Source organism: Pinus tabuliformis, chromosome 7 (genome assembly GCF_031772625.1).
Source record: "Pinus tabuliformis cultivar Carrire ecotype Pingquan chromosome 7, CPIR1, whole genome shotgun sequence".
Taxonomy (NCBI): Eukaryota; Viridiplantae; Streptophyta; class Pinopsida; order Pinales; family Pinaceae; genus Pinus; species Pinus tabuliformis.
This window is the reverse complement of record NC_142293.1, coordinates 1,374,260,604-1,374,332,692: the sequence shown is the minus strand read 5'-3', so window position 1 is coordinate 1,374,332,692 and position 72,089 is coordinate 1,374,260,604.

The following is a 72,089-nucleotide window of genomic DNA, read 5'->3' as shown; positions in this document are numbered from 1 at the left end:
ACGTTTTGCCAAAATTTGGCTTGTACTGAGAGAAACATAGGGTTCTTTGAGCATGATTTTCTCAGATTCGCTGTGTGGCTGTTTTCCAAATCTCAGCTGTAAAGCCAAATTCGCCTTGCTCTTGTTGAAAGATGGATGGAAATATATCTTCTTGTTGATCAATTGGTTGGAAACAATCTAATTTTGTAATAGAAATCATGTTGTAATTATCTCTGTCGTAACTTCTCTCTGATCTCTCTCTATTTAAATGAAAACAGAGATCAGAGAGGGGGAGGGAAAAATGATGGAGAATTGAGGATTCAGAATTAGAGATTCAAGAATGATGATGGGATAGGATAGAATAGGAGGAAAAGGAGATTTTTGCATTTCCATTGTAATTCTCAAAGCTTTAGCTGTTGTAATAATTTCACAGTTTGATTATGAATAAATAAAAGGGTTGTTGTTCACTCTTCTCATCTGAAGTAGCCTAGCAGCATCCGCTGGCGGCTAAGGGCCCAGCCACTGGTGGATTATGCTGTTGCTGTGTATCATATCTTTACAATTGCTGTCGTGTGATGGTTTGATTTATTTCCTATTCTTTTGAATTGCATTATTTTACAGTTTCATGTTTTTATAGTGTGCTGTTAGAATATTTTATGGAATTGTTTTATTGCACAAGTTGAGATTGAATCACGTGGCCGTTCTTTTCCATCATAATAGAGATTATTATCATTTTCAACTTATATTTTTATGCTGTTCATTTCAAATGTAAAGCTTCGCTGTTCATTTTGGATTGTTGGTTATTCGATTCCATTAATTAGAGTTTGTTGTTTAGATTTATTAAATATGATTCGTTGTTTAATTCCTTTAATTACAGTTTGCTGTCCATTTACTTTGTTGTTCATTTCTGTTGATTAATTGCAATAGCTTGCTTTTAAAGAGTTTTCCTAATTTACTTTCAATGGTAGCTTTAGTTCAATTTCTATTTCCTTTTAATTGCTTTAAAGCAGGACTGTCAACTGTAGAGAACATTGGTTATTGCTTCCTCGTTCCCAGATTGATTGTCTTATTCTAGTTTGATTTCAATTGCATCAATCTCTAGAGGAATGAGTTATTGCTACTGTATCCTCAATTGATGTTTGCTGAGTGAATAGTTGGATTTCAGAGCATTTGAGTTTATGTTATTGTTAGATTTCTTTTTCAAGCATTCATTTACTTTTGGATTTTAAGCACTATACTGCAAAACATTACTCTTGAGTAAATAGCTGCCTCAGACTGAGTACACTCTTGAAATAAAAAGTCGTCCCTGGGTTGATAATTAATGTGAAGGTAATTAGGAGTTAAAAAGACACCTTTTTATCGCTCGACAACATACAAGAGGCTGCTTGACTGTTGGAGAAAAATGCGCATTTCTGGCTTGGAGTTAGGTTGGCTACCTAGGAGATTTGCGCAATTTATGGGCTAAGCAGCTGATTGCTGCCCAGGTTTGCATAAATCCTGGGCTGAACAACCTGCTGTTGGGAAAATTTGTACAAATCCTACTGGGAGGGTTGGCTGGTAGGATTGCGCAATCCTAAAGCCCAGCAAGCTGTCAGAGAGGGTTGCGTAATTTCTGGAGGGAAGGATGGTTTCCCTCAAGAAATGTGCAATTTTCAAGGGGAAGCTACTCAGCCTACAGCTGGACCAAGTCCAGGTGAGAATCCTATGGAGGGAAAATATCAAATTGTGATCGATAGGCTTCCTTTGAGCAAGAAAGACACTGAAGCTTGAGGACTTGATGAAGCAAGCCAAACTGCTGTGAAGGTTGGTAGGGAGGCTCCAAAATAGGTTAAGGCAAAATTTTGGAGGGTGGTTGTAGCCGCTACAACAAGAGGATTGTGTAATTTCTAGAGGGAAGGTTGGTTGCCCTCCAAAAATGTGCAATTTTCAAGGAGAAGCTGCTTAGACTACAACTGGACCAAGTCCGAGTGAACAACCTATGAGGGGAATGGATCAAGTTATGACTGACAGGTTACCTTTGTGCAAGAAAGACACTGAAGCTTGTGAACTTGACGAAGCAAGGCAAGCTGCTGTGAAGGTTGGAAGGGAGGCTCCAAAACGAGGCTAAGGAAATTTTTTTGAGGGTGGTTATAGCCGCTACAACACTTGTCAACACACTGGTAGAAATCCAGCTCTCTGAATGGACCTTGTTTGTGAAAAGCAAGTCTAACACCTCGAGAAGTATCATTCAGTTCTCAGCTCATCTTGGTTTCACACTAACTTGAATGTAGGATGTAGCATCTTCCAAACCCTTGGTCAATTGACACACATTTCAATCCAAGGCAACACAATTGTTTCGATTGGGGTTGAGGGGTATATAGGTGCACAAGCAGTATAGTCGTCAGAGTCTTAGTTTCATCTTAGGTGTTGCTCCACTGCCAGCAGGCCTGGACAATACCCCGGTGGAGTCACATAGGATCACAAGCATGCCTCTGTTGCTAGTGAGCCTGGTCAGTACCCAAGTGGAGTTACTTGCATCACCTCCTTGTGTAGGAAGCCTTTCTCTTCTTTCGCCTTATTCATTTTTCATTTTGAATTTGTTGACTTTTTCGTTTTTTCATTTTCATTGTGCATAACACGTATTCATTTCAGAGGCGGAAGAGGGATCCTGACTTATTGAGAGCAGAAGAGGTTGTTCCAACAGAGAAGTAGTTTATTGTATCTATGACATGCTTGTTAAGGTTTTCCCCCTCACCTTACTCTACTTGACTGAGATGACAAGGGTTAACCCAAAAACAACTGACTAGAGAAGGTGACACTAGTTAGTGCACAAGCATTGTGTTTTCACCAAGGTTCACTTCGAATAGTACATATTTTCCTTCGACGTATCATGGAATAAAAGTAACAAGCTCATCATACAGAGGCAAGATGACAGATAACCAAGTAGTAATAGTTGTACAAGCCCTCTTGTACTTTACCCAGCTTGCTTCAAGAGTCATACGTGATTTCATGCAAAACTAACCTACGAACGAAACAAGCAAACTAACAAACAACAAATAAAAGAAAGAGTGGAAGAAAAGTGAAAGCGAAGAAAGTAAACAAACAAGCAAGCAAGAAATCAAGCAAACAAAGCATGTAAGTAAAAAAGCATGCAAGCAAACAACTGAAAGCAAACACTACTCCTACTCCTACATTAACAGTGCATGGGCTTGATCACATGAAGTGATACTTCCAATGTAGCCACCAACGCATTGGTAGACCCACGTTGGTGAAGTCTTGGTCCACGAGCAACCCAGATGTACAAACCAACAAGAAAGAAAGATATAACAATGAAGACAACCACACTTCCTGTTTCAAAGTGTCCATGGGACATAGGTGAGTGCAAGTGCATGATGGGAAGTCCGTGGACTTATCATGGTGTTGTGTGGCACTAGTATAACTTTGAAGCATAAGCACACTCTTGACTATGACATGCAAGAAAATGAAAGAAACAAAGATAACTTGCACCGTGCACGAGTGCTTGCAATGTAAGACTCCTCCAATGCATGAGCAATGGGATCGTGCAGTTCGAGTGGAGGAAGTGTGATCTGTGAGTGAGATGGATATTCAATGCATACATATGAGTGATGAGGAGCCTTGGGTGATTGAACAATTTCATGACAGGAAGTGAGACTAACCCTAAGAGAGTGAGGACCTGACATAACCATCAGCTCAGGCTGAAGTGCCTCGACAGTCTTGGATGTCTCAAATTCATCATTAGGTAGATCATCATAAACCGGTGGCTTCGAAAGATCAACTGTGATAGATTCATGATCATGATAAAAAATGGGAGTAAATGGATCACGACTGCCACGATCAGGAAAATCAATGAATTCTTCGGCATCCTCATGATCAGATAAATCAAACAGAGGGGTAGATGAAAAGTGAACAAATTCATCCTCTGTGTCTTTGGAAAAGACAGATGAAGGATCAAGTGGATCTTCAATGAGTAATTTATCCTCTTCGTTGTTGAATGATGGACTAACATCCGGTGAGTCCTGCAAGTGATCAATAATGGGTGCATCAGTGGATGAAGACACACATGCAAAATCATGGATGGCAGGTTAACCATAGAAGTTAGGATAGAACGGAGGGGGCTCGGATGGAAGGGAGTCATCCTTCACCAAGTGTTGATGTTCAAGCTCCCAGTCATACTCTTCATGAATGACAACACATGTTGGTTGTGTGACACCAACTCCGTCAATGTGTTGCTCCTCGTTCACAACAAGTGAAGAATATAGAATGGACGAACAAAAGACAACATCATTCGAAGGAACACCTGAGTGCGAAGACAGAGGTTGTAAACAAGAATGCATATGAGAACTCAAAGAAATCACAACCAAATCTATGCGAAAATTGAGTGAAGTGATGTTGGGAGAATGTGAAGGACGAACAGGTGCGTGAGCATGATCCTCAACATCATTGAGAAATGGTGGAGTTGTAGAATGAGAGAGAGGCGGACAGTCAATAGAGACAGTGCCCGCATTAACATGAGATTACATAACTCCATCAATGAAGAATGTTGAGCGAGGCTTGATCTCAAGATTCCCTTTGGATGGGTAGATTTCTTAAGGCAGTACTCAAACCGGTCCCAAGATAAGCAAATTTCATCTGGATCCTTGGAGCTTGAAACTGCAAGTCATGGAAGTGCTACCAAAAATCAATAACAGATTCATGTGGAGCCCTCCGTTGTTTTAACAGTTTCCGATCAAGATGGTCTGGATCAAAATGATAGAACGTGTCTTCAATAAGATCATAGAAGTGCTCAAAAGAGTGCACGATATCAGCTGGTAGGCTAAGAACCCAACGAAATGGAGATTCATGAAGTGTGTATGCAAGTAGCAAACTGGCCTGTTCGTTAGAAAACTCATCTTCCTCATCAATCATGGAAAGGAAGTTATGTAAGTGCACAGGCCAGGTCACTTCGCCTTCACCATCATACGTGAAAGTGTACAAAATATTGAAAAGCTTCCCCGAGATGGAGACATCTTCATGATTCAAAAAACACCACGGGGAAAGAAGAGTGCAAGACTCCATGAAATATGTGCAAAGGTTCAAAACTAGATGAGAGGACACAACTTGTCATCAGGCCCTCCTTCTAGTGCCAAAAATGTTGATGATGCTGGACCTGCAAACATTTCAAGGGGATCTCCCCAATAAGAAGTCCCAATTAGACCTCATATCGTTTGAGATAGGAGTCCCAACAGTAGGTCATGTTGTAACATTCTTGTTTTTGATATGTTAGCTACTAGATGAAAAAAACAAAATGCCATACAAAAAATGATAAGTTAGGATATGGACCAAAAACAACTTGGAAAATAAAATGTTAGGAATTATTATTATTACAGGTCCATATCAAATAAAATGATAGGATAGTTGCTCTAAAAAAGGAAGGCAAAATGAAAATGTTAAATAAGCAATAAAAGAAAGATATTTTCTTTAGAAAATAAAATTAAGTTTGCTAGCTCAAAATGCACCTTTGAAAATGTTCTTTTAATTAATCATACTTAAGTTCTTTAATTATGATTTAATTGTTGTAATAAAATCTTGATGACCTTGTAAAATAAGTCATATCATATACTTTTGTCGTATTGGCGGAAGCGACAAAACGACACATCGGGTGCTGATAACCAACGGGAACTTTTCAACAAAGATCATTCACTTTGCCCAGATCAACGGCGGAGGAAGCCTTTTGGCCCCCCTTCAGTCATTTCACATTAACGCGTGGGGGGGGGGGGGGGTCCGAAAAGTAGTTTTCATGGCTGCCATTTTTTGTGACGTTCCACCTCCACAATGTTTTTGACCCCCAAGACTCGAAACCACAAACCATTATGCCCCCCCCCCCCCCCCCCCCCCCCCCAGAATTTGCTATTGATTTTCTTCCATCTGACTGTTGACTTCTTCCCACGCCATATGCATCCATTATCCTCCATCCATTCACAAACCTCCACGTCACCAATCTGTTTTCACTCACCCATTCACCACCCACCACGTTACAATGTTGTTTCCCATATGCTCCAAAGCCATTGATGTGCCTAATTAACCGTTTAAACATCCATTAAACATTAATTCACATCCTTCTGCAAATTGATTTCCTACGGCTAAATTTAAACAGTCAATTGAGCCCAATTTCACCTATAAATGCTCCATGGCTCCAATCTTTGCCACTTTTCGCTTCCATCCATAAACCAAAAGTACCATTTGTCACTCTATGTGTATTTTCGCCACTATCATCCATTTTTTATTAAAACAGTTTCTGAATTTCCCCTGCAACAAGATGGCTCCTAAAGAAAAAATACAGAAGACTGCTGAAGAAGGGAACCCCTCCACAGTCTCACTTGATTTGGATCATATGCCCCTTGTCGATTCCCTTTTCAAGATCAACGACTGTGAATGTGAATTCGATTTTTATGAATTACATTCATGGTTAAAACTGAAATATGCTGATAAAGAGGATCCCATTCGCTTCTAGGAGACACTTCTGCCATTATATTCTTTTCCTAAGACCCATCACTTCCCTGATTTAATCTCTTGGTGTTAGGCTAGGTATGATCCTGTGCAAAGAATAGTGATGACTCAGGATGGAAAAATCCTGATCACCATTACTACTCAGAGCATAAACCAAATGTTAATGATACCTCCATCTGACTCCCTTAGCCATTTCTCACCTGCAGCTCTCATGGACCTTTACAATAAACTTACCTTCCCACAGAGAGCCCTTATCTTTGAAATTTTCCTACCAGAAGACACTGAATTACCTAAGAGAAATCCACCATATTCATCTTCCATGTTCCCTAAAGCTACTAGAAATATTATCTCTCTATTATCATACCTCCTAGGTTATGAAAATGACCAATTTGTTGATGAATCCATCCTTGGATTCTTTTCCATTTTTGCTAAAGAATATCAACCTGCATTCATGTATAATTATAGCCACTTTTTGGTTGATAATATACATGAAAAGTTTATGAATTTGACCACACAAGGAGTTTTTAGGTACATTTTAGTCATAATCCATTTAATTTTGTTTCAACAAGGAGACCTATTGCCCATTTAGATAAACAAACAAGATGAGCAAGGAGTGAATCAATCAGTGATTCAATGGACATAGTTAGTAAGAGTAGGATAATCCAACTTTACATTCTCTCAGTTCATTGATTCTTTTATACATCGAGTTCTTCAACTACTTAATAGCCAGGCAGAGCCCAGAATTGGAGAAGAAATTAAAAAGACATTGCACTTATCATAGTAGACCAAGACTGGTGACTGGTACCTATACCAGAATTACACTAAGATTAGGATATATAGCAGTGAGTTGGCTCCATACAAACTGCCTAAGTATGTTCCAATGAGAATATTCTCACTGGAATAGATTAGGCAGATGATAAATATGGATGAAGTCCATTTTGTCTCAAGCAAGAAGAAATCACAGTTTAAACTCAAAGCCAAGGTAGGGAATTTCATTTGTAACACTAGGTCTGTAGGTATAGAGGCAAATATATTATTAAAGAACATGAACCTCCATCCAAGCTTCACTTGGTATTATGATCCTTTTGGGATCATTTCAGCTCTAAGAGTGCAGTTGAAGGCAACACCTTACAACCATACTCCTAGGCCAGAATTGGAGAAGTTCATGAACCAGGAGCAGTGGTCTGAAGGAACTCTCATAGAAGCAGATGAACATATTATTTCTACTCCACAGGTAAAGACTCTAGATACTCAGAGTACTCAACATAAAAGAGCTAGAGAGGAAACTCAGTCAGCTACAGAACCAGGTAAAGAGTACTATATCTTACAAAATAAGTTGAAAACTGGACTATTAATGTCATCATGAAGCAAGCCACAAAAAATAATTGATCTTGGAGAATCGGAAGATGTTTCATTAGCAGGGACCACTGATCCCAAGCCTCCTTCTACTTCTTCAACTTCTTCTTCAACTAAACCTATGGAGATTATTCAGTCAACTGAGACTAGCTCAGCAAGAGATACTAATATTTTCTCAACATTTTTGGAAATCAAGCAAAAGAATGAAAGTCTTAAATCACAAGTATACAATCAGTTTTGGAAACAAACATCCACTTCTCAGCATAGACTTCTCTCTGCCTTTGACAGTGAAAGAGGAAGGATGAAAATGGAATTTTTGCAAGCACAAATTCCATTCCCCAAATCCACAGCAGAATACAAGAATACCATCTTCTCATTTGATGTGAACCAGATACATCCCATTGATAAAATGGATTTGCATAGGCAATCAGGTGAGATGTTATTTTCTACAATGACTACAACTGCCATGTCTATTTCCAAGCTCAGAACTGCTTTTTCAAATGTACAGTTACAACTTAAGATTGAAAAGTTTTCATCCTTGTCTAAAGATAAAAAATTAAAGTCTTTATAATATATCACTATCAAGATTGGATATGATCCCTAGGGCTGTAAAGCAATTGAAGAAATACTGCAAAAGAAGAATGTAGAGATTACAGCCTTGAAGAAACAGTTGAAGCTGCCTTCAACTAAGGATCGACAGACCAAAGAAATGGTAGAAAATTAACATCACAGGGAGGAGATGTTGAAGCTCATCATTGAGCAAAACATACAGATTAAGAAAATGGAGGAGCAGATAGAACAACTACTCAAGGAAAAAGAGGCAGCACAGCTTGTTGTGACCTCAGTGACAACAATTCTAATGACAGGTGCATATTTAAGCTCATCTCCTACTGACATTGCTTCATCTTCATCAACAGGTGAAGCAACAAGGTTATCATAGGAGCTACAAGCACAGAAACAACAAAATGAGAAGTTAATCTAGAAGTTCCAAACCTTGGAGTCACATAAGGTAAAATGTGATACCTTGTATGTAGAGGAAATCCAAAAGTCACAGAGGTTAGAGCTCAAGGTTAAACAGTTAGAGAGTAAAACTCTAATGGCAGACACTTTGGCCCAAGCCAAAGAAGACATATGATTAGATATTAGCCACTCTATAACAAAAGTATGGCCATCCATACAAATAATTTTTTAGCAGCAAGAACTGATTGCTAAATGCAGGGTAGAGATAGAGAACCAAAAAGCAGCATTGGGCACAAAACCAAAAGAAGCATCAGGGATGATCAGAGTACTAAACTCTAAAACTAGGCAACAATTACAAGAGATGAACATTCCAGATAGGACAACTATTATTTTGGAAATTAAGAAAGTCCTAATGAAGAAGAATCTGTTAACTCAGCTGAAAACAAAATGTGAAGCTTTGAACACTACAGTTATAAGGTTTCATTCTAAATTTAGTATGTTTCATAAGACTAAATTGGAGGATTACTGTGAAAGACTATATACTATTGCAGCAGACAACAATCAATTTGTAGGGATAAAAAGACAGATTACTGGCAAAGAGTTTTTGGAAGCCTTGAGCTCTGACCTCACAATCAAATATGAAGTTGGACACCTTTTTCTCACTAAACCCAATTTTGAGAGATATACTGAAGTTGATGAGATATTTAGAAGGATGGTAAATCTCGAGATACCTAGTGAGAAAAGGTGGGATCAATTGTGTGAAACAATTGATTAACTTTTCATTCCAACAAGAAGACAACAACAACAGATTTTGAAGGAACAATCATCAACAACTTCCTATCTAATAGGGACACATCATGCAACATTTTTTCTTTTCTTATCTTGTTTCAAGCTATTTTTTAATCAGTTTAGGATATTTTTTTTAAACTTTTATAAATAACTCTCTTCTATGAATTATTAAAGGTGGTACCTTTCCATAAAGCAATTTTGTAAAAGCATTGATGTACAAGTTGTTTCTAGATCACTGATAATAAAGCAAAGGATTTTGAATTTGGTGTCATACAGTCTCATTTTCTTCTGTAAGTTTTCATTGTGTTTCATTGATTATGTTTATTCTGCATATGTTTAAGTTTTACAGAGATATCAGGTGAGAATAAATGTGTTACAGTGATTCTTAAAATTCCTTCTGAAGTTATTATCATAAAGAGACTAAGATATTCCACTGTCTATCTAAAATGCTCCCTCTAAGTCATAAAATTGTTAGCATCTTATGTAATTTTAAGCATAGTTTGTTTAAATTTTGAACATTGGACAAAGGTTATCCCACTTATGATAATTTATCTTTCTATCTAAAATCTAAATTAATCATATCTCCTTACTATTCTTTCTACATAGATTATAAATTCAAATCATTGTGTGAAGTTAAATAGCAGCCCTTTGATTATCTATTAGTACTATCTAAAAGAGTTAATACATCATTCTTATAGTTTTTTCTATGTATTGGTCCTCCATAAAAACCAAAACCAAAACCCCCAAAACAAATCTCTTAGATGCTCTGGCATGATCAATTGACCATTATTATCTCAAAGGAACAACAGGTCATAAGGTAATGCCTTGACCATGATGTCGCACAGAGGCAAGTAAGATAACTCTGTCAGTAGCAAGGGTGTGACCACTGTAGTGAGTCAAGGAAGGTGTATGAGAGGTTCAAACACATAAGGGGGGAGATAAGGGTACAGGTGAGTTCTAGGTTGAAAGGGATCAGTCCCAACTCGGCTAGGAACACACAACACAAAAGGACACACACAGTTTCCAATGGAGCAGTCCACTCGGATACGGTAGTCACAACATAAAAGGTAAGATAACATGTACAACACTCATGGATCAGTCTGAACAAGTGCAACGGTTGTTACAGCAAGGTTCATGTGAAAGTTTTGTCTGGTGTCCAACTGAGTAGTCGACATGGACGGGACAACATTAACAGCATATACAACATATTTGCAACAAGATTCATATAATTGCATACAAATCAGTTCATACACAAATATGTAAGTTAAACAACATATATCATTAAGGCAACTAGAGCAGTCCAACTACAATAACAACATATGCATGAAAATGTGTCGGCTCTTATTATATAAAAAGTGTAAGCTACAATCATACAATACATCCATGTAATCTTGCTAGCCCCATCAATGAAACATTACAGCCACATCTGCCTGCTCCTCCAAAGAGATGTACTAGCTCTGTGCAGTGGAGAAGCCAAGGCGTGTTACAATATTGTCCAAGCTTTCTTCAAGGTAGTCTTAATAGAAGCTTGGCTAACCAAAAGCCTATATAATGAGTTATGAGGGACTATTTATAGCAAAGGGTGGGGTGACCCTTGACATTCCCCTTTGTGACAGTTCAACTACCCTCACGACTCTTCACCTACTCTATGACTGTTATGTCCAACTATTGACACTTGACTTACACTTGACATGACTCAACGTTACAATGCACATGTACTCATGTGAGACAACATGGATTGAGAAAGCCAAGCAAGACATCACTAACACTTGGTCCTCTATGGTGAGACCAACTCTTTGACATTCTTGTGATGGTGAAAGTGGTGAGTTGATTCCAAGCTTGGTCATCCATGATGGTGTGCATGCACCTCATGGTGACATCTTATTGAAGCGAACTCTTGCCTCCATTGCAACTGGTGTATTAGTTCAGCCCCTTCATCCAACTCGTCTGCTATCATGTGCATGGTCTTCTTGGGTGCGGCTGAACCAGCAACACAGTAATTTATAGTGTCCGTGTTGATCTTCAAGTGTGTGTTAGTGGTCATGTGTATCAACTTGCTGAAGTACATGCTCAGCTCCAGTTGGACTTGCTTCTTGTCTTTGCCTTGGTGAGTGTGATGAATGGGTTGGATTGCATGTGTGTGCACAATAGCATGTGTGTTATTGAATCCCTTGCATGTGATCAACAACACTGCTCACCATGTCTACTCCTCTTCAGCTGCTGGGATGGATCTTTAACTTATACGAGCGCAGTTTCATCCATGAGTGCATGTTGCACCCACTATTGTTCCTGTTCCTGCTGCAACTCACATGTCCGTCTGTGTAGCTTCATGTTCTTCCTTGAGTTTCTGCTTCAACACATGCAACTCCTTATTTGTTCCATTCCCTGACTTTGCATGATCATCATGCAGCGATGTCACCTCATAGCCTGAGTCTCGAAGGTTTCTTTCATCATCTTGAGCTTGCAACTTTGTTCTTCCCTTGTGTTGTCAACAACCTCCCTCTTGCATTCAATGCATTCACTGTGTTCGATGCATTCAGTATGCTGCCTTCAGCTGTTGTTCATGATTTTACTTGTTGTGATGTTGCTTCTTGATGTCCTTGTCTACGAACAACTTGATGTCTTTGTGAGTAGGTAAGCTCATAGACACTTGATCGACTACATCTCCAAGTGTGCTCTGAACAGTGTCTTCGACTCTGCTCTCTTGGAAACCATTGTACCTGCACTGCTGAGAGGCAAATGAGAACCTACAATACCTGGGGACATGGAAACACTCATGGTAAGCAATTTGTTAGTCGAAAACCAAAATGAATTTTCAGAACTGATTTGCAACATACCTGTGTGACTGATCATGAAGGTTGTGCAATTTCGCTGGGGGGTCGAGACTGCCAAGACTACAAAAGGCACAGTCTAGGCTACTAGGAGATTGACTAACTATTGGAAATATGAAATGCATAGTCCACCATGGCTGTTGACTGCTGGGATTGCACAATGCACAATTCTAGTTGGGAAGGACGACTGGCCTAGGGACAAATTTGTGAAATTTCTTGGTCCAAGTAGCCATTGTCCTCCAGAAATGTGAAAAATAGTCCTGGAGGCCAGTGCTGGGTAGGAATGCACAAATATGAAGAGGAAGATGACCCTTCCTTCCCCAGATTGCATAATGTAGCCTTGGTGCAGGAAAAGTCTAGGCCAAGGTTGGCTTGACTCGCCGACGGGAAACTAAAAGTAACTAAGACAATAAATGCATGGTGACACTAAGTGATAGCAGAAGTCATTTATAGTGCATGCAAAACATGAATGAAATATTCAACAAACAGATCAACATGCATGTGGGTGAGGCAATTCGTCGGTTGGGCGAACATCTGTGCAAACTAGTTTCATGCATGTGACAACAGTGAGATAGCAATGAAAACTGAAACAAAGATATGACAAGCTAGTATACATGTAAATGACAACAAGCATTCAAGGAAATCAAGAAAACAATACTCCCACAAGAGAAAACACAAAAAGCGAGATAAATACAGCACAAGGCATGGGAAGCGGGCTCACCCCAAAATAACTAAGTTGAATGTGTCGACTACTCTTAGATGTGATGTGGGATGCTAGAGATGCAAGGTTGATGTGAGGAATGAGCTCTATAGCGTCTAGTTGATGAGTTTTGATAACATCAAGGTTGTGACATGCATGCCACAAATCTAGGGGAAGCGACACTTGGTAGGAGGTTTCTGAATGGCTCCTTGCATGTAACCTCCAACTACTAAACATAGATCCTTGAGACAAGGGATGCCTTTGCATGCTACCTTAGGAGAAGCAACTTATGTCTGCAAGCCTACTTTGCTCAGTCTGAGAGGGAACTAGTCAACTCAGCTGCACATGCAAGATGTTGTTCAACTGGTTGAAGAAAATGTGCATTTTTGGCTGGGAGCTGGGTTGACTGCCCAGGAGATTTGTGCAATTTCTGGGCAGAGCAGCAGACTCCTAGCTAGATTTGCACAAATTTTGGGCTGAGTAGCCTTGCAGGGGAAATTTGCGCAAATTTTGCTGGGAGTGTTGGTAGGCAGGATTGCACAATCCTAGAGCCCAGAAGGCTGCCAGTGAGGATTGCATAATTTCTGGAGGGAAGGTTGGTTTCCCTCCATAAATGCGCATTTTCAAGGGGAAGTTGCTCAACCTGTAGCTGGACCAAGTCCGGGTGAACAACCTGTGAGGGGAATGGATCAAGTTGTGACCGACAGGTTACCTTTGTGCAAGAAAGACACTGAAGCTTGTGAACTTGACGAAGCAAGGCAAGCTATTGTGAAGGTTGGAAGGGAGGCTCCAAAATGAGGTTAAGGAAAAATTTTGAAGGGTGGTTGTAGCCGCTACAACAAGCTCCTTTATGAGTCTAAGTTCAAGCTCTATGATTGTGATGCATTTGTGAAGTCGTTACACGATGTTTGGTTGATGGTTAGAGCCCTCAGAGGCCAATATTTTGATATATATACACTGTGGTTTTGATACAATCTGGTTTCAGTATGGTTTTTGGTACTGCTCCTATGAGCTATGTTTGGTTGATGTATGTAAATTGCTTTGATATATATATATATATATATATATAGATAGATAGATAGTGTGTGTGTGTGTGTGTATGTGTGTGTGTGCGCCTTCGATTAATGATCCATTGATCAAGTTAATCATTTTTATGGTTTCATTTGCTCCTTTAGCACCATCAATTCGAGCCCAGTCTAACTCAACCATTTTTTTCATATGAGGTTATTGGCACCCTGATATTAACCAAATTGTAGAACATTTAGACATTTTGTAGCACCCGTAACATTTCATTTTGTATAATGTGGCAAAATTGTTCCACTTTCTTGAATGATTAATCTTTTATATAATTTATATGGTTTTTGAGCATTTACGAGCTCATTTGAAAGCCAAATTGGATTCTAAAAGAATCATGATGATTAGGATTCAATTGTGAACCTTTTTTAAGGCATTAAAAACCTTGATGATGTATTTGTTATGTGTTTTGGGGGCTTATGAGTAGGTTGCAATGAGTGTTGTGTAAATGACCAGAATAGGTTTCAAGAAGAGTTTTATGTTATTATATTAATGAACAAGTTGTAATAGGGTATGGATAGGATATGACAGCTTAATGATAGCATTATGGTAGTAGCAACATGATCTATTTGAAGACCAATGAAGAGCATGTGGACCCAACTTGAAATATTGTGAAAAGTGGTCCACACAAAGTTGAAGGAGGTTGGTACATCAATCAGGTTGTATCCTATTGCAAGTGGGTTCTTGCACATCTTCAAAGTTTTGTGCCTCAATCAGGTTGTACACTATTTCAAGTGAATGCTTACATAACTTCAAAGGTTGGTGCCTCAATCAGGTTGTAGCCTATTACAAGTGGGTGCTTACACATCTACAAAGGTTGGTGCCTCAATCAGGGTGTAGCCTGTTGGATACCTATACCAATAGGTTTCATATTTCATGATTGGCAAGAGAAAGTCCAAATATGCTCTGCTTTGGTATCACAAAGATCCCATATTTCCTAAAGAACAGAAGGTGTGTAAAGTGTTTCAATGTTGATGACCTTATTCCAATTTTGATGGATGATCCAACAGTTTAAACTGGGTCATGCCATATTTAAATTTTCTGTTTTAGAATAGAGAAAGGAGTCTGTCCAAACTGTTCAATCTTGGCAGACAAGTAGTTTAGGTAGAGAAGAAAAGGTTCCCAACAGCTTAATCTGGGACCTTGGAAGAGATAAGGGTAGAAGTAGATAGAAAAGAATAAAGAAAAAGCCAAAGAAAAGAAAAGGCAAGTAAGGGTTTGCAAGTCCAAGTGCACCCTCCAATGGAGAAACAAAAAATGCTAGGAAAATAGCTGGGTAAGTAGTTGTGGTCGCAGAAAGGGCATTGTCACCATTGCACATATGTCAAAAGATGTATTGCCAAGGCAAAATCTATCAATGGACAAAGTGGTTAATTCCATCAAATTGCAGCAAGGAGCATGACTAACCTCCCTTTCCCTTTCATTTCATTATTAACATTCCCTTTTCAGCTGAGATTCATGGAAAGAGATCATGGTTTTATGGTGGTTCTTGTTCATTCAGAAGCCACATTTCTTGTCTAAAATCTTTTCATTTTGATCTACTCTCAAAACTAAATCAATTTCAGATAAACTCAGTGAGATCCCCTTCATTTGCTCCCTCATTCATATTAACCTCTAATTCTACTATATAGCTCCCCTATCTTACCCTTCCCCTAATAGTATTAACACTATGGTGTATAAAGCCCCAAATTCTATAAATACTCCTCCCCTTGGCATTATAGCCATATGTTCTTCAAAAGGAACCAAAGTGACCTCTGGTCACCTTGGTGAACCTGTCCCACCCCACTCCACCTTGCAAAAGCCCAACTTACCTTTCAAACCTTCATTTGTATTAAAAAACCTCATAAGAACCCCTTTTTTACCCCTAAATCCTTTGCAAAAATTACCCAAAGTCTAAAAAGCCCGCCTCTGGCACATTTCCAAAAGGTTAGCGCGCAGTTTGTTTTGAATGGAAAACATTGAAAAACCATCAAAAAACCCACAACCCAAAGTTTTCCGCCCGCGCATATACTCCGAGCACGTTGTTGCTCCGCCCACCGTCGGATCAGGTCCCGAGGATCCGACGATCCACAGCAATATCGGAGCGGCCCCCATGGTGGTCCTTTACCGCCCGAGAAAGTGACGTTGCATCACGTCAGGGCCAGTCCACGCGTCAAACAATAAGGGCTCTTGGAGCCAGGCCTGACACTTTCAGCGCCGTACCCAGACCGCCCCGAGAGACCGTAGCGGCTAGCCTTAACCGTAACCGCTACGGTCCTGACCGCCAGCTGCCCTCCTATGTCATATCGCCACGTCATTTCTGCTGATCCTTTGCCGTTGATTGGTCCACCTCGCTGATGACATGGCTGCCACCTCATCGCCCCCATGGACCAATAGCTTACCGCCACGTCACCCGATGACATCAGCTGACGTCACCTCACCTTGACCCACCAATAACGTCATGCTGACATCATCACTAAAAAGCGCCAAAATCATAAAAAAGGTCCATATTAACCCAAAAAAACCGGGTTTTTCTCACTTTTTACTCCTGTCGCTACTTCGGCTCTGCATGGCTGTTTACGTCCAAATTTTCGCCAACCTGCTCAGTTAACCAAGGCGACCTCCAGAGCTCCAACCGTGCACGCCCATGCGACCTCTGTTCGTCAATTAACAGGTATTTACCGTTTGCTGCCCTCCATACGCCTGTTATTGAAATTAAAGTTACTCAGAGGGCTAAGGAGACCTTAAAAATTATATTTTCACCGGCCATTTCCCTCTGCACATCCACATTTGCAACTGTGAAGTCCAAAAACACCAGCCGAGCCTTAATACCTGTAATTTCGCTCAAAAACAACATTCACTGCATATTCCCGGCTAATTTCTTGTTAAACTCAATTCACCCGCTAAAAGAGGACATAGTGAGACCATAGAGAAGCCCTGCTCCTGAAACAAACAGTATTTCAACTGCTGTTGTGTAAATTCCTCCTCTGGTACCTGAGATACAAACTGTTTTTATAGAAAATCACTTCTAATCTGTGTTGCTTTCATTAAACCATCCACCTACAATTGTTGAACTTTGAAGAAGATCATGGAGACTCCCATTGCTCTCAACATCAAGCCCCTCAATGCCCCTCACCAGGAATTGAAGTGGAAAGCTCTGGGAGACATGGATTACCAAATGCTGGACTGGTTTCTTATGGGCTCCAAGTATAATATCCAGATGATGAATGAGTTGAAAGCCCAGCACCTGAGTGGAGCAGACATCTTGGGGATTTGGGACTCAAACTTGCCCATCTATAACCTCCCCCAGGTAAATCCTATGCCAGAGTTGATATACAGCTGCCAGGAATGCTATGACCCAAGCCGAAGAGCTGTCATTAGCCCCTCAGGCTTAGTTTTGTTCCAGATCACCTCAGAGAGTATTAATGAGATGCTGCATTTCCATACTGCCAAGCAATTGACCCCCCTCCATATGCAGAATTTGATAAAGAAAGGGAGCCAGCTGTCAATTGACCAAATCATTAAAATCAATCAGCTGTTTGTAAGACCAGGCTCTGAATCTATCAGAACTCCTCCTATTGGATATCACTACTTGAATGAATTGGGCAGGATGTTAGTGGATTTGATCAGCTATGCCCTAGGATTCAAGGGAATGGAGGATGTGGATGAAACCATAATAGAAATGCTGTCTCTATTCTCTCCTGGTAAGCCCCCAGCTGTGCATTATGATTATGCTACATACATTGCAGATAAAATCCATGACCAGTTTATGAACTTGAAGAGGGAAAGACTATTCAGGTATACTTCATACATATACCACCTATTCTTGTTCTATCAGCCAGCCACCTTCTCTTTTCCTTTGAAGCAACTCAATGCCCAGGGAAGTCCAAGGTCAGTTGTGTTCTGGACCTCTGTTTTTCATCGTTCATCTGTATCCCCTTACACATACTCTGAGTTCATTGACTTATTCATTTATCCAGCCATGACAGTATTGCAGGGTACTCCTCCTCCTAGACTAACTGATGACATGAGAAGAATTCTCCATTTGAATAAATCCTACAGCATTGGTAATTGGTACCTCTACCAAAACCACACAGTCATCAGAATATATGGCTGTGAGTTGACACCTTTTAGGTTGCCAAGGTATGTCCCCATGAGGCTTTTTGCCTTGGAATATTTCAGACAGTTTGGCAACTCAGACTACCTGCATTTTCAGAGCAAGAACAAGAAGTCACAGCTAAAGGTGAGAAGCCAGCTGGGTCCTTTCCTATATAACAGAAAAGAGGAGGGATGGAAAGAGGCAAGCACTATCCTGGAAGGCCTCAGACTGCAAACTAGTTTTGAATGGATACCCTATGACCCCAATCATTTTGTCTCCCTTAGGAGGATAAAATACAAATTGGGTAGTTATGCACACAAGAGACAACCTGAGATTGAACAGTATGCCAATGCATCAAATTGGGAAGAGGGTACCTTAGAAGAAGAAATAACTGCTGAAGAGCTTCTAGAAAGAGAAGCTAGAAACATTCAAAAGGAAGCTGACTTAGAAACTTGTGGACAGGTTCCCCTCTCATACAAAAAGCGGCTTGGAGCAGCTACTACATCATCAACAACACAGCAGCAAGCTGCCGGGAAAACACCACAAACAGCCAGTAAAGATAAAGGGAAACAGGTGGAACAGCCACCTCCATTGACAGAAGAGCAAGTGGAAACATTGGTGCAACAGCAAGAAGAGATGGAGCAGCAACAAGAAGGGCAACAGCAAGAAGAAGTGCCACTTAAGGAACAACAACCCTTGCAGCAAGAAAGGGTGATTGACACTCCTAGTTCCACTGAGCAACAGGCTCAGAATATAGTGCCTCCTAGGGCAGAAACTACTTTTGATGCCTCGGTCCTCCAAACCCCACAAAAGGAGGACTTAACCAGGAAAAGAGATAGAGAGACTCCCCTGACTTCATCCATCAATCAGGGAGAGAAAAGACAAAGATTAAATGACTTTCCAGAGGATGACATAGCAATAAGACAAGCAATGGGCATGGGTCCACCCAGCCGAGAAGTGTCAGCCAGTTCATTCCAGCATGAACATGATAGAACTATGGGAGGAGAGGTCAGTTCCTCCAGCCAGCAACAAGAAGGACAAGTAAGCATCAAACAGCAATTTATCGACATTAAAAAGAGGAGTGATCCTATTAAAATACAGCTGTACAATCATTTGCTGAACCTGGCTCCCACCAATCAGCAAAGACTCATGTCTGCCTTTGATGTAAGTGAAGGCAAAATGATCATGAGTCACTTCATGCCCACAACTCTGCATCCCCAATCTACCTCGGATTACCTAAGGACCAACATGGAGGTTCTGGCTAAAGACATACACCCTATGGATAAAATCGAACTGCATAAACAAACTGGTGAAATGGTGTATGCCTCCTTGGCAGATGAAACATTGGAAAACTACAAATTGAAGAGCAGCCTTGATAATACAGCCTCTCAGCTGGAATTGGAGAGAGCATCATCACAAGCCAAGGACAACAGAATCAAGTCCTTGGAGGATGTAATTATAGAAATAGGACATGATCCTAAAGATGTTAAAGGTATCCAAGAACTGTTGAAGATAAGGGATCAAGACATGGCTGCCTTAAGAAAGAAAATCAAGCTCCCAGCCACCATCCATCCTCAAACAGATGAAGTTGCTCAGCAAAGGCTAGAAAAGGATGCCACAGATCTAATGATATCTCTGTACAAGGAGCTGGTTCGGACTCAGGACCAGCTAGGACAATCAGAAGCTGCAAAGGCAGCATTACAGACAGCATTGAAACAGAGAGAAGAGGGCCAAACTTCCCAGCCCCCTCCGGAAGTAATCAATCTTGAAGAAGCTCCTCCAACAACTACTCTTCCTCCTCAGCAGACAGGAACTACAGCACCATCTACAGCAACAACTACGCCAACAACAGAGCAGACTCCTAGTCTGGATATGCAGAAACTGCAAGCTGAGATCCAAGTTCTTGAATCCCAAATGAAAGAGCTTGATGAAGTCAAAAGGTCTTTGACTAAGGTGAATGAAAGATTTGACAAAAGCAAGCAGAATGAGGCAGCAAAGGAAAGAGAGGTAAAAGCTCTAAAAAAGAGCATAGCTGAACTAGAAAAAGAGCTTGCACTAGAAAAAGTAACAGCAGAATTAAAAGCAGTCCTCTGGGGCAACATTGGTCGATCCATCACCAAGCAGTGGCAATATATTGAGACTATGGATGAGCAAATAGCACTCATCACAAAGGCAAACAAGGAAATACACAGAGCAAGAGCAAGCCTTGGCCACATGCCAGATGCTGCCAGCAGAATGATCAATATTTTAAATAACAAGACAAGCTCTCAGCTGGCCACAATAGGAATTACCAACAGGACTGAGACAATCTCAGTAGTTAAAAGAGTCCTAACACTAAGAAGCCTAATTGGAATGCTGGAGAGGAGAACACAGGATATGCAGACCGAGATCAACAAATTCCTGGACAGATTCCTGGCATTACAGAACAGAGGCCTCCCCAGCATATTAAGCAGTGTAGGAAGACTGCTTACCCTGGAAAATTACATCAAAAGGGTTGATGCCCATGCTGCAGCACAAATTGCAAAACAGCCCAGTACCTCAGCAGAAACAGGGCCAGCATCAGGGCAGAATTTGTATGATAGGGTGGATAACCTGTTTTTTATCATGAATGAAATTGATCACCTGTTTGATACACCACCAAATTTCTTTAAGTATACAGAAGCAGATGAGACTATGGGGGCAATCATAAAACACCAATTGCCCACACAGGAAGTATGGAGGAATTTGACACAGATAATCTTATCAGGCCCGAACCTGTAGCGTTAATTTTCTCCAGTTTATGAACAGTCATGCACAGGCAGAATTTGGTGGATAACTCCACAAGGAAAAGACAGATGCTGAGCCAACTCAGCAGGGCTATTTACTCACCACAGCAGCAATCACAATCACTGGTGGCAGACCCAAAATACAACGCACGAGCCATAAAGTCGGGTTTTCCAGCATTTGATCAAAGTATCCCAACCGACTTAGCAGCTCCCAAAGGCCAAAATATCTTCTGACAGAACATCAAGACGCCTTTATTTTGTATTCAATGCTGTAATAAATTTCTGATAATAATATCTCAAAAGTTGGTGAGAACATTAAGTCTGAGATAACTTAGAACTCAGATATTTTTGTAAAATCATATGTATATATTCGCCCCTCACTGAAGCTTAAGGGGTTGTTGTTATTTTCATTTGGAGATCTCACTTGCTGTAAACTTCTCAGAGAAATAATACAAAGGGTGAATGGAATTTCCAAAGCTTGGCGTACCTTGATGCATTGTGATGAATGGTGAATGTTGCAGGATTCCAGAGTGTTTCATAAAACAATAAGTCTTTCTTAAATCTCTGTGTTACATGTTTTCGAGTCTTTTGTTCTCTTTTATTGTTTAAATGTTTTACACTTAATAGCAAAGTAGAAGAATAGTTCCAGGATTTAATCACTGATTACCCTGGACTCAATCTGAGCTATTATCCATGTTTTCTTCGGTTACGGTGAATGAAGTGTAATTCTTAATTGCTGCACTTTAAAACTATATCTTTTACAGTGATAGACATTCCCAGGAATTCAAGTTTGCTCCTGAGACATCTATCCGTTTCTCATATCTAGTTTGGTGGAAATACTTGAATACTTTAGTGAAAATTCTTAATTGCTTTCACTGGTGTTTTCACCTGTTTGTGTTATAAACCAAAAATTTTGTTGTATGAAGTATCCAAATGGCCCTGCAAGTTTCACCATTTCACCTCAAGGTTTCTAGACACCTACAGCCATAGACTCCATTGCCCAATGATATTTGTCTCTTTGAACATTATATCACAAGACCTGAAAGAAAATCTTCAACCAAAACATAAACAAAACCTGTGCATAATACCTAGCCTAAAACACTATCATAATAGATACAAATCATAAAGAGAGAGCCCTCTCTGATCATAGTTTGGCTAGAAACAGTGATCAAAAGATTGGTTAGTGGTTACCCCGGCCGTATTCCCTTGGGAGTCATAGGGAACAACCTGGGTGTTAACATAGCCTATTGCAAGTAGTTGCTTTGTAATATCTCTTAGGTTACTTTATGATTCTCCTCTAAAAATGCCACTAAAAAATATTTGTTTATTTAATTATTTATTTAAAGATATTAGTTCCTCCTTGTATATGTGTGTGTGTGTGTGTGTGTGTGTGTGTTTTATTAATTTCATATCTAACATGTATCCTCATTCATGGGATCATACACTACACAAGGATTAGATCAAAGTCTTCGGACCACCTTAGTCATACTATCATAAAATTGGGGTAAGAGAAGCTCAAATGTTCAACCTCGAGATTACTAAATTCAACTATGATACTTATGCACTATCTAACAATGCCCCCACCCCACATGCAAATACTCAATTCACATCCTGAGACCACTCCAAACACAATTTGTTTTGGTTGAATGTACCCTTGTTGTGCACATCCTTATCTGAGTCACTATCAACTAGGATTTAATTATTTTCCCCTAGCGGTGATGGGTAGGCCATGTGAACCCCAAAATACTAGTGCCTTGTCAAGCCACGTCGAGTTAGGGATTAGTGACCCTACTCTACATGGATTATTAACATCCTAACACCATGGAGCTTCTCTGACACATATCCTAGTTTTACATCCTCCTTACCTCATGAAGATCACGTGCTTGGACTCTTAGAACTAGTTGGATGGAGAAACCGATGGTGATCCCTCTTTTCCCTAACACAAAGTTCTCTGTGGGTGTATGTTATAGCTCAAAAATCCACCCCATAGGGTCTAGAATATATGTACATCATTTTCCAAGTCAAAGGATCAAATTTTGATTGGTGAAACATCAAAGAAAATGGTTCTTTAAGGGATAAATTCTCTTTCCTAGTGGTGGGGACCAAACCAAAAGGTCTAGCAACATTCCTAACTAGCATTGGGGACTAAACTAGTAGCCTACTAACTTTGTTTTTTCTCTAGAGTTCTAAAACAGTGTGAAACTTCAACTGGATAAGCATGGATTCGGTCCAGTTTAACAAATTTGATTAAAATAATCATTGATTTGGTCTAACTTAATTGTCACTTGTGATATGATCAAGAAAGTTTTTAGGTTCAATGAAGTCCAATCATGAGGAAAATCTACATAAATGGAGCTCTTCACGAGTTCCAAAGGAAAATAAATGAACTAATGTTGAAATGTTGCCAAATTTGTTTTCATGATAAACTTATGTGTGTAGGTGCACACCATTGAGTGTAGAGGTTAGAAAACAGAATAAGGGAAGAGGCTTGGAGAACTTAGTGATGTACTCTTGTTCAATTCAAAAGCTATAATAATAAAAGAGTGCCCCCATATTCATATTTCTTATTTTATGTTATTTTACGTGATTGATATATTTTATTTTACACTAACATTATTTTGCGGGAAGATTGGATTGGTTTCCTTCTTTGTGTGCAATTCACTTAGGAGATCCAGGAGAAAATACCTCAAGTACATCTTCCTAGAGATGGCATCACCCAATAGAGATAGGATTCTAGCATTGAGAGGTATGTGATGAGCCCTGAATTGGGTAACTTATTGGGCTCATTTTACCTAATTGTCCTTGATCAATCCACCATTTTTCATAGATTATGCATGTTTTTTGAGTATGTTTATGTTATTTGAACAAATAACGGTGGTCACTTTACCAAGGAGGCTAATACGTGGTTATTTCAGGTTTTTTGGACAAATTTTGGAGCAAAGCCAAGCAATTATGAGCCAGGTGACAACCAAGCTTGAGGAAGCAAGGGTGAGGATTCATAGGGAGGTTGTCTCTTGCATTAAATGGCCCTTCCTCGAAATCTCCACCCTCAACTCGGAGCTCAACAGGCCACCAAAACGAATCCTAAAGGCATCCGAGCAGCTTTGGGAAGAGTGACTATTTACTGGAAGTTTGAACAGCCGAGTCCCTTGAATTAAGGAGGGTTGCTAGGCCCCTCGTAGTGTATAAATAGGAAGGCCTCAGCCTTCATAGTTTACTTTTGGAACTGTTGGGTTTTGCACTATAGTGCTCTCATTGTCTTAGCTTGTTTTTGTAGCTACTGCTGTATAACTTTCTTGTGACATGATTATTTTTGGATAATGAAAAGCAGCTCTATTTGGCATCAGCTCTGAGTTTTCTTTAGGAGCCTGTAGCTCTTGGGGTTGGGCCCAACCCAAGTGCCAAGGCTTCCTTATGTACTGTTATTTGCTTTTTATGTCTTTGTAAAATAATTTCTGTTAAGTAGATTAAAATCTTGTTGATTATCTAGGTCACTGTTGATGATTAGAAATACTTTTGATGTTCAAATTGAGTTGATAGGTTATTAACAGGGACAAGCTTCAGAAAAATGCCATCAAGCACCTCTGGTTTCACCTCTCCCTCAGTGGGATCAGGAGCTGGGATCAAGGTGACCTTGCTGCCAACAAAAACACAGTCTTTGCTTCGCCATGCAATCATTAGTGTTCAATTTTTATTTGTAGAAGTTGGTTACATGTTCAGAGTCTTGATTGCTTCGCTGCATAGTTGGTATACATGGTTTCATTGCAAATAAATTTCTGTTCATTCTCTTTACTGTTAGCTAGATCGGATTAGGTCAACGTAACTAGGTCTCTGATTTTACAAGTCTTCATTGGTTCAGTTGGAAAAACAACTTGAAGAGCACCTGTACCACTTCTCTATCTACCCACACTCCATCAATCCCATCTAATCCATCCCCTAATATGGATTCTTGCCTCACGTTTGCCACATTTGCTCACATAACCCTAATTTTTGTGCAACATTGCTTCTCTCCTCCTTGAACAAATCCAGCCATCTTCATCTCTCCTCAGCTCCATCCACCAAGTCCTGGACCTCCTCACACCCTTTCCCTACCTCCATACTCACTCCTTCACCTTTCTCTCTCCATCCATCCTCCAAAATCCCATTTCTGAGCATCCTGTAGAAAATTACAGACATCCTGTAGAAATTCCAGAACATCCTGTAGAACCCCTGCAGACTTCCTGTAGAAGCTCACGAATGAGGTTTCTTGATAGCAAAACTCTGTGAAACTCTCTGGAAGGGTGTTAGGGACCCCTTAGGCCCTCTCTGAACCTTCCCGACCTCCTCCAAGCATTTCCTCTCGCCAATCCACCTCTGCACAGTAAAAAACAGTTAAATTGCATGCATGATAATTCTGGCAACTTATTCAAAAATACAAAAAGATGTTCTTTTCAGATGTTACTGTAGAAGTAGCTTAGACACATGCATTTTACCTTCCTAGAAGTCAATGGCATCTCTTTCAGTAGCTTGCATCCTCTTTCTTGCATCAGTAGGGCTAGCTGGTAGAATTAGGGTTTGCTAGGGTTTACGTTTCCTTTCAACTTTCCAGTTTCTTTCTGCAAGTAGATCAACCTTCCTTGAGTTAGCTTTCGTCCATCAGTTAAAAAGCTTCTTCTCAGAGCTCATAGAAGTTGGCTTAAGCTCCTAGCGGACTTGTGCCAGCTGACCAGGTGACAGCTACGGCAAGAGCTAGTACTTGTGCATACAGCACTGTTGCTTCCAAGTTTGTTACGAACTACCAGGTTGATAAAAGTAAAGAAGGGAGTCCCAGGGGTTGCAGCATTATTGCTGCAATACTGGAGCCCACCACTCTTTTTGGCGCCATTTTTGGGGAAGCATCAGAGTATTTGTGATTGCTGCTTTCTTCTTTTTTTTCTACTCCAACCTTCTACTAAGTAGTTTATTTCAGTTCCATTCTGCAATTTCATTTCTGCAAAAGTAAATTAGACATTTCCTGCTTTCATAGATTAGCCTTTCAATTCCACAATTTCAATTCTGCAAGCGTAGTCTAGCATTTCATTCCTGCAATTTGATTTCAGCAAAATAGCTTAGTCCTTTCCTGCTTTCATTTCAATTCCGCATTTTCATTTCTGCAAAATAGATTTTAGTTAGTTGCAATTCCATCTGTTTCAGTTTTGCAGGTACAAGCAGAAAAAAAAAGAAGCAAAAGCAACCAAAAATCTTTTCATGCCTCGTAGGAACAGAGATAATACCAGAAAATTCCTACCCAACACCCCCACCACTTCACTGAGTCACCCTTCTCTCTTCTTTGGTGGCAGTGACCCAGAAGAACCTATAGGTGAACCTCCTGAGATATACGAAGATCCTATAACAGAAGAAGAGCAAGAAAACATTCCTTTTGAGACCATGGCTGAAAACAGAAATGGTAGAGAAGATGATGAGAGAATTGAAGGTACCTTCCCTATCCGAGAGACCAACGGGGACATGAAGATGAAGAACATAAGTCCCTCAGCCTTACCTCATTTCCATGGATTGACCACTGAAGACCCTGATACCTTCCTATTTGAGTTTGTTGTCCTTTGTCGAACTTATGACTATGCAGAAGATGAGAAAAAGTTGAAACTCTTTCCCTCTACCCTCAAGGATGCAGCATTACGTTGGTTCATGGGGTTACCTGGAAACAGTATCACCACTTGGGCTCAGATGCAGCAAGCCTTTAACAACAAATACTGGGACTACTGTAGGTCAAAGGAAACGAAGGGAGTTATCTTTCGGATGACCATGGGAAATGATGAGTCTTTAGAAGACTACAAGGAAAGGTTCCAACTCAGCTATAAACGGGCCAGGTGCACACTTGACCCTGAATCTCTAAAGCTGGTTCTGCTCTGAGGAGTCCTTGAAGACCTTCTAGATACCCTTCACATGCTAGCTGGAGGAGACATCTACCAACTACCTTATGAGGACATAAAGACTATGTTTAGAAACCACTCCAGGGCAGCCCAGAAAAGAGGTAGGGGGAATCCACTTTCAGCTAGTACCACCTTCTCCAAGCATGAGTTTGCTAATCAGATGGAAGACCTCAAAAGTGAGATGAGACAGACCATTTCCATGCAACTTGATACTTTCTGAATCCAACAAAAGAAAGAGGAAGCTGAGAGGGCTTTGGCCATTTTTTGTCCTAGATGTACGAGGAAGCACCCTAAGAACGAGTGTCCATTGCACTCAGTAGAGGTATGTTTCGTTTGTCAGGAAAACCACCCCACAAACCAATGCCCAACCTTGCCCAGATTTAAAGCCATGTACCAAGGGACTGAGGCAATCAGTGAACCTCTCTACTTCCTCAACCAAAGGAGGCTGCATGGGCCCAGACCTTACTAGCATGGGATGCAAGGGACATCCCAAGCTTATTATAGCCCCAACCAATCTGCTCACATACCTTCTTGGGGTCCCCCTGCTCATCCTTCCTAGTCCGCACCTCCTCCGTGGTCTTATCCATCTCAATACCATACTCAACCCACTGCTCATTCGTTTCACTCACATGTCCAGCCACAACCTCAGTGGAATGTGCCTCAACCGGGGTGGAGGCCCCAATACAACTCTCCTCCCACCATTCTGCCTCCACCACCGGCTCAGCCACAACCATTACCTCCTGTTCCTTCAAGACAACCCCAGATGCCTGCTCAACTGAACCCGAACCCCAACAACCGACAGGCCCAACAGGTATACACTGGGGAGACAACATGCCCTACCTATGCTGTGGAGATCCAGGAGATCAACCTGTGATCTAGGAAGACCCTTCCAGATCGCCAACCTCCTCCCCCAGAGAATGAGGAAGAGAAACAGGAAAGTGAACCCAAAGCCATTCCACCCTTTCCTGAGCGACTAACAATAACCACGCAACCGAACCCAGAGGAGACTGAACTTCTAGGAGAACTTAAACAGTTGTGTGTAAAAATACCACTTCTCCAGGCCATAAAAGATGTACCAATATATAAAAAATTGATTAAGGAGAAGTGTTTTAGGCACTCAGGCAGGCGAAAGAGAGATACCCTGACTATCAATGTCATAGGACAACTGTCCGATCTAATGTTGGGGCAAGTAATCTGTCCAAAGTATTTGGACCCTAGGAGTCCTGTAGTTGATGTCCACATCAATGGCACTATAATCCCCCATACCTTGATTGATCTAGGGGCTGCCATTAATGTGATGACCAGGGACACCATGCTTAAACTCAACCTTCAGAGTTCCTTAAGGAAGACCTCGATAGTCCTGCAGTTAGCAGATCGCTCCATCGTGACTCCTGAAGGGCTTGTGGAAGATGTCTTGGTCTACGTTGACTCTTGGGAGTGCACTACAAACTTCTTAGTCCTTCAACCAAAGGCAAAGCTCACTAGATACCCCTTCATTTTGGGAAGGCTGTGGTTAGCCACTACGGATACTTACATCAGTTGTCGAGCTAGAAGCATGACCATCAAGAATGGGCCTATGTCCAAGCAGCTAGTCCTATACCCTCCTGCCCAACCTTTGCTAGAACATGACTTACCGCTTTGGTTGGAAGAGGGAGATGAGGATGAGGTCTACTCTGCACCATTGTGCACAGTAGAAACCACTAGGGGAGGCCCTCAAACTGAGGATGACTTGATTAAGAATTTGATTCAAAATCCACCCCCCAGTGCACTATCCTTAGAGGAGTTAGTGGAAGACACCCAAGCCAGCACTTTAATGGACCTCTGTGTGACTGATCCGACCTCTCCCAGAATTAAGAATGTGGAATTTGGCCCCGAAAGAACCTTGAAGATCAGCTCCTCCCTATCTCCCTCCCAGGAGAAGGAGCTATGTAGCTTACTGAACAATCATCTGGATGCTTTCACTTGGAGCTATAAGGAGATGAAAGGAGTCCACCCTTCAGTCTGTACCCATCACATTTACATTAAAGAAGATTGTAAACTAGTCAGGCAGCCTCAGAGGAGAATGAATCCAGCCCTTAAAGACATTGTCAAAGAAGAATTGCAAAAATTGTTGGATGCAGGATTCATCTACCCTATCTCTGATAGTGAGTGGGTCTCACCTCTAGTGCTTGTGCCCAAGAAGAATGGGAAGTGGAGAATCTGTGTAGATTACCGAGAACTTAACAAAGCCACCAAGAAAGACCATTTCCCTTTTCCTTTCATAGATCAAGTGTTGGATGGACTAGCAGGGAAGAAGTTCTTCTCTTTCCTAGATGGGTTCAGCGGGTATAATCAGATCCAAATCAGCCCAGAGGAACAAGATAAAACCACCTTCACTTTTCCATGGGGTACCTTTGCCTACCGAGTCCTTCCCTTTGGGCTATGCAATGCTCCTGCCACTTTCCAGAGAGTAGTATTGAGCATATTTTCTAAATTGGTCCATGATTCGGTAGAAATCTATATGGATGAATTTACTCCTTATGGATCCAACTTCCAAGAAGCATTGACTAATCTGGGAAAAGTTCTAACCAAGTGCATTGAGATGAACCTGTCCCTCAGTCCTTAAAAATGTGAATTCCTGATGAATGAAGGGACCATGCTAGGTCATACCATTTCTCAACAAGGATTACAAGTGGATCCTAACAAGATTGCTATCATCCAGAAGGCCCCACCTCCTCAAAAGGTGAGAGATGTTTGAAGTTTCCTAGGCTTAGCAGGATATTATAGAAGATTCATTAAAGATTTCAGTAAGCTAGCCTCGCCATTGTTTGGCCTCTTAGGGGAAGATGTTGAGTTTAAATGGACTGACGACTGTCAAGGGGCTCTGGAAGAGTTGAAAGATAAGTTGGTGTCCACCCCAATCTTGAGAGGTCCAAACTGGGCCCTACCTTTCTACATCCACACCAATGCATCGAACAGAGCCATAGGGGTAGCCTTAGGACAAGTTGAGGAGAAACTACCATATGCCATATACTTCATCAGTAAAAACCTGTCCAAGGCATAAATGAACTATACTGTAACCGAGAAAGAGTTCTTGGATGTAGTCCATTCCCTAAACAAGTTCAGACACTACATCACTGGTTATCAAACATTTGTACACACTGATCATGCTACGATTAAATACTTAATGAATAAGCCTGATGTAAATGCTCATATCATTAGATGGTTACTTTTGTTGCAACAATTTGATTTGACTATTGTCGACAAGCCAGGTAAAGAAAATGTTGTTGCTGACTTCTTGTCTAGATTGGATTTGCCTGCAGGTGAAGAAGAGACAGTGGATGACCAGATGCCAGATGAACACTTGTTTGCTATCTCATTACTCTCTCCATGGTTTGCTGATATAGCAAATTACTTGGTCTCAGCACAGTTCACTCCGCATCTATCCTCAAAGGAGAAGAGCAGAATTGTGAGGAAGAGCGTTCCATTCACTTGGATCAGGGGCAACCTGTTTAAACTTGGCCCAGATCAGATCTTGAGGCATTGTGTTAGGGAGGAGGAATTCTTTGACATCCTCCTAACCTATCATGACGGACCTTGTGGAGGCCACTTTGCAGCAAAAAGGACTGCCTTCAAAATTCTACAGGCAGGCTACTATTGGCCTACTCTTCATCAAGATGTCAGAAGATACATCAGCCAGTGTGACCGATGTCAGAGGATGGGAAAACCAACTCCAAGGGATGAAATGCCTCTCCAACCTCAAGTGACCTTCGAGCCATTTGAGAAGTGGGGCATGGATTTTGTGGGTCCTATCAACCCTCCTTCCAAGCAAAGGTCTTACATCATTGTGTGCACCGACTATCTGACAAAGTGGGCAGAAACAAAGGCAATCAAAGCAGCGACAGAAGAAAAGGTGGCTGAGTTTTTAAGGGAAAATATCTTCTACAAGTTTGGCTACCCAAGAGAGTTAGTCATCGATCAAGGAAGCTAGTTCACCTCCAACCTGATTGAAGACTTGCTCGCTCATCACAAGATCACGCATAGGACTTCCACCCCATATCATCCACAAGCAAATGGGTAGGTGGAAGTCACTAATAAAGCATTGGAAGGGATTTTGACTAAGGTGGTGAGCAGCAGTAGAAAGGATTGGGCAGATCACCTGGTTGAGGCCACCTGGGCCTACAACACCAATTAGAAGACTACAACAGGTTTCACACCTTATGAGCTGGTCTACGGGAAGAAAGCTTTGCTGTCCATAGAGTTTGAATACAACACATTGAGGATGGAAGCTCAGCTGGACCTAGATCTCAGCCATGCTCAACGTGAAAGATTATTGCAACTGAATGGATTAGATGAACACAGAATGCAGGCCCTCCTCCACTCAGAAGTAGTTCAATTCTAGAGGAAGATATGGCATGACCGACACCTTAATGAAAAGCAATTCCAGCCGGGATATTGGGCGCTGCTGTATGAATCAAGATATAAGGATTTCAAAGGGAAGCTGAGGACAAGATGGTTAGGACCATATACAGTGGAGAAATGCAATGAAAATCGTTCAGTCCTTATCAGGACCATTGATGAAGAAGCCATCCCCATGCTTGTCAATGGGCATCGATTGAAAATCTACAGGAAACCCCTTTCGAGGCAGGAGTTCATTAAAACTTTGGAAAAATCAGTGCTGGTAGTGGAGCAGGTTTCTGCCTCTATTCCGCCCATACCTTGATCATCAAAAAAAAAAAAAGGAATAAAAAAGATCCCTGGGTGAAAACCTCATGGAGGCGCCCAGGGCAGACAGTGAGGGTGAAAACCTCATGGAGGCGCCCCAGCTATCTCTCAGAAAATAAAGGGAATAAAAAAAGATCCTTGGGTGAAAACCTCTCTGAGGTGCCCAGGGCAGATAGTGGGGGTGAAAACCTCATGGAGGTGCCCCTGCTGTCTCTCAAAAAAAAAAAAAGAAGAAAAAAAGAGAAAGAAAAAGAAAAAGAAAAAAGAAACAGGTCTAATCTTTGGAAAATTATTACAGGTTGCAGGGAATACATTGCAGATAAAGAAGGTCGCGCAAAACAAGGACAGGGATCCTTACCAGGCTACAGGACATCCTTACAGACACTCCCTCCATAGCCACTCACTTTTCCTAGGATTTGAATACATTCGGGTCAGGATTCAACCTCCTACAGGAAGTTTTGGGGCTTTCTACAGGAAATTCTGCATTTCTACAGGAAACATACTGTAGAGCCTTCGGGCAGGCCAAATTCAATTTTGGAAAGGGATTTGAAGCTTGAAGTTTGTTGATTAGGCCTGCAGCCACCTCTCTCTTCCATCCATCACCAGTTTCATCTCTTCCCACCGCCATTGCAACAATCTGGTTATGTGTTCCTGCAGTTATGCAAGAAATACTGTTTTTCTCAGATTGAATTTTTTTTTCCCAAGTGACAAATCAAGCACACAAAGGCTCGCACACTCTACCTGTCAAAGCTCCATCATGACTCTTCAACATTGAATAAAACCTTGCTCGTTTTAGCATGCATCCTAGGAGGAGAAGCAGCTGCAGGATGTCCTACAGGAATCCTGCAGCAGTTGATCCATCTGGAGTGCATACTCTGGAGTCAGTAGCAGCTGAAATTGACACGGGGGACATGAAAAAACTCTGCTTGGATGTGAATACCTCCTCGACAGCTGAAATCAGACCGAGCCTATGCATGTAGCGTCTACAACCAGAGGATCGGGTCCCAAAGCCGTGCATACAGCATCAACCAATGAAAGAAGGAGTTCCAGCACCTGTGCACGAAGCAACAGCGAGCAAAGCCGTCATTCCAAGTCCCGAAGCCTGCAGAACACGTCCACGGCCACACAGGTAAGTGTCTAACCTTATTCGTCAAATTGCATAGACTATATTTCGAAAACTGCATGTCTGTGAATGGTTCGGATTGAACAAATTTGGTGGCTAGTCAACTGACCACCCACAGTCATTCGAATGGCCTCGTGGGATCCCAATGAGCTCGATTACGTTTGAATTCACCAAAGAGACATGCAACCGACACGTGGGAAGTGTCCAGTCGGGGAGAATCGGCAGGATTGGCAGTGGTGGCGGCGATTAATGGTAGAGGAAAGGTAACGGCGGTCAGAGACACGCAGAGGAATGATGGCAGTGATGTTGGCTAATGGATCAGCCTGGCCACCTCACCCCCCTCGCCATGAATTGCGCCGTAATTCAAAAATGCTCGGTCGAAGGACTCAAGTTAACCGCTGTCATTTACACTTGCAACCGTTCTCAGTGAAGTACGCGTCCTCCTCCTCCGCAGTTTGTTAGCTCGAGCTTCTCGACTTGTTTCAAAATCCTCCCGCATCCCAGGCTCGTTCAAAAGCTCCATGACATCCTCCAGAAGCTGGAAAAGCATTCTACAAGAAGGATCTTTATAGGAAACACGGCATAGCCTCCCGGAGAAGAGAAACCTGGACTTTCTGCGTCGAAATTGGAGTTTCGAAGAGAGGTAGGCTCGAAAACACCCTCCTAATACATGGTATATTTCGAAAGGTGGTAAATTGAACTGTCTGGAGTAGGAAAATTAGAGACCAGTCTGCCTATGGGTCAAGAATAGTAGTTTGCATGTGTGATACACAGAATTTTTCAGTTGGTTCTGCGTCAAATTCTCCTCCACAGTTCCTGTTAAGAAGTTCCTCCTCTAGAAACGATAAACCACTGTGAGGGCTAACCTATGCATGAAGAATGTGAATTTTATGTGGTTGTATGCATGCTGGGGATGAAAATTAAGCTCTGCACTCTGTCTGTGGGAGCCTAATTCCCTTTTGACAGTCGATTTTTGGGCAGAAAAAGCATTATAACTAGGGAATTGGTGCAAAGTTGAAATACAAACACCTAAGAAATCCTGTCCTGAGGATCAAAAGAGAAAAACATAAAATAGCAATCCCTTTCTGCTTGGAGCATTGAAACAGGGAACTCTCACCATGCCAGGAGAGTTTTTTAGAAAGGAACCCTCGGATTCCAGAAAATTGCGTGAAACTCCAGAGGTGGTGAACCTATTCACCTGTGCCAATTGGATGACCTTTTGTGACAGAATTCAAGGTCATGACGATGAGGTAACAAAAGAGTTCTTAATGTCCCTGCAGCCTAAATCAAAGACACTGGCCACTGTGAATTTCAAAGGGTTGACCCTAAAGCTTACCCCACAACTCATTAGTTGGGTTACTGATTTGCCATTAGGGCTACCCTGGATCAAAGAGGAGAGGGCATTGGGCCAAAAAGCCAAGAAAGAATTCTTCCTACCAGAGGAACAGTTTTCAGAAGATAATAATGGGGTCCGGAGAGTCAGCCTACATCCTTTTTGGAGTGAGGTCAGCCTTCAGATCATGAAATACATTACCTGTGAGGGGCGGTTCAGTATTGTACGGTTATCACTTCCGGTTGCTAAGTGAACTCAGACATAGGATGGATTTACCCCCAGAACAAAAGTTAAGCATCCCCTATTTCCTCTTACAATCATTAATTGAGTGTGGCACAAAATTGGAGGAAGGGACACCGGATCAGCTAGCCCATCATGGGCTTATCAAGCTTCTCGTGGAAGATGCCCTCCATACTTACACTGTCCCTCTCTCCTGGGATATTTTCCGCAACATGTCCAAGGATGATGATATTCGAATTCTGGCCGAAGAACTCACTTCATCCAACAGTGAAGAAAGGGAGCAAATTGAGGCAGGAGAGAAAGCTAGGGGTAAGGAAACACAGGACAGACCACCACAGAAAGAACAAGAAGAGAAACGAGGAAAAGGCCAAGCTGCTGAGCCCAAAACTATGGGTGGAACAAAGGCACCAACACCAAGGGAGAAACGATTGCAGAGCAGGGCAGAGAGGACTGAAAAAGTCCAAGCAAGTGAGGACACAACCAAGACAACCACAACAAAATTAAAAGGGAAGGCACCCCCAGCTAAGAAAACCAAAACAGTGAAAACAACTTCTACAGGAAGCCAGAAAACAGTCAACACAGGACTTTCTACAGGAAGTCTGGAAACAGGGCAACAGAAGGAAAAATCGCCTGAGATTTTAGCCAGGGAGGCAGCAACTGTGCTGGCCACCCTAAGCACATCTCCAAAGCAAAAAGGGAAGCGAAAGAGGGAGCCTTCCATGTATTTTAAGGCAAGAAGGAGCATGAGGATAAAGACTGGCAGACCCCAGCCACTGTCAAAAGAGCCAATCACGATTGTAGACACCCCAGCTACACAAAAGGAGAGGTCTCCCTCCAAGGCATCCATCACTTATGAACGGGGAAGCCCGAAGACATCCACCTGGAGAGAAAGAATGAAAATGTTGGACACAAAGGCCTCTCTACAGGATGTTGAGACTGTTCTACAGGAAACACTATCTAGGCTAAAGGAGACCGAAGAAATGGAAGGAGAGGCAGCTAAATCACCACAGGAGGAAGAAAAGGTGGAGAACATTGTGGAACCTAGCCCCCAGCCCAGTTTGGGCTCCTACTATAACTTCTTAGAGGCCGGAAAGATCATTCCCCAAAAATTCACAGTGCCACTTTTCCTTGTACTAGAAGAAGAGAGAGTGAGGACCCGCACTTGGATGAAGATCGCTAAGTCCAAGGGTGTGGCAGATATAGGTCCCCTGGAGGAACAAATCAAAGAGGCAAGAAAGGAATTGGCTATGGTACGGCATGTGGAGAGCAGCCAGCGGGCCAAGCTACTGGAAGAAAATGAGCTGCTTAAACAGTAGCTACAACTACAAGGTTAGAAGAAGGAAGATAGGCCTCACATCTTGGGAGAACAACAACAACAGGAGGAGCCAACAACAGACAAAGAAACCCCTGATGAACAGCAGAAGAGATGTGGGGTGCAGGCTGAAATTGAGACACTAAATAGTGTTGGCATAATGATTCTAGTATGGCTCTATGATACAGATGTTGTACTTGATGACAACACCCTCAAGTGGTAATGCTCTGATCAGGCTCTCAAAATGTTGGAAATTAAGAAGTACGTAGGAGAATAGTTCAAAAGGTGCGTACCCACATGTACGCCATGAAGGGACTGTGGCTGCACATGCAGGTCACCCGTTCAGAAGGTGCGTACCCCCAGTTCACTTACTACAAGGCAGAGAAGCGCGTTCACGAGGGGTTTCCTATCTTTGGCCCGTCGTATTTAGCCCGCCGTTCTTGATTCTATGGTTTTGGCCCGTGGTATTGTTTTATATTATTATTATCATTGAGCCCCATGTTTTTGGGCCCCTTGTATTGGTTATCTATGGTATTGATCCATGATTTTAGGAAGAGCTTGCCTATATAAAGCAAAGGAGATCACTTGGCTAAGCATCTTTTGCAAATTGAATATCTTAAGATCTGAAATATTGGGTTATTGTTTTAAAAGCTTGATCTATATAAAAGTGAAGTTGAAAGCGAATCAATGAAGGGTGATCTCTCAAGTGCATGATCAGATCTGAGCATCTGACTATCTGTGGCACACTGGGGGACTGCCAATTCGGCCCTAATCAGAGGTACGCAGGTGATTAACAGTGCAAGTGCGTGGGTACGCAGAGCAAAAGAAGGCGCAGTGCATGGGTACGCAGCACGACAAAGGTTCAGGTGCGTAGGCACAGGGAAAGTACGCGGCGCTTCAGAAGCCACAGGTGCGTAGGTACGCGGCGCGATAGCATCTGTGGGTGCGTGGCTACAGTAGCAGTACGCGACGCAATAGTATCTTTGGGTGCGTGCCTACAGTAACAATACGCAGCGCGATTGAAGAAACAATGCATGGGTACGCTGTGAAGCAGAAGGCTCTCTGCAGGTATACACAGGGGAACAGAAGGCTCCCTGTGGGTATACGCAGGCCAGAGAAAGGAAAACTGCGTATCTGTATTAAGGCATTTATTTGACTGACTTTTCTCTGTTGATAAGGTGTTCTGGGTTTAGTTTACTGTTACTATTGATCTGGTTACTGCAGTTGACTGGGTGATTTACTTGTACTTGATGATCTCTTGATGTTTATGGATCCAGTTTGAAAATTTATGAAAAGTGGTCCTTGAAAGAAAAGAAGTAGGGGGTTGTAGCTCCCTTCCAGGAGAGACTGGAAAATGAGAGAGAGTTGTAGCTCTCTGCAGGTTGCAGCCTGCGTACTGGTAAAGGACTGCACCAGTACAAAACCATTGTAAAAGGAGTTTCTAATTTGAAAGAAGATAGAGACATATTGCAGCAGGTGGTTTTCACCCACATTGGGTTTCCACCTTATATCTGGTGTTCTTTGGTGTGACTATCTGTTTTTCTTGTTCATGCTCATTATTTTATGGTACTGACATGCAAAAATAATTCAAAGTATAAATAAGGAAGATTTATTAAAAGAACTTGGTAATACTGATTCACCCCCCCTCTCAGTATTATTTCCAACAATTGATATCAGAGCAGGTCCTTCAGAGAAGCTTGATCGCTTGAAGGAAGATCATTCATCATGAGCAACTACGAGAGGGAAGCATCAATCAAGCCACCAATTTTTGATGGGACAAACTTCAATTATTGGAAGGTAAGAGTTACTACCTATCTTCAATCTCTTGGTACAGAAGTTTGGGATATCATAGATACAGGCTACGCTTTTCCTTCAGCTACTCCTACAGATACGGCTGAAAAGAAGAAATATGAAACAAATGCTAAAGCGGTCAATACTCTGCTGGGATGCTTATCTCAAACAGAATTCGTGAAGGTTATGCAATATAAATCCGCAAAAGAAATATGGGACAAGATTGTCTTGAGCTACGAAGGAGATGAACAGGTAAAGCGTGCTAAACTTCAAACCCTCAGGATTCAGTATGAGAATCTCAGAATGTATAATGATGAAAGTGTGGCTAACTATTTCCTTCAGGTAGATGAGATTGTTAATTGCATGAAAAACTTAGGTGAAGAAATAAAAGAGGCTATTGTGGTTGAAAAAGTTCTAAGATCATTGTCCCCAAGTTTGAATCTAAAGTGTCTGCAATAGAAGAAAAGGAAAATCTACGAACTCTTACTATGTCTCAGCTACATGGAATTCTAACTGCTTATGAAATGAGAAAGGGAGGTCCATCAGACAGGAGAGAAGCTGCCTTCAAGGCTTCAGGCAAACGAGACTACTATGAAGAAAGTCACGCGCCAGAAGAAGAAGAAGAATCAAATTTTGTCAGAAATCTTCAACGGGGTACTGGAAGGTTCAGAGGTAAGTTACCTTTTAAATGTTTTTCTTGTGGAAGAGTAGGTCATTATGCTGCGAAATGTCCTCATAAGGATAAGATTGACAAAGGAAAGGAACCTGCTAGATGGAGCAAGAAACAGAATGCAAATAAGAAAAGCTACTATACTCATGAAGATAGTGATGGTCTATCAAATAGTGATGAAGATGAACGAGGTAATGACTATAAACTTTTAATGGCATTTGAAGATGATGATTACATGGATGCTATAGATGTGGATAGCTTTCATGAAGAAATTACTAGACTCAAGACATGTATAGAAGAAAAGAATATGATCATTGATACTCTACAACTTCAAATTGATGAAAAAGAAAAATATCTTGAAAAGTTAGAAGGTGAAATTGTTGGTCTTAGAAAAGAGATTGAGAAAACAAAGGCTATTAATCTTAATTTTGTCAAAGGATCTGAAACTCTGGATGAGATCATCAATGTACAGCGTTCTCCACTAAACAAGACAGGTCTGGGATATAATGGAGAAACTTCTCAAGCATCCACCTCAAAGAGTTATCTTGATGCAGCAAGAAGGAATGAGCAAAAGCACAATGGAGATCACCGGGTAAAGCAGGGACGAATTAACAAAGACTATCAGGTAAACCAGGGGCAATCCATCTTAAGGATGAACAAAAGCTACAACCAGCCACAGGTAAAATCCTCTCAATTTGCTTCAAGAATGAATGATAATAGAAATTACAATCATTTGGCCGGAAGATTTGATAACCGCAGAATTTTCTTTAATGGACAATGCTTCTCTTGCCATAACTTTGGTCACAAAGTAGCTCAATGTGTTGCATATAAAACAATCATGACTAGAGAAGCTCAAAAACAAAGAAGTATGATCGGGATTACAAAAAGGACCTATAACAACTTTTCGGCTCTTGAAAATGAAGTTGAATGTTCTATTTGCAATAACTTTGGTCATGAAGATTCTGAATGCAGGAGCAGGTTTCAGCAGACAAAGGAACAAGCCTCAAGCACCAAAACATGGAGAATAAAGGAACCACAAACAGAAAGATGTGGGATAGCATTTTATGCAGAAGGACAAGAAAATCTATGGTACATTGACAGTGGATGTTCGAAGCATATGACAGGTGATAAAGAAAAACTTGAATCATATTCTGCTTTAGAAAAGGGAAAGAAAGTTTCTTTTGGAAATGATACTCCTGCAGCTATAAAAGGAAAAGGCACTGCTCAGTTAAAAGAAAAGGTCAAAGCTGGAAATGTTTTGTATGTTGATGGATTGAAGCATAATCTTCTGAGTGTCAGCCAGATGTGTGATCAAGGAACCGAGGTTATATTTAGATCAAATGGATGTCTTGTTCGTGATCTTGATACAGGTAAAACAGTGATCAAAGGTGAAAGAACTCCAAATAATCTATACATATTTGAAGAAGGACAACAAAAATGCTATCTAAGCAAGGATGATGAACATTGGTTATGGCACCGTAGGTTGGGGCATCTAAGCTTTTCACAAATAAGGAAAGCATGCAAATATCAAGCAGTTTGTGGTCTTCCCGATATCAAAATTCCAGACAACACCATATGCAAATCATGTCAGTTTGGAAAGCAAACCAGAACTAACTTTCCGGAGAAGGAAGGATCAGCTAGCATGCCTCTTGAGCTAGTACATACAGATACATGTGGACCATTCAGGAAAAGGACACCTCGAGGAGAAGAATACTTGATATTATTCATTGACGATTTCTCCAAGTTTGTCTGGTTAGGACTTATGAAGCACAAAGATGAAGCATTCGAAAAATTCAAATCCTTTAAAGCCTTGGTTGAAAATGAATCAGGATACAAAATTAAGTGCCTCAGATCCGACAGAGGTGGGGAGTTTACCTCAAATGAATTTTTCGATTTCTGTGAAGAACATGGGATAAGAAGAGAATTCTCTACAGCTAGAACTCCTCAGCAAAATGGAGTAGTGGAAAGAATGAACAGAACAGTCCAACAAATGGCTCGTGCTATGCTTGATGAGTCTGGAACTCCCGCAACTTTCTAGGGTGAAGCTGCATATGCTGCGGTCGTTATTCTCAACAAAACAAATGTCCGGGTGAACAGCACTCAAACTCCTCATGAGCTCTGGTATGGTGAGACTCCTTCGGTAAAGCACTTCAAAATCTTTGGGAGCAAATGCTATATTAAGAATACTGATGAGCAACTTGGCAAACTTGAACCTAGAGCAGATGAAGGCATTCTTCTTGGATATTCTCCACACAGCAAAGCATACAAGTGCTACAATAAAAGACTTGGAAGAATTGTTGACAGCATTGATGTAGTGGTTGATGAGAAGGGATACATTCCAAGGCAAATAAATCATGAATATATCAAAGAAGATGAAGACTACCCTCAAAGACAGAATGATGAAGAAGAAGAACCTCAAAGAGAACCAGAGGAGTAGATAAGGATACAAGAGAAGACTCCATCCAGATATGTTCAGAAGAATCATCCAGAATCTCAGATTTTGGGGCAGAAAGAAGCAGGTGTACAAACAAGAAGAACAGTTGCAGAAGCTTCAAGCTATTTGGCATTACTCTCTTCCGCTGAACCACAAAACGTGAAAGAAGCATGCAAAGATGAATTTTGGGTCAAAGAAATGGATGAAGAACTTGAGCAGATCGAAAAGAACAACACTTGGGAGCTAGTTCCTAGACCAAAGGATAAGAATGTTATAGGGACAAAATGGGTCTTCAAAAATAAATTGAATGAAAATGGAGAAGTAATTAGAAACAAGGCCAGACTTGTTTGTAAAGGGTATGCGCAGCAAGAAGGAATAGACTTTGAAGAAACCTTTGCTCCTGTTGCAAGACTTGAGGCCATCCGAATGTTCCTTGCTCTCTCAAGTTTTCAAAACTTCAAAGTATTTCAAATGGACGTGAAATCAGCCTTTCTGAATGGAGACTTGGAAGAAGAAGTATACATTGAGCAGCCAGATGGTTTCATTCTTGGAAATGATCCAAATCTTGTATGCAGATTGAAAAAGGCTCTCTATGGTCTCAAACAAGCTCCAAGGGCTTGGTACTATCGCTTGGACAAATATCTTCATCAACAAGGTTTTTCAAAAGGATCATTAGATAGCAATCTTTATATAAAAGTTGAAAACGACAAATTGCTAATACTTGTTGTGTATGTAGATGACATTATCTTTGGGAGCAATGAAGAAGCTATGAGTCAAAGCTTTGCCTTGGTAATGCAAAAAGAATTCGAAATGTCCTTGCTGGGAGAACTGACATATTTTCTTGGTTTGCAAATCCAACAAAAATAAGGAGGGATCTTTTTGTCTCAAACCAAGTATCTCAAGCAGATTTTGAAGAAATATGGCATGGAAGATGCAAAACCAGTATGTACACCCATGGTCACAGGATGTAGCCTCAGTGCAAATGATGAATCAGCAGCAGTGCATCAACCAACCTACAGATCTATGATTGGAAGTCTACTTTATTTGACAGGTACCCGACCAGACATCATGCATGCAGTGGGAATAGTTGGAAGATTTCAAGCAAATCTGAAGGAAACTCATCTTCAGGTAGTGAAGAGAATCTTTAAATATCTTCAAGGGACTCAAAATTATGGCTTATGGTATCCTAGAGATACAGATCTCACACTTCATGCTTATACAGATGCAGATTGGGCAGGAAGCGTGGATGACAGGAAGAGCACAAGTGGTGGTGCGTTCTTTATGGGTTCCAGATTAGTATCTTGGTTCAGCAAGAAACAGAGTTCGATTGCCTTGTCTACAGCTGAAGCAGAATATGTTGTTGTTGCATCTTGCTGCACTCAACTCCTTTGGATGATGCAGACCTTGCAGGACTTTCAAATCACTTGTACACCACCTATCTCCATCTTATGTGATAACATAAGTGCAATCAGCATTTCAAAGAACCCAGTCATGCATTCAAAGACCAAGCACATACCGATCAAGTATCATTTTCTCCGGGAACAAGTACTTGAACAGAAGGTCAAGTTGGAGTATGTTCCTTCTAAGGAACAAGTTGCTGATATTCTCACCAAACCTTTGCCCAGGGAGACCTTTGAATACCTCAGGCAAAAGCTGGGGGTTGTTGATGCATCATCTTGTTGAATCTCTTCTGATGGTTGGTTGTACGCAAGGCATATGCGTACATATGCTGGGTTGCGGATTGGTTGAAGATCGAATGGCACAGGTTCAGGGGGAGCATATAATGCATTGTTGGCATTATGGAGGACGTACAGAAGGAGATCATGGATGCTGGTCTGAATTTTGCTGCAATATGTCTCTATCTCTTTCATGGTCATTTATGGTGTTTGGTGGATTATGGTTCTTCTTTGCAGATCTGGTTTATATTCAGGAGGAGCATGTTCTTAGGGGGAGCATAACCCTTTGCCCTTGATGTCAAAGGGGGAGAATGACGTTGAAGATTTTGAGGTTGCCATCAAGTCCAAAGGGGGAGATTGTTGGCATTATGATTCTGGTATGGCTCTATGATACAAATGTTGTACTTGATGGCAACACCCTCAAGTGGTAATGCTCTGATCAGGCTCTCAAAATGTTGGAAATTAAGAAGTACGCAGGAGAATAGTTCAAAAGGTGCGTACCCGCATGTACGCCATGAAGGGACTGCGGCCGCACACGCAGGTCACCCGTTCAGAAGGTGCGTACCCCCAGTTCACTTACTACAAGGCAGAGAAGCGCGTTCACGAGGGGTTTCGTATGTTTGGCCCGTCGTATTTAGCTCGTCGTTCTTGATTCTATGGTTTTGGCCCGTGGTATTGTTTTATATTATTATTATCATTGAGCCCCATGTTTTTGGGCCCCTTGTATTGGTTATCTATGGTATTGATCCATGATTTTAGGAAGAGCTTGCCTATATAAAGCAAAGGAGATCACTTGGCTAAGCATCTTTTGCAAATTGAATATCTTAAGATCTGAAATATTGGGTTATTGTTTTAAAAGCTTGATCTATATAAAAGTGGAGTTGAAAGCGAATCAATGAAGGGTGATCTCTCGAGCGCATGATCAGATCTGAGCATCTGACTATCTGTGGCACACTGGGGGACTGCCAATTCGGCCCTAATCAAAGGTACGCAGGTGATTAATGGTGCAAGTGCGTGGGTACGCAGAGCAGAAAAAGGAGAAGTGCGTGGGTACACAGAGCAGAAGAAGGCGCAGTGCGTGGGTACGTAGTGCGACAGAGGTTCAGGTGCGTAGGCACAGGGAAAGTACGCGGCGCTTCAGAAGCCGTAGGTGCATAGGTACGCGACGCGATAGCATCTGTGGGTGCGTGGCTACAGTAGCAGTACGCGGCGCGATAGTATCTGTGGGTGCGTGCCTACAGTAACAGTACGCAGCGCGATTGAAGAAACAGTGCGTGGGTACGCTGTGAAGCAGAAGGCTCTCTGCGGGTATACGCAGGGGAACAGAAGGCTCCCTGCGGGTATACGCAGGCCAGAGAAAGGAAAACTGCGTATCTGTATTAAGGCATTTATTTGACTGACTTTTCTCTGTTGATAAGGTGTTCTGGGTTTAGTTTACTGTTACTATTGATCTGGTTACTGCAGTTGACTGGGTGATTTACTTGTACTTGATGATCTCTTGATGTTTATGGATCCAGTTTGAAAATTTATGAAAAGTGGTCCTTGAAAGAAAAGAAGTAGGGGGTTGTAGCTCCCTTCCAGGAGAGACTGGAAAACGAGAGAGAGTTGTAGCTCTCTGCAGGTTGTAGCCTGCGTACTAGTAAAGGACTGCACCAGTACAAAACCATTGTAAAAGGAGTTTCTAATTTGAAATAAGATAGAGACATATTGCAGCAGGTGGTTTTCACCCACATTGGGTTTCCACCTTATATCTGGTGTTCTTTGGTGTGACTATCTGTTTTTCTTGTTCATGCTCATTATTTTATGGTACTGACATGCAAAAATAATTCAAAGTATAAATAAGGAAGATTTATTAAAAGAACTTGATAATACTGATTCACCCCCCCCTCTCAGTATTATTTCCAACAAAATAGACAGCTACAGGAGAAGGAACTGCAAGCAGGCCAAGAGATACAGTCTCTGAAACAGCAGGTACAAGAAAAGGAGGCCCAACTAGCCTGCATGGCCAGCTGAGCGATGGAAGCTCTGCAGTGTAGGCAGCGTGCCAACTCGTACGCCCTATACCTTAAGGATCAGTGGTTGTAGTTTCAGATCAACACCTTGGCCCAAAGGGGCATCACTCCATTTCAAAATTATCATCAATTTGCAGCTTTATGTGGCAGTAGTTCATCAGAGGACAGGGCCAAATTATCATAGTTCTACTTGCACAACTTAGCCCTTCCAAACATGAATGCATGGGATCCCAACACTGTGATAGGGGATGTCCAACTTATGGCCATGGCCTCTTGGATGAATCATGAGGAAAAGAGAGCAGCAGAGGTCCATAGTATTATGAGCAGAGAACTCAGTGAGCCACTAATGATCAGAGTGGAGCCGGATGACCCCTCAGCAGTGATAAGCGCCCACCAGAACTTGTCCAATAGCCCTCAGGATTTACCAAAATACATTGAGCAACAGGCTCAAGCTATTTCCCACTTTGAGGACATGGAGAGACTGTTGGGGGAAAACTGCCTGTAGGCCTGCACAAGGCGGTGGAACACACTGCCTCACAGCTTGAAAATAAGGGAATACCACTCTCCCACCAGGATGAGGGAGGCCTTGGAAAGGGTACCTCTCTACAAACAGTTTATGCAAAATCTGCAGGCCAATTGGATTGGCTTGAAATTCAAGCCTCCTTTGCTTTTGGGATTGCTAGAAGGAGTTAAGGAAGAGGAGGAAGACATACAGTGGCAGGAAGTGGAAAGGAAAGTAAGATTTCATGGCTGAGAAGAAGATCTCACCGCGGAGGCCTGGGACGTGAGGGAGGCAGTCAAAGCTATAAAGGATGATGAGCTGGACTAGTTGCTCAGAGGATGAGCAACTCATTTAGCAGGGGGGTGATGATGAGCCCCGAATTGGGTAACTTATTGGGCTCATTTTGCCTAATTTTCCTTGATCAATCCACCATTTTTCATAAATTATGCATGTTTTTTGAGTATGTTTATGTTATTTGAACGAATAAGGGTGGTCACTTTACCAAGGAGGCTGATACATGGTTATTTTAGGTTTTTTTGGACAAATTTTGGAGCAAAGCCAAGCAATTATGAGCCAGGTGACAACCAAGCTTGAGGAAGCAAGGGTGAGGATTTGTAGGGAGGTTGTATCTTGCATTAAATGGCCCTTCCTTGAAATATCCACCGTCAACTTGGAGCTCAACAGGCCACCAAAACGAATCCTAAAGGCAGCCGAGCAGCTTTGGGAAGAGTGACCGTTTACTGGTAGTTTGAACAGCCGAGTCCCTTGAATTAAGGAGAGCTACTAGGCCCCTCGTAGTGTATAAATAGGAAGGCCTCAGCCTTCGTAGTTTACTTTTGGAACTGTTGGGTTTTGCACTATAGTGCTCTCATTGTCTCAGCTTGTTTTTGTAGCTACTGCTGTATAACTTTCTTGTGACATGATTATTTTTGGATAATGAAAAGCAGCTCTATTTGGCATCAGCTCTGAGTTTTCTTTAGGAGCCTGTAGCTCTTGGGGTTGGGCCCAACCCAAGTGCCAAGGCTTCCTTATGTACTGTTATTTGCTTTTTATGTATTTGCAAAATAATTTCTATTAAGTAGATTAAAATCTTGCTGATTATCTAGGTTACTGTTGATGATTAGAAATACTTTTGATGTTCAGATTGAGTTGATAGGTTATTAACAGGGAAAAGCTTCAGAAAAAGGCCATCAAGCACCTCTGATTTCACCTCTCCCTCAGTGGGATTAGGAGCTGGGATCAAGGTGACCTTGCTGCCAACAAAAACACAGTCTTTGCTTCGCCATGCAATCATTAGTGTTCGATTTTTATTTGCAGAAGTTGGTTACATGTTCAGAGTCTTGATTGCTTCGCTGCATAGTTGGTATACATGGTTTCATTGCAAATAAACTTCTGTTCATTCTCTTTACTGTTAGCTAGATCAGATTAGGTCAACGTAACTAGGTCTCTGATTTTACAAGTCTTCGTTGGTTCAGTTGGAAAAACAACTTGCAGAGCACCCGTACCACTTCTCTATCTGCCCACACTCCATCAATCCCATCTGCTCCATCCCCTAATACGGATTCTTGCCTCACGTTTGCCACATTTTCTCACATAACCCTAATTTTTGTGCACCATTGCTTCTCTCCTCCTTGAACAAATCCAACCATCTTCATCTCTCCTCAGCTCCATCCACCAAGTCCTGGACCTCCTCACACCCTTTCCCTACCTCCATACTCACTCCTTCACCTTTCTCACTCCATCCATCCTCGAAAATCCCATTTCTGAGCATCTTGTAGAAAATTACAGACATCCTGTAGAAATTCCAGAACACCTGTAGAACCCCTGCAGACTTCCTATAGAAGCTCACGAATGAGGTTTCTTGATAGCCAAACTTTGTGAAACTCTTTGGAAGGGTGTTAGGGACCCCTTAGGCCCTCTTTAAACCTTCCCGACCTCCTCCAAGCACTTCCTCTCGCCAATCCACCTCTGCACAGTAAAAAACAGTTAAATTGCATGCATGATAATTCTGGCAACTTATTCAAAAATACAAAAAGATGTTCTTTTCAGATGTTACTGTAGAAGTAGCTTAGACACATGCATTTTACCTTCCTAGAGGTCAATGGCGTCTCTTTCAGTAGTTTTCATCCTCTTTCTTGCATCAGTAGGGCTAGCTGGTAGAACTAGGGTTTGCTAGGGTTTACGTTTCCTTTCAGCTTTCCAGTTTCTTTCTGCAAGTAGATCAGCCTTCTTTGAGTTAGCTTTCATCCATCAATTAAAAAGCTTCTTCTCAGAGCTCATAGAAGTTGGCTTAAGCTCCTAGTGGACTTGTGCCAGCTGACCAGGTGACAGCTGCGGCAAGAGCTAGTACTTGTGCATACAGCACCGTCGCTTCCAAGTTTGTTATGAACTACCGGGTTGATAAAAGTAAAGAAGGGAGTCCCAGGAGTTGCAGCATTATTGCTGCAATACTGGAGCCCACCAGTATGTTCTCCACTTCCTTCTTGTAATGTGAAGTGTATGGGATTTTCTACCTTACTTAGATTCGCTTCTTCATTAACACATACCGTCTAGGTAGGCCTTGGGAAAATCTTGTTGGGTTTAAAGTAACCTATTATTGTAACTCTACTAGGGATCCCCTAGTAAGTGTATTATTTTAGCCTATTTTACTTCATTTTTCTCAGTGGTGGTTACATCTGAGAACTGCATCATACTTGTGGGGGTTTCATTCGAGAGACTTCAATCTCAATACCCCACTAACGCATGTGGTTTTAGCTTATGTTTTTCCCCCATGATGTGTTATTGTTGGTGGTGACCATAGTGTCCTTTCTTAGGATCCTATCATAGGTGATGTTGCGAGGGTCAATCCTTGTTGTACCTAGGGAATATTTCAAGAAAACTCACTCGATTATCCTTAGGGGAGCTCCACGGCTCATAAGAGCATGTGGTCTTGAGATGAATCCTTAAGAAAGTCCTTATTACAACTATCCCAACCATTTCCTCACCATCGACCCTTGTAATGATTAAATGGACTTTAGCAATAGGAGGATCCCTTTCCCACTCTAGTTTGCTTGGTTTATTACTTTAGGATATTTTTAGTGCACGTTGTTTGCTCTTTGTGTATCTAATGGCCTTAGGAATTTTGTTTGTTCATGCTTGTGTCACCTTTGGCTTCCACCATGGCAGACTTTAGTTTGCATCGTTCTCGTAGACTTGTGGCCCTTACCCCCTATGAGGCAGGTCCATCTCCCCGTAGACATAAAATTAACTCCAACATAGGAAAATCATTGTCTCAGGTTACTTTGGGTGTTAATCAAACACCTAAACCATCCATTCATACAGTGGTTGGTCATATTTTACCACATTATCACCAAACCTTTGAACCCATCTCATCAGGTGGTGGTTTCGACTTATATGGATCTTTGCATAGTTCTTTACCAAAGCCTTTCATGGATAATGTTAATACTTTTGTGTCAGAACCCATTGTGTCCGCACCTATAATGAATTATTGTATTCCACATGTCACATCCACACCCACTCCCTTGACCACGGATCCCTTCCACATTACAACCTTTAATGATTGTTTCTCTTCATTTTCGAAGAATGTTAGTGGAATTCCATCACTTGGCACATCTAGTATGGGTGCCTCCACATTAGTGACATTTACATCTCAATTCACATTTAGTGGAGGTTCTACTTCCATCACATATAGTATCCTTATGTCTAATGTTGGAGGGTCTAACTTCTCTTTCACATCTGGTTTCACAGGCCAAACAATGGGTATTGGTATCTTAGTGGGAAGTATGCCAACACCCAATAATGGGTTTCCATATGGTTGGAATCATCTCAATGTAGCCATCTCATCCTATAGAAATGTTGGAAGTACATTAATTTATAGTTGGTACACAAATCCTTTTTTAAGTCAACCGCTTGGAGGATCTATGTTCCAAGGTTACACATATGCTGCATGGAATTCCTTTCGGGGGACAAATAATTTTTACATGTATAATCCATGGGTTCCTAATCATGTCAACAACTGCTTTGGATCCCCCTATGGCCCAGGAGCTCAACAACCTATTGGAAATCATTTTTTAATTGGGGTCACTTACCCTAGGGGCATTAACCAATCACAAGTTTACATGGGTGTTGGAGTTAACACTTCTAGCCAACCCATTTACATGAGTATACCTAATATTGGAAACAACATTATGGGGGGAGAACCTCCTCCACTTAGGTCATAAGGGGCCTATAACCCCTCCCAATATTTGCTCACATCTCATTTCTTGGAAACTTTCATTTTGCCTCATCCTTCTAAGTAGATGAATGACCCCATTAGACATAATCTTGCATGGACACCTATTCCACATAAGCTTCCAACAGAAATTCTAAAGTTCTAGAGTGAACCTGGAGAAGACCCTGCAACCCATATAATTATTTATCACTTGTGGTTTTCATCCAACTCTTTAATGGATGATAGCATTATGATGTCGCTTTTCAGTGAACACTCATAGGTGGTGCTACAAAATGGTATATTGATCTCAAATCTTCCGCTTATGATACTTTCCTATCTTTGGCACAAAACATTTTTAGTCACTATCAATTTTATGTTAGATATAAGGCTAATATGGATATCCTCACTACATTCCATTAGGATAACTCCACACACATTTCTAATCATATTCATAAGTGGAGGCAATGACGAGCTTTGGTATGAACTAAGCTTACTCATGAATTGCTTCATGAGTGGTTTATTATTTCTTTACTACCTCAAATTACCGAAGATGTGGCAAAGGGTGGAGCCCAAACTGAAGAGAAAGCTATCCTACATACCCACCAACTCAAACTTGATTCATTCTCAAGCATGCATCTTGTATCACTGTATTCCAAATTCTCCTCAGTCGTCAAATCATCCTTCAACTCAGATAACTGGAATCCATGTTGATGGAGACATGGGCTCTATATATTCTAGAAACATAAGACAACTAGCCTCTCAGATGTGCCAACTAAACATCTCTTCTAGCGCCCCGGTTAGCCCACCTACTATTTAAAATTCTGATGTCCTTGTTCCCACCTCTAAGGTATATTCTATTCATTCCACCTCGAATAAGAATACTCAGCGACCAAGAGGCAAAAAGAAAAAGAATAATTCCAAGACTGCAACTGAGGAATAAGGGGCTTCACAAACCCAAGACAACACTAGGAGTGGTACCAAAGAGAAGAAGAATAAGAAGAATCACTTTCCCTGCAATATTTGTTGGGATGATTGTCTTACTCATGATCGACCCCAGATGGATGAGACTCATCAATATTTCTCACAACAATTTGCTCATCAACCGGTTATATTGATGAATCCTTTTACGGACCATCAACAATGCATGGTTGCAAATCCTCCACCACCTCATCAATGGGGTGGTGGGGGAAATCTTATAATGTCTCACCTTCAATGTAAGGTATATTTATGGTTAAGTCAAACATCCATTTACAAACCAGAGCTCATAATTATGAGAATCCTAAGAATGGAACTTCTACCTTGGATCCCGGGACTCAAACTACACTAGATGGTCAAATTCATTTTGAGAATCCATCACTAAACATTGGGTTACACCCACCTAAAGGTTCCCTTCGAAAGACTATGCATAATCCCAATGTGAAGGTCACTCACAACTATAACATTATTAAGGATATAGCCCAAGCTTTAGCTATTATGTCTACATTAGCAGTGTTGTAATGTTGATCAATGAAATGCAAGGCACTTTTTCCTACTATCATTTGGTGGATCCCTCAGACTCAAATATTATAAACTTTGATCCATCTTATTGGAAACCATGTCTTCCACATCATCTGGTCTTCTAGATAATGGTCCATGTTTTTGGACAACACGTTCATAGGATAGTTTTGGATGAAGGGGAATCTACTTGTATAATGTCGTCAAGGTGTTGGAAAGCTCTCGGTTCTCTAATGTTGTCTACACCTAGATACACATTGAAGGCCTTTGATGGGCACACCTTATAGCCTCAAGGGGTTTTTTTTACTTTACCCATAGATTTAGGGGAAAAATGATCTTTGTTGAGGTTGAAGTCATCGATGTACTATTAGATTATAACCTCCTACTTGGGTGAAGTTGGTTCTATGCTATGACCATTATCATGACTTCCATATTCCGCATCATGACGTTCCCCCATGAGGGTAATATAGTCACTATCAACCAGTTAGACTTTTGCAATCTTAATCTTTGATTTCACGGTATTAAATTGGTCCATTTTGTAGTTGATTCCAACACTCTTGTTGGAAGTATTAGGGCGGGAATGTTTAAAGAATCCTCACTGATGAGAACATTTTGCCTCGCTCCATGAGACCCATGTCCATCCACTTCCACAATTAACATGACCTCTTCTACCACTTTTGAATCCCTTGGACCTCCTTTTCCTTGGGTGGTGTATATGGAAGATTAATATCATCAGGGAATAATGCCACCTTTTGTGGAAGTAATCAGCTCTTTAGTGGTCCCACCACCACCTAATGACACTAGCTAGAAACTCCATACTAATATGGAATATGATCAGGCTACTCCACCCATAGGGGTCATCACTCCATCACTTTCACATGACTCCCTTGACACTAATTTTCTTTCAAATAAGTCCATCTTGGAGGTAATTCCTTCACCAAATAAGATAAGGGAGACTATGCCTCATTATCTCTCTAGTCTCCCGCATATGTAATGGATGGATATTGGCACTCAAATTATTGAATCGGTCAAGGGGGAATTTCTTGAGTCATCCAATGAAGTACCAACCTTGGACCGTGTCAAGTCGAGGATTTCTAGCACTAAACTTGCCACCATATTATCCACTCTAACTTTGATCCAGACTTATGCAAGAACGCAATAGAATATAGATATAAACATAAACACAGAGATTTAGTAGGAATAAAACTTAATTTTATTAATATCAAAGAAATGAAATATGCTTACATATAGAATGGAAATACACTAGCTCGAGCAATGGTATCTTATCTCTGAGAAGAGATGTGGCAGCTACATGCCTCTCAACTGTATTACGATGAGGCTCGAAGGCCTATTTATTATTGAGAAACAATGGAAAACCCTAAACATCCAAAACCTAACCCTAGGAGATGAAGCACCAAAACTATGGGCCCTATTTGGGTAAATTTGTACATCAACTTCCTAAGGTTGTAACTTTGGAATGTGATCTTCATTTGACGTGCACAATACCTCATGAGAAATATCTATCTGAGGACTACAACTTTCAATTGTAAACATGAGTCAATGACTCATGTTTACTTGTTTTCCAAAAAATTGTTGTTTAGGGCCTCAAAATGACTCCGGAAGTTTAAGACTTGAAAAACTACCAAAAATAGTAAATTGTGCTACAATTAAGGAAACTGAAACGGTGGTGGGGGTCCAAGTGGAATAGGCGGGTGGCCACCAATATCCACATGGATCAATCCTCCCCCATTAGGAATCAATGGTGGCCATTATGTTGAGTGTCTCCATGAGATGGGGAAACTTCTACTGAACTTGGTCCCTGGTGAGCCACTTGCCTTGGTGCAGGAGTTGGCCAACTTTTACAACCCGATATAGTTGGATATTCTGTTGGCGAGTGTTCTTGATCTGTGTGTCCATGATCCGATCCTTTTTGGGATGTTCCATGCATTCTGGGTTTAACTTTGTTGGTGTGAGTTGTTCTACAATTTTTGATGTGTTCAGTAATGGTGGAAAGTATGGTCGAAGGTAGCCCACATTGAACATTGGGTGCAGGCCAAGGAATGGGGGAATGTTGAGCTTAAAAGAATTGTCTCCCACAACCTTGGTAATGGTGTAAGGCCCATATTGGAGTGGTTTGAGCTTTGGATAGGCTTTGGTAAGGCATTCTTTCTGTAAATGAAACCAAACTTTGTCACCCACCTGAAGCTTATGTGGCACCCAATGTTGATCATGTCGTTTCTTATACTTGACATTTGACTTCTCCAAGATGTCATGAACCTATTGGTGGATGTTTTGGATGCCTTCAATAAATCTGGTTGCTTTATTAGCCTCAGACAATAAATGTGTGGATTATGTCTGTGTAGTTTCATGAGGCATGGCAACATCAATCAGACACAATGGTTTAAATCCTAGACCCACTTGAAAGGGGCTGCGACCAATCGAGCTATGGAGAGCTCTCTTATAATTGTGTTGCACATAGGGAATACTCTCATCCAAGGTTCATGGATGCTTGGAGTTGTATATGTGGATTTTATTCACTATCATCCTTTTGATGACCTTCGTCTGGCCATCAGTCTGGGGATGGAATGCAATCAACTTGGTGAGCTTGGTGTCCAATAGTGTCTAGAGGCTTGACCAGAATTTGCTCAGGAACTTGCTATCCTAATCTGGTATAATGATCTGCGGGATCCCCAAATGTACCCACACTCATTCAAAGAAGATTTTTCCAGTGTCCCCTATTATGCTACTCTTCTTGTAGGCTGTCAATATAACCATCTTAGAAAATTTGTCCATGACCAAAAATACACAGTCATTGCCATGATTAGTAGAAGGGAGGCCATAAATATTCCCAAGGCTGGATAGGAGTAGGAAGAGGAGTGTACATGCCTTGTTTCTTGATGGTTGGCTTGGTGATGGTGTAGAAAATTCCACATACAATATATTTCCCAACATTCAGTTAGATTTTTTACCAATAAAATTACTTTGTAGTACAACCCCAGTTTTCTCCACACCAAAGTGTCCTGAAACCCAACTGTAGTGCACCTCCCAAATCAGCTTGGCAAACTCGCTTGAAGGAACAAAAAGGTGGTCCATGTAGCATAATAATGTGTCCTGGAGGTGGAAATCAAGAAATTTCTTTCCATCTACTAGCATCTGGTATGTGGAGGTGAACACTAGATCATTTTTGTATAGTTGCGGCCATCGAAAGGTCTTGTGGCCACAAGAGTTGAGAATAGTAGTAAGTGTTCCAACTAGGGGTCGACTGAGGTAGTATGCAACATGATTTGTGATACCCTTTTTGTATTTAATGTTCAACTAAAATTTTTACAGATATGTAGCCCACTTCTGATGACGACCATTCTGCAACTTCCCTTGTGTCTGTATAAACTGAAGAGGGCGGTGATTGATGTGGATTATCATCTCCTTCCCCAGAATGTAATGCTTCCATTTTCAGCAAGCCTGCATGATGGAATACATCTCTTTATCATGGGTGGGATACTTCTGAATTTTATCGAAAAATGTCTTACTATGATAGGCCATTGGATGCTCGTGTTGGATGAGGACTACATTGATAGCTTAGTCGGAGGTGTATGTCTCAATTTCAAATGATTGCTACAGGTCTGAAAATGTGAGTATTGGTGTAGAAAAAAGGCAACACTTCAGCTCAATGAATGCCTTCTATTGGGACTTGGACCAAGAAAACTTTTCTTTCACTCTTCCCTTGGTAATCTCACTCAAAGGTCAAGTGATATGGGAGAATCCCAACACAAACCTCTGATAAAAATTTGCAAGGCCCAAAAAGTTGTGAAGCTCTGTTAGAGTGGTATGGGCTAGCCAATCCCAAATGACTTGGCTCTTATTCATATTCACATGCACGCCACGCTCATCTATGATGTAACCCAAATATTGGACCTGGCTCATGCCAAAGGTGCATTTATCCAAGTTGGCACACAGTTTGTGTTTTTGAAAGGTTTGAAGAACCAACCGAATGTGTTGCAAGTGTTCTTCCCAACTCTTGTTGAATATGAGGATGTTGTCCATATAAACAACCGCGAATGAGTTGGTGAAGGGCCACAAGATGTCATCCATTAGCCTCATAAAATTAGCAGGGGAATTTGTCAACCCAAAGGGCATAACCAACCATTCAAAAAGGACCTCCTTGGATTTGAAGGTGGTCTTCCATACATCTGTGGGCTCTATTGGAACCTAGTGATAGCCAAACTTTAGATCGATCTTGCTAAAATACTTAGCCCCCTTGAGTTGGTCCAAAAGGTCATCAATCTGTCGGATTAGATACCTATTCCTAACAGTGAATTTGTTTAGTGCCCGATAATCAATGCAGAGCCTCCATGTCCCATCCTTCTTCTATACAATTATAATCAAGGTGAGGAACTTGGTCAAATGTGCCCTTTTTGCTGCAACTCCTAGATTTTTTGCTTGAACTCTTCATTTTCCAAAATGGAGCGGTGATATATTGGCCCGTTGGGTAGAGGTGCTTCAGGAGTCAGATTGATCGAATGCTTGACCTGATAGTAAGAGGGTACCCTTGTGGGTGAGGAGAAGATGTCGCTGTATTCTTCCATGACCGTATCCACTTGCTTCTGCTGGGTGAACCCTTCCCAAGGGCCATGGATGTGGTCATGATCTTCCCCTCACTTTAAGAGCGAATAAAAAAGAGAACAAATTTCGCAGTCTGGGAGATGATTTTATTGCATTGCTTAGCATAGATCAAAGAGATGGTGATAGACGAGGCTACCTCTAGTATCTTGTATAACTTATTACCCAAAGAAATAATAATAGTGTGAGGCCTCGACTCATATACAGCATTCCGCTTCCACAATTATTGTCGGCTCAATAATACATCACAAAATTCAAGAGGAGCAACATCACGCAATACCTCATCCATGAAGGGATTTATGTTGTACGGAAGGCGACACTGCTAGCTTACGTGGATATCTCATCCTTGGTGAAGCCACCCGACAGTGTACAGATGCAGGTGTGGTGTGGTCAGTAGGCCCAACCGCTTCATGAACTTTGTTGAAATGAGGTTCTTTTGGCTTCCGTTGTTATATCTGAAAGACAATATAACATAAATGAAATAGAAGAAAATATAGCCTCAATTCAGGGACAAATGGAAACCTCTCAGGTAGTCTCATCATACTTCCAATTGGAAGTTGAGACCTTCAAGGCCCTCCATTATAATCTTTGAAGGGAAGAAGAGTACTAGAGATTGAAATCAAGAAACACTTAGTTGTAGGTCGGAGAAAGGAACACAAAGTTCTTCCACAAACGGACTAAGTTCAGAGAAACTAAAAGTAACATAGCACAAATAAATTATGGAGGAAAAACCACAAATAACTATGAAGAACTAAAAAGACTTGTGGTGGCGGATTTCAGAAACCTCTATAGGGACGACCTTCTAAGGGATGTTGAGAATGAGGAATACTTCCTGGATGGTATCCCTGCAATGGTCATGAAGGACATGAATAAATCTCTTGTCTCGGTTCCCTCAGTTGAGGAGATAATGGGAGTCGTATTTTCCTTCCCCCCTAATAAGGCCCCTAGCCCAGATGGGTTCTCGGCCTGCTTCTATCATAAATTCTAGGAAGTAATTAAGAAATATCTTTATCGAATGGTGGGATACTCCTTTAAGAGACTCATCATGGGAGGGGGAATAAATACCTGCTTCCTCACCTTAATCCCTGAAGATTCAAATCCTTCCTCCTTTTCTAGATTCCACCCTATAGCCCTATGCAATGTTTCTTATAAAATTTTCTTGAAGTTGTTGGCCTCGTGGCTCAAACCTATTTTTCCTATTCTAATATCGACCAACCAGAGGGGATTTGTTTCGAGGAGGAAAATATTTGACAATATCATTCTGATACAAGAGGTCATTGACTTGAGTTGGCAACGAGGTGATCAAGGTATGATAATAAAGTTAGACATGGAAAATTCTTTCAACGGAGTTAGGCATAGCATCATGTTGAAATTTTGAAGGAAAATGGGGTTGGATGAAACATTTATCAGGTGGATGTCCCTATGTATTTCTTCTCCTTGGATTGCTCTGTTAGTTAATGTTAGAGTGGCAGGCTTCTTCAAAGCCTCTAGGGGGTTGCGTCAAGGTTTCCCCCTTTCCCCCTTTCTTTATATCATGATGGCAGAAGCACTGAGTAGAAAATTGGAACATGATAGAGATTCTCTCCTCCGTTTGGGGATCAAATACAAGGATGGACTCGGGAGTATTAACCACAAACAGTTTTTGGATGACACAATTTTTTTGGTAAGAATCTCTGTTGTTATTTCTCGGTGGTTCAAAGGGAACCTTAATCGGTTCCTTAGTTCTTTGGGAGGGGCCATCAATGACAACAAAATTCATATATACAGTTGGAACATCTCTCCCCATCAAGCAAAAACAATTAAAAAAATATTGGGGTTCAGATCAGTGAGGGATTGGAAATATTTTAATTATCTAGGGGTTCCTGTCTTCCTAATATGACCAGCACCCTATTATTGGAAAAATTTTCTTGACAAAATCAAAACTAAAATCATGAATTGGGGAGGAATATGGCTCAACCATGCAAGAAGGGAAACCTTAGTGAAGTTTGTGCTTTCTTCCATCCCTTTGTATCACTTCTCTGCCCTGCAATCTCCCAAGTTCATCTTGCACCAATTGGGGATATATATTAGAAAATTTATATGGGAGGGAGGAAATTTAGAAACAAAATAATACCATTTGGAAAATTGGAAAACAATTAGAGAACCAAAACAACATGGCGGTCTAGGAATGAGGGACCCAAGGATGATGAATATGTTGATGGGGGCAAACTCTTCTGGATCATGACCACAAAGTCAGATCAATGGTGGATGCAAGTGATTAGAGAAAAGTATATAAATCATCAGATTCATAGAGAAGGGAGAATGGAGCCATCTCAGAGTTCTCCAATCTGGAAATTGATGAGCTCCTCATTCGACATAATTGCAAACAATTTATGTAAAATTATGGGGAAAGGAGATACTATCAGAATTTTTTTAGATTCGATTATGGGGAACCAACCTCTAGGTTTGGACCATTCCCTCTGTTGAAAATGCAACAAGATGATGGAGCTTATTGGAAAGGAGTCGCCTTCACTAAGTGGGCCCGCAGGCTATTTATGGCGCAAAGTCTATTTTTAGACTATGTCTATTCTTAGACATATGGCTCATGGTCTATGAGTTGCAGGATGCTATTTGTGGATGATTGGTCATGTTGGTAAAAATAGATGGACTTCTATTCTTAGACATATGGGCAGTTTCTATGTTTAGACTGCCAGGCTAAAAATAGAACAGTCGAATATTATTAGCTCATAATAATATTTGGACTATAAACATTATCTTATCCTCTTGGAGCACTTCAGTTTGAGCTACAGATGTGGCACATGTAGCTGTCAGAGGGAAATATGCTTTTCTTGTGGTTCAGTTGAGCTATTGCATAGAGGACTTCAGTTAGAACTCAAGTGGTTGAGTTTTGGTGGAGTTGATTGAGGAGTTGATGGAGTTGTGTTCAGTTTGACTTGGTTAAACTAGTTGTATTTAGTCTAACTGCAGAATACACTAGTGATGAGTGATGTGAATTAATTTTTAATTAATTCACTAATTATTAACTCATAAAGCAACTAAAGAATACATCAGTTAACTCAGTGCATGGACAGTTCAGTGGAGACAGGTGTTAGAGGTTGAGATTGCTATCAGTTGTGACTATAGTTGTGCATGAGATTTTGCACATGCATGGATTGAGTATTGCCAATGAGGATTGCATGGTTCAGCCAAGGAAATACGAGTTTGGATCAGCCATTCATCATTATTCTCATGCAGGATTGTGCAGTGGAGGCAGGCAAACAGTGGAGGAGATTTGAGGCATCAAATCTGAGCTAGTTTGTGTGTAACAGGTGGAGATAGTACTGAGTACTTGTGAGGAGTATTGTACTATGTATTGTTACATGTTCTCAATCATTATAATATATAGATAGTGTGGGTTTTTCAGCTGTATGCTTTGCCCGAGTTACATACTGTGTTAATGTGTGCATGCGATTGATGTTTCATTGTTTTTAATTCTGCAAAATTGATGATCAACGTAGAGGAGGTTATGTATTATGCATGTATTCCGCAATAGTGTATAATCAGGATAATATCTGTGAATAAGTGTCATATTATCCAAAATTTCTACACCCTCGATGCTCTCTGTATCTACCTCAGGTAGATCAGGGTGGTTTATTTGGACCAACTCTCAGATTGGGGTCTCTATGGTCTCTAGAAGGGGTGGAAGATTGATAACATCCCGACCGATATGCTTCCATTAAGAGAGAAATTGTTCAAAAAGTTACAAGGCTGCACCCCATTAGCATATTCTATCAAGGACAAGTGGGGATGGAAAAATGCCAACTTTACATTTAAAGAAAAATACTCTCACCTACTTTTCAATGCTTAAGTCCCTCTGAAATCCTCCATTTGGAATAAAATTTGGAAATCAAATGTTATTCCAAAGGTAAATTTTTTCTACCTTTTTTTATCCCATAAAAAAATCCTCACAGCAAAGAACCTTCAGAAACAAGGCCACATCGGGCCTTCCATATGTCCTCTTTGTGAAAATTTTGAAGAGTTTATCCCCCATCTCTTTCTTCATTTTCAAGTGGAAAAGGAAGTTTGGTTAGTGGCTCTTGGTCTGTTATTTCTCAGAAAAAAAATAGCCTACATATCTCCTTCAATTTTTCAACTTTTGGCCCAAATTCTATTCAAGCTCCCTTCAAGCCAAAAACAACTTCAAAGAGATACAGATTGATCTACACAAGTATGTCTGTTGGAAAATCTGGCTGATAAGGAATAAAGCGATGTTTAGAATGTCTCGCATAACGGCCAATACCACTGCTCTAAAATCCCTCTCGTCTTGCATGTAACTTCACAACCGGAAAATTGATCCCTCTCTAGACCAATTTGAAACATCTTGACTCGCTCCTTAGGCCTATCCCCCATATCCCTAACATTCTACAAAAGTCTCCCCTTCGTATCCTCCTTGGATCCTCAGATTGTCTTTAGATGGGTTGGTGGATTGGATTAGATCATCGAAAAAGTGAACTCTCCAATTTGATGGAGCATCAAAAAGAAATCCCAGAGTGGTAGGATGGGGATGGATTCTCATAAATCCCAAAGGAATCATAGAAGAGAAATATGCTTGGGGCCTAGGAATGAAGACCAATAATCATGCAAAAGCCCTAGGGTTGTTCCTAGGGTTGTATCTGGCCCAAAAAACGGGCATCAAGGAGATGAAAATTCTAAGGGACTCCATGTTTATTATATATCATATGAATTACAACTCAGTTGCTCAAAACATCATTCTAAACCAGATCATCAAGAGATCCCAAGGCATGGTCCTTCTCTTTGATTAAGTCAAAATTTTCCATATTCTAAGAGGTAACAATAGGGATGTTGACCATCAGGCTAATCAGGTTTTTCGAATGAATGAGGAAAGCAGCAAAGTGAATGGCATTGTTTGTTTGGTCATCATTCCCTAATAGCAATTATGTATCTCAATCTTTTGACAACTAAGTGTGCTTCTGATAGGATAAAGAATTTTAATAAAAGAAATTAGTTGAATCTTTACTAACTCGCCTCTCCCAGACTGTCTCTTGTTCCCCCTGGCTCCCTCCTTCTTCCCTTCTTCCTCTCCTCCTTTCCCCCTCCCCTCATCCTCCCTCCATTCCACCTCAGCCTCCTTCCTTTCCATCCCCACCTGCCCTGGCCACCTAGGTTGTCACCCCCCTTCTCTCTTTGTTCCTGTCCCATCGACATTCATTTCCCCTAACCCATCCTTCAGACTAGTGGCTCTCAAGAAGAATTGCACCTTAATTAGTGTGGTTGTTTTCCTCTGGCTCATACAACACTTGGACATTGGAGAAGTCTCATCATGAGATCCTAGTTTTTTGCTCCTCGTACCTATGGCAGAAGATGATGAAACTGAGTAGAAACCAAGTGAAATAAAGGGGAATGTGAGGAGCATTTAATCCTTCTAGTTTGGGGTGGTCATTTCACGTGCGGGACGCTGGTGAGGAATAATTTGATGGACATTTCATTGGGTAGAAGAATTAAGGTTGAACATTGGGATATCAGCAAAATGAGTATTGTGCATCAACTTTGCATTAGAATTCAGGCCATCATCCTCTTTATAAGAAGTAGTAATGGTAAGATCTCTCATCTCATGAGTTGGTTTGCTTCTGTCATGGGGGAGTTATTAAGGGTCTAGTGGAAAATTCTGGGGATCTTGGGTCGCCAGTGTAATGACAGAGTCAGTGTTATTTGCACGGTGGTGGAATATAGCATAGTGGGTTCAGAGGGTCATCATGTGAAGAATCTGGGTATTTCAGAGGGTGGTAACACAGGAAGTTCTGGAAATAAAGTGTCTGTCAATCTTCTTGTATCGGTCAGCGGTGCTTCTGATTTTGAATTTGTCATTTTCTAGAAGTGTATTTGGTTCATTTCCAAGTCATGTATTCTCTTTCTCTCTGTGGATAGTTTTTAGGTCTCCCCTTCGCTGTCATCATTGGATGTGGTGAGCATTCCTTAGGAGAAGAGCTTCGTATCGAGTTCCAGGGGTTGTCGTCGACCTTAGATGGGCTTCTTTCCTAGGCGGGGAGAATTGGATTGAGGGAGGCATCTTCAGGCATGCGTCCAATGTGACAAAGAACACATTGAAATTAAGGAAGGGTTGGCAATTATGGAGAGGTGCATCCATCAGCACCATAAGGAGACTGTGGAAATGTAGGAGTAGAAACTTGATAAAAACAAGTGAATTCATCAATTAGAAGATGAAGTTGATGCTCTGCGTCTGCAAATTGAACATCTGCAACTTAAGCTAAGTGATAATAGTCTTAAGGTAGAGGAAGAAAACACTGGAATAGATATCAATAGACAAGCACCAATGGAGGAGTAACCAATTCCTTCTACCCATTTTTGCCAATTTTTGATGTCAAATTATACATGTAAATATTTGTTGAACCAGTTATGTAGGATTTATAGCTATAGGCAAACTTAAAGGGAGAATTTTGTAATTTTGGGCAAGAAAAATTTGGGTTGGGTAGATCAAAAAGTATTTTTAGAGGCCCTCTAGTGGCTCTTCAATATTTTATAACTATCCCAGTTTTTTGTCGCATACAGGCATGGATTAATATATATCTCCTACTATTTATGGTAAAAAAAAGAAGAAGCATAGGCCAGAGTTCAAGAAGGATTGAAAGGAAAAAGGAAGTCTGAAACATAAAGAAAATCGGCATAATAAAGGCTAGAAATCCATGATTTTAGGCAAAGGAGACAATATGATTTCATTTGGTCGAGGTCAATCCCAATAGGGAGGTAGTGCAATAGAAAGAGGTCATGCTAATCAACCCGAGGGAAGACGAGTAAGAGTAGTTCAAGGCAACCCCTGAAGTGTTGGACTTGTGGAGGAAATCACTGCAACGTATATTATCCACAGTAAAAGGATGTTGGGCCATGCCTGTATAACATGTAGGAAGCCTAGATAGTGGAAGATTTGGCTTGTAGTATACTCAAGATATACATAGTCATGGAAAACAAATAGGCCAACCATCAAGCTTCTATAATTGAAATGGAAGGTAAGCTCCATAATCAAATTGTTTCTATTTTAATTGACATGGACTCTAATTATAGCTATATTAGTCCTGAACTTATGGATCAATGCCATCTAGCTAAAGGGACACATGGATAATTATGGTTGGTTCAATTAGCAATAGGAACCAAAATAAGGGTGAGCCAATGGGTGAAATATTGTGAATTTGAACTTAATGGTATGCCAATAGTATAAAACCTTAATTTTCTTCCTTTGGGTGCATATAACATGTTGTTGGGCATGCAATAGTTGTATGCACTTCAAACAAAATTAGATTGTTATGAGAAGGCCATTGAATGCCTAGATGAGGCTGAAGAGAGAAGAGTGTTATGAGGAAAAAGAAAACCTACTTCAGTATGAATGATCTCGGCCATGCAAGCCAAGAGAAGATATAGGAAGACATGCACCATATTTGTTGTGTGAATCTCTAGTGATGCAGTAGCTAATGATAGCATTAAAGAAAGCAACAGTGATATTCTATCAAAACATTCCATTTTGAATCAATTCCAAGATGTTTTCCTTGGAGAGATACTTGGTTTACCTCCCCACAAAGAGGCAAACATTTCCATTGAGTTGATGCCAGAAGCAACACCAACATCCAAGGCACCATATAGGATGAGCACACCTGAGCCTAGTTGAATTTAATTTACAGTTGAAAGAGATGATTAACAAGGCTTACATAAGACAGAGTGTGTCCCTTTGGGGAGCACCAATTTTTTTTTTGTGAATAAAAAGGATGGCACACTCAGACTATCAATTGACTATAGGAAATTGAATAAGGTTACCATCAAAATCAAATATCCCTTGCCATGAATTAATGATCTATTCGATCAATTAAGAGGATAAAGAATCTTCTTCAAGATTGATTTGAGGTAAAAATACCATCAAGTACACATCAAGGAGGAAGACATCCATAAAAAAACCTTCAGAACAAGGTATGGGCACTATGAGTTTGTGGTGGTGCCCTTTGGGCTTACTAATGCCCCTGCAACTTTCATGTGCTTAATGAACAATGTGTTGTGCCCTTAATTAGATAAGTTTGTGATAGTGGTCGTTTATCACATTTTGGTCTATTCCAAGACCAAGGAGGAACATGAAGAGAATCTAGCCACAATATTATAGTTACTAAGGGAAAACAAATTTTATGCAAAGCTTAATAAATGTGATTTATTTCAATCACAAATCCATTATCTAGGGATATTATCTCAAGAGAGGGAGTAGAAATTGATCCCAATAAGGTCAAATCCATCATGGAATGGCCAACACCCAAAAGTGTGGCTGAAGTTAGGACCTTCATGGGACTGATAGGATATTACAAGCGATTCATTAATAATTTCTTCGAGATTGGTTGTCCAATTACAACCTTTCAAAGGAAAGAAAATAAATTTGAATGGAAAACTAACTTTGCAACAAGTTTTGATCAGCGAAAGAAATCGTTAACCAATCCATTATTACTAAGAATAGCAAACCTTGAAAAGGATTTCATTGTATGCACGTATGCCTACAAGGAGGGAATTGGTGGAGTCTTGATGTAGGAGGGCCATGTGATTTGTTACGAATCAAGAAAGTTAAATGAGCATGAGCATAATTATGTAAATCCCGACCTAGAATTGGATGCCTTCATTCACACCCTGAAAATGTGGAGACACTACATCCTTGGTAGGAAAGTTACTTTAATGACTCATCTTGGAGGGTTGAAATATTTTTCAATCACCCTAAATTAAATGCCTGGCAAGCTAGATGGTTGGCTACATTCAGTGAGTCTGATTTTGAGAACAAATACATTAAATTCAAGGAGAATAGAGTGGTTGACACAATCAGTAGAAGCGTGCAAATAAGTTGTATAACAACCATAAGTTCCTATCGGATTGATGTTGAAGAAAATATCAAAAATGTTGGTAGCAAGATGAAAAGTATCAAAAATTAAAGGAGAAGCTACAGAAAGGCTCTCAAGGAAATGAAGGAAAGTACTATTGCCTTATAGAAAAGGGGATGATTAAATTCAAAAACAGAATTTATGTCCCAAATAGTAGCGACTTGAAGAAACTCATATTAAGAGAGCTTCATGTGAAGCCATATTTTGGCCATCTAGGATATCAAAGACAATAACAGCAATAAAGAAATTTTATTGGTGGAAAACTTTGAAAAGAGATGTGGTTGATTTTATCTCCAAGTGTATATAGTGCCAACAAGTGAAGGCTGAGTGCAAGCACCCAACTCTCTTATTGTGGCCCATTCCCATTCTGGAATGGAAGTCGGAAGTGATTTCGATAGAGTTTGTTACAAGGTTGTGAAAGACTCTAAAAAAACATGATGCAATCATGGTAGTGGTCGATGAGAAAAGTGACTCACTTCGTGGTTGTTAAATGTACAAATTCAGCGAGTGATGATCAAAGGGATCAGTAAAGTGATAAAAAATGAAAGTGTTCAAAAGTTCTCAAAACTAGTGCCAAAACATATATCTTGTCATCTTGAATCCAACGCAACTTGAATCATTCAAAACTGATATCGTATGATCTAGATATCGCGTTCTAATAGTTTTCCTAAATAGTTAATTTTTTTGTACGTTGAAGTATAGGATTGTTAACTAATCAGTATGTATAATGACTTAGCAGGTTGACTATGCACCCTCAGGCCAATGAAAAGACGATAAGAGGTAGTGTTTGAATTTAGCACATGGTCAAATTTCATTGCCTGGTGGTTTTATTAGGTGGTGGAATGGATGGGTTCCAAGTGGCCCATTCATGGGTTTCCATGTGGCACCTCATGGCAAATAAAATTTTGTTAAGGTTGGACTAGCCTCAACCAGGTTTGAACCAATGACCTCATGAAAAATAGTGCAATGCTCTACCATCGCGATGTTGGTGGTTCTTGTTAACCATAGTGGTGAATGATATTTAAATGTTCTGAAAATCATGTTTGGAGGTTGGGGTCGAGGCTAAGCCCCTGCCCCCCGGCCACTACACTCCCACAGAACCGAAGGTGTACAAACTAAGGGCTCAGGGCTTATCCCTGGGCCAGTATCACACCACATGTCACATGACCAGTGGGAGCAGAGGTTGCAGTTGTTGTTAGTTCAAGAGTTGGGTCAGAGCCTAGCTCCAAGTCACGTGAATCACCACAGGACCGATAGTGGAGGAACTGGTGCAATTATAGAGGGGGCTTGGGTATGGCCCAGCCCAGGCCATGTGTTGATGCAAAGGACCTTGGGTGGAGCGCCTTGAGCATTGACAGGTGAGGGGGCTAATTTTTATCCCTAGTTCAAGGCACATGTTAATACATAGGAACGTGGCACGAGTGGAAAGGTGTCAAAGCAATGGGTGCAAAAAATCAGGGGCTAGCCCCAGATTATATAGAACCAATGAAACCGGGGCCCAATAGTTAAGGGCTAAGCTGGGGTGGGGTGCGGTTAGCCCTATCCCCCAACTGCATGACCCCATGTGGTCATATTTTTCTGCCCAAGGGTCATTGGGAATTTAAAAAAGGTGACATTTTACACCCAAATCAATGGGAATCCTACTAGCGCCAGGAAAAATTGGTGCTCAGTGGCCTCCTAAATTGCAAAATTCGTAGAATAGTTAGATAGAGGAGCTAGTTTGTAGAGTAGTTAGCAACAAAACTTCTCTAGAGCATAACTTTCTCAGTTTTTTGCCAAATTGAGTCCAACAAGAGCCCAACTTGGGGTTTTTTGGGTCTTCTAAAGCCATTGGAGACATTTTTTTTACATTCTGAGCATTGTAAATCCATGAAATCACATATTTGAGCACTTAATGAAAGAGGCCCAACATTGGAAGCTGGACCAAGAGATGTAGCCTAGGAGGGGTGAACTCCTTTATCATTTTGATGTCTTGTGTTGTTGTGTATGGTATATTTGTCTCTGTTTTTATGCTACAAATTGAGTTTAAAAACCAAAAATTTATGTACTTTTTCAAATTGATCCATTGCCTAAAAGACATAAAAATTTACTTGCATATTTTCCATAAACCTTAAAGTTTGTAATACAAATCAAGTGAGGTGGCCCAAGTTGTCATAAAGGAGATTGTGAGACTGCATGGAGTTCCCAAGAAAATAATATCAAATAGAGATTCCAAATTCACTTCAAGGTTTTGGAAAGAGTTATTTATAGGCTTGCGAACATAGTTGGATTTTAGCACAACATATCACCTTAAGATTGATGAGAAAACAGAGATGATGAACAAAAATATTGAGAACATGTTAAAATGTATGTAATGTACCAGCCAAGGAAATGGGAAGAATACCTTTAGCTTTTAGAATTTGCATATAGTAATGGGTATCAAGAATCGTTGAAAATGAGCCCATTTGAAGCAATATATGGAAGGAGTTGTAACACTCCTATGAGCTAGAGTGATCCAGTGAACAGGGCCCTTATTGGGCCTACTATGTTGAAGCGAATGGAACAAGAACTAAACAATATTAGAAGGAATTTAAAGGTTTCATAGGACAGATAAAAGAGATATGCATACCAACATAGTGTCCATAAGGAATTCCAGGTTGGGGAGTACATATACCTACGAGTTAGACCCAAGAATAGCTCCTTGAAAATTAGGTGATATCCCAAGTTGGAACCATGGTTTTGGGAACCGTTTGAAGTGCTTGAAAGGATAGGTCCAGTAGCCTATAGGCTGGCCTTGCCACCATCAGTGAAATGTCATGATTTTTTAGATGTTTCATTGCTTAAAAGATATCTGCATGATTTTAATCATGTCATTGATTGGTTTGCGTTACAGGTTGATCTAGAGGGAGAGTTCCAACCAAAACCTCTATGCATTCTGGATCAGTGGTAGATAATGCTTTGGAATAGAGAAATAAAGAAATTCAAAGTGCAGTGGAGGAACTTTGTGCTAGAGGAAGCCATATGGGAAATGGCTGATTAAATGTAGGCATAATATCCTTCTTTTTTTTGCTTCACATGAAACTTTGTTGTGCATATAAAGCTCCAATTCTATTATGATTGGTTTTAAATCATGTTATTATTTTGTGTTCGATTATAGAACATTGAGGATGGTGTTCCTCTAAGGGGGAGGGGTTTTTCATAGCCCTGGGCTAATTCCCCTCATTGTAAATAATCCATGCATTTTGATTATAATTATAAAAAAAAGGCCTGAGAATAGGAACACAGATTCTAGAGTTTGAGGAGGGAGGTTGCTTGAGATTTATAATAGGTTTGACTTGTTTATGATAGCCATTGAAGGATGGTTGGTGCACCTTAAATGGAATGGATTTCTAAATTAATTGAGTTGAAGAAGAAGGACAAGAGATCATGCTTGCCTTGGGTAAATCTGTAAGGCAGAAAGGACGAATTTAAATGAGAGATGGGCTACACTGACATATGAGGGACAAAGAAGTGTGCCAACAAGAAGTGGGGAGAAAGGAGGTGTTGACACACAACATTTCCTCCACTAATCAAACCCAATAGAACCATTGTGGATGAGAAGGAAGGTGTGATAGTATTATAGTGCACACAACAAACGACGGGTTCAACAGCTTGAGGAAAAGACAAGGCATCGTTGGGGAAGAGGAGACCATGCAAGAGAGATTTAAGAAGTGTGGGGGGAAATAGAGCACTATCACACATAGAGGAGAAGGATCTATTTTTAATGTAGAAAGAAACCAATGATAGTGCAGGGGAAAGTAGTTGAGAAAGAATGAGAGAAGACAACTCAATGATACTAACAGAGCGCAGGGAAGAATAGTGACTATTTGGTTGAGCATTGTGAGGTAGAAATATAGATCTTGAGTGAGACAATAGCCTTTAGACTCCCTATAAGTATGGAGGGTGGAGATAGTTTTCCCAAGATCCCCTTGACATCTTGGGTGGAGGCCTACTCCTTGGATTTCTGGTACGAAAATTCTTTAGCTTCCCTTTGCTTGTTTTCTCAGTTTCTTTGTTACAAAGAGCTATGGATTTCCTTGTTGCTTAGAGGGTGGAGGCATAGCCTGTGGATTCCCTTTCTAATTAGAGGGTGGAGGCATATATTATGGATTCCCTTGTTTCTTAGAGGGTGGAGGCATAACCTTTGGATTCCCTTACTGATTAGAGGGTGGAGGCACAACCTCTAGATTCCATTATTTCTTAGAGTGTGGAGGAATAGGCTCTAGATTTCCTTGCTACTTAGTGGGTGTAAGCATAGCTTCTAGATTCCCTTGCTACTTAGAGGGTGGAGGCACAACCTCTATATTCCCTTTTTGCTTAGAGGGTGGAGGCATAGTCTCTAGATTCCCTTGTTGATTAGAGGATGGAGGCATAGTCTCTAGATTCCCTTTTTGCTTAGAGGGTGGAGGCACATCCTCTGGATTACCATAATGTTTAGAGGGTGGAGGAATAGCCACTGAATTGAGGCACTAATTCCCAAGTTGACATTGAATGGTGGAGGTAGAGTACCTCTGGATTCCCTGAGAGACATTGACTACATGAAATAGCTGGTGGGTGGAGGTAGATGATCCTTTGGAGTCCCTGTTTTAGTTGGAAAATTTTGTTGATCCCTTAAGCACTTATCCTTAATCTCTGGAATCTGGCTCAAGGGTAAATATTGTAAGAAATACTTAGTTTCATTGTGTCTAAGGTTGTGTGGAAAGTAGAAGTCCCAATCTCAGTTGTCAGGTCATTCATTATAATATAAGTGTTCATCTAGTTGTATCCCCATGTATTTGTGATTTTAATGCTCATTATGTATTAAGTGTATGTGAAAGTGGAAGAATGTTTCTTTCCTTTGTGAGCCACAATGATTGGTTTAAATTCTGTGATTTTGTGCAATAGAGCATAATATGCTTGAAGTGTAAGTGATTTATATGTATGTTGGTTATGTTGTTTAAATGCTATTGCGAATAAGAGGGATGTTGATTCCCTATGTAAATTTATGACAAATGGTTGAGTTCCTTCATATATTTGAGAATTGAATCTTCATCATGGGGATATGGTGATTCTATATGTTTATTTCCCTAAATTGACTAATATGTTCGCAAGCATGTATTATTGTTACTTCATTTATTTTCTTACTATTACTGGACTGTTAAGCAAAGGATAAGCATATCCTGTTGTGGTAGAAATATTAGTAAGTTCCATATAAATCTAATGAAGTGTGTCCAACTGCACATCTTTATATATTTCTCATTGAATATGTTTTTTTCAAGCAATATGTATGTACTTTTGTGCACTTCTCACCAAGCTTGGTTGATGTTACGAGCACAACACTTAATGGTCTTCATGACCTTTATGAGATAAGGAATGCAATGAAATCATGTAGCACGTGACTTCTTGGGCTAAAGGGTTGGAATGCTCTAGGCCTGTGCAAACACCTAGGAGGAAACTCATAAAATTTTATAATTAAAACACTTGCAAAAAAAGTCAGGACCATTGGTGGGATCTGCCATGTTGGGGATCATGCATATCAACTATTTGGGAAAGGTCAGGACAAAGAAGAAATTTAAACCCACATTTAGTGGTGTAGGAACTTTCATTCACGTCAGTCGGGCCTAGAAGCAAGTCAAGTATCAGGTTGGGTCAGGCCCTTAGTAGAGTTGCTTGGTTGGGGGAGTCTACAAGTTCGGGTGTCGGGGGTCGAGCCCTTTGTTAAGATTTATTATGTCATAGAGTTATGGATCAGGTTAACCTTTGATTATTCATAGGAGTGTGCCTATACACGTGGAATTTTCCACATTGGTAGGGATGGCACATAAGGTGCCACATGGGTTCGCATGTGATTGGTCTATCTTTGAAGGGTCATATATCTGGATCTATGAGTTGGATTAAGGAAAATTTTATATCATTGGAAAGGTCATGATGAGACGAACACAACGATGTCATCCATTCTACGTTTTGAGAACATGGAAAATGGTCAGAAATTTTAGACCCCATTTCCATAATGAGACCTTGGAGATTGGGTTAGCATAGTAACTTCCTCCTTCTATGCTTTATTGGAGCCAAAATTACTAGGGGATATGTTACAACTTGTGCCTAGTGTTAGGAACTGAACTAGCAGCCTACCAATACCCTATTTGCACTAGAGTTCTTAAACAATGTGAAACTTTGACTAGATAAGCATGGATTCAGTCTAGTTTAAGAAATTTGATTAAAATAATAATTGGTTTGGTCTAACTTAATCATCACCTATGATATGATTAAGAAAGTGTCTAGGATTAATGAAGGTCAATCATGATGAAAATATATGTGAAGGGAGCTCTTCACCAATTACAAAGGAAAAGAAATAAACTAATGTTGGAATGTTGCTAGAGATGTGTTTATGATAAATTTATGCATCTAGGTGCACACCAATGAGAAAAGAGGTTACGAAGAAGATTAAGGGTAGAGTCTTGGAGAACTCAGTGATGTACTCATGTTCAATTCAAAATCTACAATAATAAACGATCCTCCCCATATCCATCTTTCATATTCTTTGTTATTTTATGTGATTTATGTATTTCATTTCACACTAACATTATTTTGTAGGAAGATTGGATTTGTTTCCTTCTTTGCGTGCATGTCACTTAGGATATCCAGGAGAAAATATCTCGACGAGATCCCCCTAGAGCTAGAATCACCAAATAGAGATAGGATTCTAGTGTTGAGAAGTATGTTCTCCACTTTCTTCTTGTAATCTAAAGTGCATGGGATTTTCTGAATTACTTAGCTGAACTTGTGCATTCACACACACTATCTCAGTAGGCCTTGGGAAAATCCTATCGGGTTTAAAGTAACCTATTACTGCATGCAAAATTTTCCCTTAAACGGTGTATTGGCAGCTCCTTACCAAGCCTATCCAGGGCAATACGAGGTTCGTACAAGCCCACTAGACAGGTGGACAATATATCGGTTTGTTTGGTAGCATATCTGGGTCTAGGAATTAGAAATATTTCCCATCATAGTTAGGGTTCAATGTTATTGGTCTCATTTTCCTTGGCTCTGCATTTTTAGCTCTTAACTAACCTTATGCATTTTCTTTCATTTTCCTTCACTCTGATTAGTTGTCCTTCCCCTCCCCTTTCTACACTTTCTAGCTCTAAGTGTCATTCTCAAGGGTTACTTATGTTGTTTGATCTCTTTACCTTGAATATGGATCATTTAAACAGTGGTTATCTAAAATTTATAGTGGTTTCGAGGGAGACAGATGATGATACAGGTAGGATCTTTCTTCGAGATTATTTTTGAATTGTTTTAATTTTCATTACTTCCTTCTAGAACATTGACTTTTTCTTGGTTAGATTAGACAAGATGGTTACCATTCAAAAATGGGATTTTGGGTATTCTTTGTTGTAGGTTGAGGCAAGGAGGTTGTTGAAGAAAGTGTAACTAATTTCGATCTTCATAAATGTAATTTTAATCTTTGTACTTGTAAAAGAAAAGAAATATTATTTTTGTAAATTGTAAAAATGAGTTTCTTTCTCATTGCATAGGTCTAGCACGTGTTGAAGTGCTATAGGAAAGTCAAAGAGTCAAAGAAAATATTGAAGAACCCTTCTTGGGCATATATCAAATGTATATGAGTCAACCTAGTGTCTAGATCGGCCCTCCAAAGACAAGCACAATCCTCTTGAAGAAGTCGGTTAGAAAAACAATGTAAAAACTAGTCATGTCGACTCAAGAAAGGAGACACAATAGTTCATTGTCATGTCATCTTAATATATGGGTCGAACCACTATAAATACCCAGCTAGGGTCACCACAGAAAACACAGGAAAACTTGGACTCTCTGTAATTTCGTATGGGTACAGGAAGCTCAGAAATCTTGGACAAGTACAGGGGTGCAGACATCTCGAATAAATACAGTGGGACAGTATTTTCAGATGAATGCAGTGGTTCAAAATATTGGATGAGGAGAGTAGTTCTATGTTTCTTGGATGGTAATCATGATCATTGTCTCAGTATAAACAGTCTTGACATAATTGGTGATGAAGATCTTGGTGCAAGGAACTCTCAGTCATACACACTCGACATTGCTCTCTAGACATAGTCACATTCTTGGCATGATTGTGATCTCATTGTTATACACTC